The 72,089-nt window shown below is 38.2% G+C and overlaps 2 protein-coding genes across 4 annotated transcripts in view; one reads left to right on the top strand and one right to left on the bottom strand.

Moving 5' to 3' along the window:
• The first annotated feature begins 16,745 nt into the window (after window positions 1–16,745).
• cd44b (CD44 molecule (IN blood group) b) lies at window positions 16,746–55,549 on the top strand. The gene is made up of 8 exons (XM_061969966.2): window positions 16,746–17,084; window positions 37,366–37,531; window positions 44,832–44,974; window positions 45,103–45,147; window positions 48,789–49,124; window positions 52,047–52,124; window positions 52,219–52,297; window positions 54,238–55,549. The coding sequence occupies exons 1-8, from the start codon at window positions 16,949–16,951 to the stop codon at window positions 54,443–54,445; spliced, it is 1,191 nt and encodes a 396-aa protein (XP_061825950.1). The 5' UTR covers window positions 16,746–16,948; the 3' UTR covers window positions 54,446–55,549.
• A 4,784-nt stretch (window positions 55,550–60,333) lies between these two features.
• LOC133612510 (excitatory amino acid transporter 2-like) overlaps window positions 60,334–72,089 on the bottom strand; it is an 88,588-nt gene continuing 76,832 nt past the window's right edge. For 2 of the 3 annotated variants that reach the window (XM_061969968.2, XM_061969967.2), the window contains exons 10-11: window positions 70,325–70,571; window positions 60,334–66,910 (exon numbers count right to left, since the gene is read on the bottom strand). In XM_061969968.2, the coding sequence (XP_061825952.1) occupies window positions 66,839–66,910; window positions 70,325–70,571 (319 nt within the window). In that variant the 3' untranslated portion in view covers window positions 60,334–66,838. The remainder of the gene's footprint in view (window positions 66,911–70,324; window positions 70,572–72,089) is intronic. The other variant, XM_061969969.2, reaches the window with a different exon arrangement.

Genomic DNA, 72,089 nt, shown 5'->3' with positions numbered 1-72,089 from the left:
TTAAAATAATTGCTTGTTTATCAACAACTTTAGCATTTTATTCATTACATTTTGAAGCTCTCAGAAGCCAAGTTATGTTATATTCCTTAATATTTATTTATGCAAGTTTGAAGTATCAATTATCTAAACACAGTTTTGTTTGCATATTTTCAGGATATATATATATATATATATATATATATATATATATATATATATATATATATATATATATATATATATATGTCTTAATAAGGTTATCCAAAAAATAGTGCTCGATACCGTAGTAGAGCGCAATATATGTATGTGTGGGAAAAAAATCACAAGACTATTTCATCTCTACAGGCCTGTTTCATGAGGGGGGGTACCCTCAATCGTCAGGAGATTTTAATGGGAGCATTCGCATACCATGGTTTATATAGGGCACAGAGTGGGTGGGTACAGGCTGGCCTAGGGGCGTGGTGATTGGCTCATGTGTTACCTAGGAGGTGTTTCCGTCTATGGCGGCATGTTGTTACAATTTCGCTGCGCTTGTTGAGGGATGACAGGTCTGGACGGTAAATAATAAACAGTTTCTCTTTCAAGCATAGGTTGCATCTTTTATTACCACTATTGTAAGGTGTGCTGGATGCAAGAATTTGCCATGTTATTGAATATTCAACATTATTGTCTTTGAGGTCCCAAATGTGTTTGCTGAGTTCTGTGGTATTTCGCAGGTTTTGGTTCCTGAAAGAAGCCTTGTGATTGTTCCATCTGGTTTTGAATTCTCCCTCGGTTAATCCTACATATGTGTCGGATGTGTTAATGTCCTTGCGTATTACCTTAGATTGGTAGACAACTGATGTTTGTAAGCACCCCCCGTTGAGAGGGCAATCAGGTTTCTTTCGATAATTACATCCTTTGTTGGTTTTGGAGTCGCTCTGTCTGAGGGCCGACGGCTCATTTGCAATTGTTTTGTTGTGGTTTGAGATGATTTGTCGTATATTGTTCATGCAGCTGTAGCTCAATTTAATGTTGTTCTATAATTCTTGCATCCAGCACACCTTACAATAGTGGTAATAAAAGATGCAACCTATGCTTGAAAGAGAAACTGTTTATTATTTACCGTCCAGACCTGTCATCCCTCAACAAGCGCAGCGAAATTGTAACAACATGCCGCCATAGACGGAAACACCTCCTAGGTAACACATGAGCCAATCACCACGCCCCTAGGCCAGCCTGTACCCACCCACTCTGTGCCCTATATAAACCATGGTATGCGAATGCTCCCATTAAAATCTCCTGACGATTGAGGGTACCCCCCCTCATGAAACAGGTCTGTAGAGATGAAATAGTCTTGTGATTTTTTTCCCACACATACATATATATATATATATATATATATATATATATATATATATATATATATATATATGAAATACTTGACTTGGTGAATTCTAGTTGTCAATATACTCCTCCCCTCTTAACCACGCCCCCAACCTCGCCCTGCCCCACCCCCGACCACACCCCCACCCCCTACCTCCCGAAATCGGAGGTCTCAAGGTTGGCAAGTATGCAACATGGCACACAAACAACGATCTGAAATGCAGCCAATATTACATACAGATAATGTGTCATGATACATGCAAAACTAAATTATATACAAAGAGGATAAAAGTAAAGGATATTAAATGAGCTCAAATATACCTACAAATGAGGCATAATGATGCAATATGTACATACAGCTAGCCTAAATAGCATGTTAGCATTGATTAGCTTGTGCATTCACGCACAGCATTAAACTTTTGGTGGACAAAATGAGACAAAGAAGGAGTGGAAGATTTTGCATGTAAACAAACTGTTGCGTCACAGTCCACACTATGGTGAGTTCAATAACCGCCAAAATTAGTAGGACAAAACGATGTTCACCAAATACTCTCATCAGCGAAGCATACACACAAACACACTAAACAGTGGGCTTTCGGACAATTGGTAAGGTTTGTGTCATGTTTGTCCTCAAACAAAAACATACTAAAACAAAAAAAATCATTTTTCCACCATATTTTTCCATTTTTAATCCTTTTTTTAAAAAATGCTCCAGGAAGCCACTAGGGTGGCACTAAAGAGCCGCATGCGGCTCGAGAGCCGCGGATTGCTGACCCCCGGTATAGAGGCTGCACACAGAGCACACACTGCACAAGCTATATACACTGCAAAAAGTCAGTGTTCAAAAACAAGAAAAAAATATATAAAAATGAGGGGTATTTTATTTGAACTAAGCAAAATGATCTGCCAATAGAACAAGGAAATTCGGCTTGTCAAGACTTTCCAAAACAAGTAAAATTAGCTAACCTCAATGAACCCAAAAATACCTTAAAATAAGTATATTCTCACTAATAACAAGTGCACTTTTCTTGGTAGGAAAAAAAAAGAGACCTTTTTGCTCAATATGTTGAAAAATATTCTTAATTTAAGTAAATCATTTTTTTTTCATGCTTGAAGTAAGAAATTATTACTTTAAAAAAGTAGTTTTATACTTATGAGTGTTAATGACACAGCTTTGCATCAGTTGATATTCTAGTTCCAAGCATGTTTTACTCAATATAGGTCATCAAATCTCAGCAACAAGCTGTAATATCTTACTGAGATAGTTTAGGACCAAAACACTTAAAACAAGTAAAACACTCTCACAAAAAATCTGCTTAGTGAGAAGAATTGTCTTATCAGACAGAAAATAAGCAAATATCACCCTTATTTGGATATTTAATCTTACTTAGATTTCAGTTTTTGCAGTGTACATATAGACCTTGACAAGCATGGCCAAGGCCTGTACGAGGATAGTGTTACTTCTTGCACAAGCTCCAGGAATACTTTACATCGGTACTTTGGCTTATGCCTATAATCGCTTCTGTGATGGAGCTCGTAACCTGAAATACTCTTATCTCACAACAACGTTCCCCAATAAAACAAACTGAAATTTCATTATTCCCTTTTTGGGGCCCAAAAAAACTCCACTATTTCAAGATCTAGATAATGAATTTTGCATCAAAAAAAACCTACAGTACTTTTATGAAGTAATGTCATAATAGTTTAGAGCATTCACCTTAAATATAATCGGCACTTCTCTTGGAATTTTGCCTAATATCCACAATCCTTATGTGCGAAAAGAACACACGTCTTTCCATTTCCTGTGCATTGCAAATATTGAAACACTGCTGTTAAGAGGCTATTAAGAGAGCAGGGGATTTCCTATAAATCCCTCTAAAACTGTTCAAAAACCTCCAATTAATCCAACTAGTATCTCCTTCAAACTGCCCCTCCTCATCACGAAAAAGTTACTCCATATATTCATGGATAAATGTCCGTCGTTTACAAAATATTTTAATGTTCGAATCCTGGAAGTGGATTATTTGTGGTAGCCCCTTGGTCATCTTCAAAAGTCCACAATTTAGTAAAAGCTTGTACACTTTGAACACAGTATAAAGCTCAATACAGTTTTGTACAAAACCCAAAACCAGTGAAGTTGGCACGTTGTGTAATTCGTAAATACAAACAGAATACAATGATTTGCAAATCCTTTTCAACCTATATTCAATTGAATAGACTGCAAAGACAAGATATTTAATGTTTGAACTGAGAAACACCTTTTTTTTTTGCTAATAATTATTAACTTAGAATTTAATGGCAGCAACACATTGCAAAAAAGTTGGCAAAGGGGCGTTTTTACCACTGTGTTACATGGCCTTTCCTTTTAACAACAATCAGTAAACATTTGGGAACTGAGGAGACCAATTTTGGAAGCTTTTCTGGTGGAATTATTTCCCATTCTTGCTTGATGTACAGCTTAAGTTGTTCAACAGTCCGGGATCTCTCTGTGTGGTATTTTAGGTATTTTGCGCCGCATATTTTCAATGGGAGACAGGTCTGGACTACAGGCAGGCCAGTCTAATACCTGCACTCTTTTACTATGAAGCCATGCTGTTGTAACACGTGGTTTGGCATTGTCTTGCTGAAATAAGCAGGGGCGTCCATGATATCGTTGCTTGGATGGCAACATATGTTACTCCAAAACCTGTATGTACCTTTCAGCATTAATGGTGCCTTCACAGATGTGTAAATTACGCATGTCTTGGGCACTAATACACCCTCATACCATCATAGATGCTGGCTTTTGAACTTTGCACCTATAACAATATGGATGGTTCTTTTCCTCTTTGTTCCGGAGGACACGACGTCCACATTTTCCAAAAACAATTTGAAATGTGGACTTGTCAGACCACAGAACACCTTTCCACGTTGCATCAGTCCATCTTAGATGAGCTCGGGCTTTGCGAAGCCGGCGGCGTTTCTGGATATTATTGATAAATGGCTTTTGTTTTGGATAGTGGAGATTTAACTTGCACTTGCACATGTAGCGACAAACTGTAGTTACTGACAGTGGTTTTCTGAAGTGTTCCAGAGCCCATGCTGTGATATCCTTTACACACTGATGTCGCTATTTAATGCAGTACAGCCTGAGGGATCGAAAGTCTGTAATATCATCGCTTACGTGCAGTGATTTCTCCAGATTCTCTGAACCTTTTGATGATATTACGGACCGTAAATGGTGAAATCCCTAAATTCCTTGTAATAGCTCGTTGAGAAATGTTGTTCTTAAACTGTTGCACAATTTGCTCACGCATTTGTTCACAAAGTGGTGACTCTCGCCCCATCCTTGTTTGTGAATGACTGAGCATTTCATGGAAGCTGCTTTAATACCCAATCATGGCACCCACCTGTTCCCAATTAGCCTGTTCACCTGTGGGATGTTCCAAATAAGTGTTGGATGAGCATTCCTAAACTTTCTCAGTCTTTTTTGCCACTTGTGCTAGCTTTTTTGAACATGTTGCAGGCATGGAATTCCAAATGAGCTAATATTTGAAAAAAATAACAAAGTTTTCCAGTTCGAACGTTAAGTATCTTGTCTTTGCAGTCTATTCAATTGAATATAGGTTGAAAAGGATTAGCAAATCATTGTATTTGGTTTTTATTTACCATTTACACAACATGCCAACTTCACTGGTTTTGGGGTTTGTATATCAAACAAACATACTGTAAGAAAGGGTTAAATTTTATATCTAAAGACAAAGCCAAAACAACAGCTAAACTGTCCTTCTGCTGATGCACATACATTGTAACTAGCCCTGTGGTGCACTCACAGTTTGTGACCACATCACTCCTTAACTTAAACAGCCAGATCGCTACAGGTGATGACATGTGAAGTCTCGCTTCCACATGACTGCTTCGGGACACGGTTCATATTTTGCCGGGAGATGCGACAACACAAACCATTGAAAATGTTGGCTTTTGAGAGTCGTGGTCAGTTCGAAATCTGACTAGTGAATAAAAATAGTTTTTAAAATGCCAATAGAATCAAAGAATAATGGTGCATCATATTAAATTGCACTTTTTCCAAACTGTTTACTCCTCTGTCAGCAATCCTTGGGAGCATAATGGTTTGCATTTACGCCTTTTATTCCACACGACGTGGGTTCGATTCTCGGCAACGTCAGGTCCCGAATGTGTTAAGCACTGTAAACATTACGTTTATTAAGGTAACACATTCTGTATTTCTTTTTTTAAAAGCCACCAGAAATGAATAACCGGATGATTGAGAGGATTTGTCCCAAAAAAAAAAAAAAAAATCACTACATATCTCCTGTTCTGTACATTATTGTCTACATTACATTATATTGTAAACTTCCTCTTCAAGCCAAAATGACTATTACCCAAAACATTATACAACCTGCCATCTCATATAATACTACCATGTTGGTAAAATACAAACATGCATTACCGTATTTTCCGGACTATAAGGCGCACTTAAAATCTTTTTTTTTTCTCAAAACTCAGTGCGCCTTATGGTCCGGTGCACCTAATGTCAGGAATATATTTGGTTGAACTCACACACCTCAAAGCTATTTTATTTGGTACATGGTGTAATGATACGTGTGACCAGTAGATGGGAGTCAAAAATAAGAAATAAGTGTAGGCTGCACTATGATGGGTCTCAAGTAAACAACACCAACATTTTAAATGTTCCATTGAAAATATAGAACATTACACACGGCGCTCAAAAATCTATCAAAATGTTTTAGTACGACTTTGGTAAGCTATGAAGCCACACCGCTTGAAGTATTGTTGGCGCATTAAACATACAAGTATTATTATGGTGTGTGTATAAGGTAAGACATATTATCTGGCGTTTTGTTTCCCAATATTATGCAAAAGCAACTTTTCTTACCTTTTGGTACCTGCCGATCTGTATTTGGGATCTGCGTAAATCCTGAAAAATTGCGTACGTCCGCGCCGATGCCATAGTCGATCAGCTTCTTCTTTTTCTCTATCTTCTTGTTATGGGACATTCATCCTCCACTGTTGCCATTTGTAATATAAAGTAGTGTAAAGTTCTTACTAATATCTGTCAGTAAACTCGCCATGAAAGCGCTAAAACATATCGGTGTAGTGAGTTAACATTATTCACCCAAGGAACTTTAGTTATTAGAGAGTTCCCGACACATTTCCGGCCTTGTTGTTTCCGGATGAGGAGATGCTGCTCCGTTATTTATATAAGTAAAGTATGAATGTCATTAAAACAGTTAGCTCCATCTTTTGACACTTCTTCCACCCCCGTCCTTGCACGCTACATCGCTACAACAAAAATGACGGGTGGAAGACGCTGCCGAAGGGGAGCCACGTAAATAAGATCGTAAATAAAAATGGCGCATCCGGAAGCGACTGTCAGAAAGCGGCTTGAAGATGATATGTAAAACATAATCTATGTAACATTTTGACCAAAGAACCACCATTACATGTTATGTAGACCGCAAGGAAGTGTTTTCAATTTAGAAAAAAAAAATAATATGACTCTTTTAATGCATCTTATAATCCGGTGCGCCTAATATATGAAAAAAAGATAAACAATAGACCATTCATCGGCAGTGCGCCTTATAATCCAGTGGGCCCTATGGTCCGGAAAAAACGGTACATTAAAAATATATTTTATTATACATATGTGTTCATTTATGTTGTGAAACCATTTTGGTCATAAATTTTTTGGAATTCATAGTCATTTCCAAGTGCCACAAAGGATGCAAAAACTTAAGTGCATCACAAATTGTGTGTTTAAGATACAGCTGTGTGGAACGATACATTTGGCCAGCATTTGGCCGAAGCATGCTTGAAGCTTTGAGATTTTTTCTAACCAATGGCTCAGGTGGTTCAAAAGCCTCATCCGGGGTTCATCTGACCATCACTACAGAAAACGCACTCAAAAGAAGTGGACAAACAGCAGCATATAAAAGCCACTGGATTAGGTAAATGTCTGCAGTGGCCAGGTGATCAAGGGTGATGGGTCAAATGCAGAGAATAATATTGTCACACTTAGTGTGTGTGTGACAATTATTGGTACTTTAACTTTAAACTTTTTAGAGGCCAAAGGGAGAGATGATCACAGGGAGCAGCCAAGTGCGTGGAAACATCTTTGGTTAAGAGTGAACTATCAAACAATCGACCGGCAAAGACTGTGACTGGTGGCACGGTTTAGGATGGAAGACCAAATTGTTACCGTATTTTTCGGACTATAAATCGCAGTTTTTTTTCATAGTTCATAGCTCCTGTTTTTATACTCAGGAGCGACTTATGTGTGAAATTATTAACACATTACCGTAAAATATCAAATAATATTATTTAGCTCATTCACATAAGAGACTAGACGTATAAGATTTCATGGGATTTAGCCATTAGGAGTGACAGATTGTTTGGTAAACGTATAGCATGTTCTATATGTTATAGTTATTTGAATGACTCTTACCATAATATGTTACGTTAACATACCAGGCACGTTCTCAGTTGGTTATTTATGCCTCATATAACGTACACTTATTCAGCCTGTTGTTCACTATTCTTTATTTATTTTAAATTGCCTTTCAAATGTCTATTCTTGGGGGCAGCACGGTGGTGGAGGGGTTAGTGCATCTGCCTCACAATACGAAGGTCCTGAGTAGTCTTGGGTTCAATCCCGGGCTCGGGATCTTTCTGTGTGGAGTTTGCATGTTCTCCCCGTGACTGCGTGGGTTCCCTCCGGGTACTCCTGCTTCCTCCCACCTCCAAAGACATGCACCTGGGGATAGGTTGATTGGCAACACTAAATTGGCCCTAGTGTGTGAATGTGAGTGTGAATGTTGTCTGTCTATCTGTGTTGGCCCTGCGATGAGGTGGCGACTTGTCCAGGGTGTACCCCGCATTCCACCCGATTGTAGCTGAGATAGGCTACAGCGCCCCCCGCGACCCCAAAAGGGAATAAGCGGTAGAAAATGGATGGATGGATGGATGTCTATTCTTGGTGTTGGGTTTTATCAAATAAATTTCCCCCAAAAATGCGACTTATACTCCAGTGCGACTTATATATGTTTTTTTTCCTTCTTTATTATGCATTTTCGGCCGGTGCGACTTATACTCCAAACATTTTTGGTAATTGGCTGCAGTTGTGAGTTGAACCCCAAAACCAGGTACTGCAAAAGAAAGCAGATAGCAGAAAAACACCACCGTTTTTTGATACCACGGATGAAATCATGTTAAACTCTGTGTAAACTTTGTCCTCAGATAATGTTAAGGATACATAATCTGCAATACTGGTTTGGTTACCCTGCTCCACAGCCACTGTGGTTATGGACATAAAATATGACCTGTGCTTGTCACATTGTGCACATTTAGTTCACCGGAGGGAAAAAGGCACGTTTTATGAAAGGAATGCTGAGGAGGTACCATTTCTTGGCCATTACACAGACTCCCGACCACGAGGACGTCTGAAGGGAGACTATGTGTGTGTCCTCACTGACTAGCTGTCATGGAAATGTTTTTCTTTGCTGTATTGTCAGTGTCAGCAGTCTCGTTTTTAATTTGCCGATATACATATGGTTAGTAAAATAAAGTCGGAAAACACACATGCTGATGTTAGTTTACATTCAAACTGTTAAGTAAAAACATCAAAAAGTTCATTTGCAAAGAAGTTAAACATGATTTTATAAGTTCAGCTCATCATAAATGTGTCTGCTTTGCCTAAAAAGAACAGTGATCAAATATTATGGACATTCCACGACACACAGGTTATGTCTAAATAGGTTCTTCCATGGTGACCTCTTTTAACCTTTGTCTTGTGTTAGGGTCGGCACCGACCCGTTTTAGTTTTTAAATGCATAAAAGAACCACATAATTTTTTTTTTTTTTGCATCAAGGCTTTTTGACTTTGTCAGGAACCTCTAATTCAACAAAATAAAACGTTTTTATTTTTTTTCAGTAAATTATAAAATGCCCTGGTTGAAATTATGATCTTGGTGATGTTAGGGTCGGTTTCGACCCAGTTATAAAAATACGACTATAAAGCAATAATTAGAGCCAAAACTGAACACACTGACAGCCAGCTCCTCTCCCAATCATGTGAACTTTAGGGGATTCTCATTTTACCTTGTTATCCAGTACAAAGACGGACATGTCCAGACATGTGAGGTCAATTCAGTATAGAGTTGGTGACTTGCAGAGTGCACATCTCCAATTTGCAGCATGCAAAAATGAAAAAAAGATTTACAGTGAGCGAAGTTCTGGATAATATTTTTGGTGAAAACGAGGGAGAGGACAGAGAGCAGCATAGTGATACGGATGAACAGGTTTCTAAGAGGAAGACAATGTGGAGTATCATCCAGAAGACACAGACACATCTGATGAGTCTGATGAGGAGGTCATACCAAAGACTATAAAAATGGGAGCCATTACCTCCCTGCTTGGCACTCAGCATCAAGGGTTGGAATTGGGGGTTAAATCACCAAAAATGATTCCCGGGCGCGGCCATCGCTGCTGCTCACTGCTCCCCTCACCTCCCAGGGGGTGAACAAGGGGATGGGTCAAATGCAGAGGTCAAATTTCACCACACCTTGTGTGACAATCATTGCTACTTTAACCTAAACTTAACTTAACTTGATTTGCTTGATTGGTTGTTGTTTGTTTGACCTTGCAAATCTATATTTTGTGTTATGACTTGTTCTACTTTTCATTTTGTGTTTGTCTTAAAGTTCTGTTGCTGAAAAAAATACTTTTTAGCCTTTTTCTTGAAGTAAATATATATGGGTCGAAATTGACCCGTAACACCATAGATAAATAAATAAATAAATGATAAATGGGTTGTACTTGTATAGCGCTTTTCTACCTTCAAGGTACTCAAAGCGCTTTGACACTACTTCCACATTTACCCATTCACACACACATTCACACACTGATGGAGGGAGCTGCCATGCAAGGCGCTAACCAGCACCCATCAGGAGCAAGGGTGAAGTGTCTTGCTCAAGGACACAACGGACGTGACGAGGTTGGTACTAGGTGGGGATTGAACCAGGGACCCTCGGGTTGCGCACGGCCACTCTCCCACTGCGCCACGCCGTCCCCTGTTGATGTTACTATAGTTATAACATTATTAAAATGAAAAAATAAATGAAACAAATGTATTCAAGAGATGTGTTCTAATACCCCTCAGTAATAGTCAGGTAACACAACAACCTTTTATTTATTTATACGATTCTCTTGAGGTTCATTTTACAATGTGTTTTAATTGAAATTGAGGGGTATACTGACAAAAAAAGGCCCAATGTCCCACACCAAAAATATTAAAACCAATATTTTCATAGATAAGGAAGCCTAACAAGGTAACCAAGAGATGAGAAACAAATTGGATGATAGATAATTGTTTTTAGTGTATTTTACAGATGATTTAAGACATGGGTCAAAACCGACCCGTTAACATAAGAGATGGTAACAGAAAGCTAACACAAGAGGAAGGTTAAAAGTGATTCATCAATCTCCTCCAATGTTACATATTGACTTTCTGTTCATCTTTTAGTTTGTGTCAATGGTTTTCCAGATACAGGGCAGGCATCATTTTGGCAGGGAAACCAACTTAGCCTGGTGAATCATTAGTTTTTAGCATCAGATTTTTTATTTTTTTTTATTGACAAATAATGTTAAATTTAATTTACAAGAAATAATGACACCGATGATGGTGCAAGCGTCTTTGTTTGGGTGTTTGTGTCTAACCAGTTTCATATCGTAACTGTTGCTAAGGAAATGGCTGTCATGGTTTCAGTTTAATCTCCTGCATAAAACAGAAGTGAATATTGAATGAATGAAGTCAGAAGGAAATGTGAGTTTTTGTGTAATGCAATCAGAATTTCATGAAGTAAATCTAACAAGATATGTTTAAATCCATTATTTTCTTGTGGATATTAGTCAAGGTTAAAGGAAGTTGAGAGGCCAGGGAGTTGGAACCATATTGTTCTCAGTCTTTCTTTCCCCAGCACGTTAACTTATAGCTGATAAGAACATGACCAATAGCTACAGTTCTTTTGGGGTATTTTCTGTCATTCGTCACACTTCCTGTGTTTCACTGGAAGGTGTGCCATTTATAGTCATTATGCACATGTTTGAACATGTCAGAATGTATAAAAGCTTTAAAGCCGTTCATAGTTACAAGTCAGCACTGCTCATAGACTATAATTATTGTGGTCTCATTTTTTGAAAATCTATGAGTAAAACTGGTTGAACTGTGTGGCTGATAAATAAACGAAAATAACTTAATCTAAACTAAAAGGCACATAATATTCCTGAGAGTTTGACGATTCTTGTGACTTTTTAAATTATGACAAGTAAGAACCATACAGAGATGAGAAATTGATAAAAGGTCCCAAATGCTTCGGGCAAACTTTGGATCAGACTAAAATGAACTTGTCACACATTCCAGTTGCCCTTTGTACCACAGGCTATAATATCATGTTTATAATAATACAAACCCCGTTTCTATATGAGTTGGGAAATTGTGTTAGATGTAAATATAAACGGAATACAATGATTTGCAAATCATTTTCAACCCATATTCAATTGAATGCACTACAAAGACAAGATATTTGATGTTCAATCTCATAAACTTTTTTTTTTTTTTGCAAATAATAATTAACTTAGAATTTCATGGCTGCAACACGTGCCAAAGTAGTTGGGAAAGGGCATGTTCACCACTGTGTTACATGGCCTTTTCTTTTGACAACACTCAGTAAACGTTTGGGAACTGAGGAGACACATTTTTTAAGCTTCTCAAGTGGAATTATTTCCCATTCTTGCTTGATGTACAGCTTAAGTTGTTCAACAGTCTGGGGGTCTCCGTTGTGGTATTTTAGGCTTCATAATGCACCACACTTTTTCAATGGAAGACAGGTCTGGACTACAGGCAGGCCAGTCTAGTACCCGCACTCTTTTACTATGAAGCCATGTTGATGTAACACGTGGCTAGGCATTGTCTTGCTGAAATAAGCAGGGGCGTCCATGGTAACGTTACTTGGATGGCAACATATGTTGCTCCAAAACCTGTATGTACCTTTCAGCATTAATGGTGCTTTCACAGATGTGTAAGTTACCTATGTCTTGGGCACTAATACACTCCCATACCATCACAGATGCTGGCTTTTCAACTTTGCGCCTATAACAATCCGGATGGTTATTTTCCTCTTTAATCCGGAGGACACGACGTCCACAGTTTCCAAAAACAATTTGAAATGTGGACTCGTCAGACCACAGAACACTTTTCCACTTTGTATCAGTCCATCTTAGATGAGCTCAGGCCCAGCAAAGCCGATGCCGTTTCTGGGTGTTGTTGATAAACGGTTTTTGCCTTGCATAGGAGAGTTTTAACTTGCACTTACAGATGTAGCGACCAACTGTAGTTACTGACAGTGGGTTTCTGATGTGTTCCTGAGCCCATGTGGTGATATCCTTTACACACTGATGTCACTTGTTGATGCAGTACAGCCTGAGGGATCGAAGGTCACGAGCTTAGCTGCTTACGTGCAGTGATTTCTCTGAACCCTTTGATGATATTACGGACCGTAGATCGTGAAATCCCTGAATTCCTTGCAATAGTTGGTTGAGAAAGGTTTTTCTTAAACTGTTCAAAAATTTGCTCACGCATTTGTTGACAAAGTGGTGACCCTCGCCCCATCCTTTCTTGTGAATGACTGAGCATTTCATGGAATCTACTTTTATACCCAATCATGGCACCCACCTGTTCTCAATTTGCCTGTTCACCTGTTCCAAATAAGTGTTTGATGAGCATTCCTCAACTTTATCAGTATTTATTGCCACCTTTCCCAACTTCTTTGTCACGTGTTGCTGGGATCAAATTCTAAAGTTAATGATTATTTGCAACAAAAAAAAAGTTTATCAGTTTGAACATCAAATATGTCGTCTTTGTAGCATATTCAGCTGAATATGGGTTGAAAGTGATTTGCAATTAATTGTATTCCGTTTATATTTACATCTAACACAATTTCCCAACACATATGGAAATGGGGTTTGTACATATTTACAGTGTTTCCAATATATTTATTTGGTACCACATTGTAATGCATCTCGTCTGCCAGAGAATAAGAAGACAAAGCAGGAGCCAACTAGGGTTTTTGTTGCTTTATTCATAGTAATCAAACCTCTCTTGATATTATTTTTCCAAAAAGTGACAAGCAACAAATCTAATGAAGAGATTTTGCAAGAAATTGAAGTATAATCATCAACTTTCAAGCTTCATCCATTGAAATTAATTGAATAGAATTTCAAAATATCACCATTTTAACACGTCACATGCCTTGTAGAAATAAAATTCAACTTTTGGATTAAAAAAAACAAGAAAGCTTAGAAGGGAGTTATGTTTATTGCTGCAGTGATAGGACACAATGACTGACTAGGAGCTCTTCTTAGAGGGTCATGGCACAGATTACCAATCCAACTAAACATCATCACAAATTGTACATACACTCACAGAGGGACTATTACTAAAAATGGGGGAAGCCATACAAAAAAAAATGGTGCGAACAGGGAAGTACTCCCCGGCAAAGCTACATATTGTATCAAAAAACAATACAACAGAATGTACTTTTTGTACGTGAACAAAGTAAATTTGATTTATAAAGTGTTTTTTTGCAGATAAAATCCCAAAGCGCTGTACAAAACATAGGTAAAGTAAAACAACAATTCAGATAAAACAACAGGGGCAACACCATAAAAAGGATAAAAAGTGGATTAGAAATTATAATAAAAGGTTCTTTAACTAAAAGCTTTACTAAAAAGAGAAGTCTTCAAATGTTTATTGAACGTGTCAACACAGTCAAGCTCACGGAGGGTCTGGTGCAAGTTGTTCCAGAGTCTGGGACATATAGCCTGGAATGCCAGGTCTCCACGGGTTTTAAAATGGGTTTTTGGGATCTTTAGGAGACCCTGGTCTGAAGACCGGAGGATGCGCCCTGAAGTGTAGGGGCATAACAAATCAGGGATGTACTGATGGGCCCCACCATGCAACGCATAGAAAGTCAGGACTACATTCTTAAACTTGCTGTGGAATTTGACTGGAAGCCAATGAAGACTGAATAAAATGGGGGTAATGTGGGCAGTTCTGGGTGCTAAGGTCAAATTTCTGGCAGTCACATTTTGCACCGTCTGAAGTCTCTTTAGTGATGAGAAGAGTGAAAAGAAAATTGCAATAGTCAATACGAGACAAAATGAAAACGTGAATGATCATGTCGAGATCCAATTCTGACAGCAAATTTCTCACTTTAGAAATATTTCTGAGGTGATAAAAACAGTTTTTGGTCAGTTGACGACAGTGACCCTCCAAAGACATTCACTGATCAAACACAACCCAAAGGTTTCTGAGGCTGCTTTTAACTGATGTACCCAGAGCACCAAGAGAGTTCTTGATCAGAGGTATCTTTTTATCGGGAGCAATTATCAGAGTTTCCGTTTTGTTAGAATCTATCTGGAGGAAATTTGAGGACAACCAGTTTTTGATACAGGATACACATTCCAAGAACTCAGATAAAAAGTACAACTCTGAATCATTGAAGGAGCATAACAGTTGAATATTATCTGCATAGAAGTGATAAGAAACAGTTTTAAAACTACCGTTCAACCTACCAAGCGGCATCAGATACAAGAAAAATAAAACAGGCCCCAGAACAGAACCCTTGGCCACACCACATGATAGGTTAGCCACATTGGACATTACGTTATTAAAAGCAACATTAACAGTTCTTCCATTTATATAATAAGTAAACCACAGGAGAACAGCACCAGAAAACCCCATCCCGGATTTGAGTCGATCTATCAGTATACTGTGATCCACAGGATCAAAGGCAGATGTCAAATCGAGTAAAATCCAAACTGTGTAGCGACCAGAGTCAGCGGCCATCATCACGTCACTGGAAACTTTCAAAAGAGCAGTTTCGGTGGAGTTAAATGACCTAAAGCCAGAATGGTATTTATCATCAAAATCATACTGTTCCAAAAATGAGGTCAGCTGCTTAGCTACCATTTTTTCCATGATTTTTGACATAAAAGGAAGTTTTGATATGGGCCGGATCAAAACTAGCTTCTTTAAGAATGGGATTCACCACAGCATGTTAAAAAAAGCTGACAATTTTAGTTTCATCTGACCACAGAACTTTCCTCCAGAAGGTCTTATCTTTGTCCATGTGATGTCAGATGAAACAAAAATGTAGCTGTTTGGCCACAATACCCAGCAATATGTTTGGAGGAGAAAAGGTGAGGCCTTTAATCCCAGGAACACAATTCCTACCGTCAAGCATGGTGGTGGTAGTATTATGCTCTGGGCCTGTTTTTCTGCCAAAGGAACTGGTGCTTTACAGAGAGTAAATGTGACAATGAAAAAGGAGGATTACCTCCAAATTCTTCAGGACAACCTAAAATCATTAGCCCGGAGGTTGGGTCTTGGGCACAGTTGGGTGTTCCAACAGGACAATGAACCCAAACACATGTCAAAAGGGGTAAAGGAATGGCTAAATCAGGCTAGAATTAAGGTTTTAGGATGGCCTTCCCAAAGTCCTGACTTTAAACGTGTGGACAATGCTGAAGAAACAAGTCCATGTCAGAAAACCAACAAATTTAGCTGAACTTCACCAATGTTGTCAAGGGGAGTGGTCAAAAATTCAAGCAGAAGCTTGCCAGAAGCTTGTGGATGGCTACCAAACTTGCCAAGGGACATGTAACCAAATATTAACATTGCTGTATGTATACTTTTGACCCAGCAGATTTGGTCACATTTTCAGTAGACCCATAATTAATTCATAAAAGAACCAAACTTCATGAATGTTTTTTGTGACCAACAAGTATGTGCTCCAATCACTCTATCACAAAAAAACAGTAGAAATTATTGGAAACTCAAGACAGCCATGACATTATGTTCTTTACAAATGCATGTTAACTTTTGATCGCGACTGTATATTGCGATTTAGATTTTAGGCCCTGTTGCCATTTCCCAAAATGTTGCCACAAAGTAAGGACCATGGAATAGTCCAAAGTGTCTTAGTCTGGTAATATGCAGAATTAAGGCTCCTATCGACAATCCTGCTCCCGGATTGATTGTATAATAAGTGTTCCGATACTCTTGTCCATCGGTAGTCGTAACATCTCCTGAATGAAGAGTGTGTCTGTGAAATGGATGTGACCCGCTCCCATTGGTGCCACCAGGCTCACACTGACGACACGTACAGTAGGCAAGAAAATGGGATGAATTCAAAATGAAGTGAGGAGTGAACAAAAGACCAGATGGGAACACTCAAACAGTCGCCGTCTGAAAAGAGGAAGGAGGGAGCGATCACCTTCATTTATTCCAAACGGTGCCGGCAGAGAGAGGTGGAGCGAATGTGGGAGAGGCAAGAGGGGTGTGTGCTCTCATGAAGCGCTCTTCCTCTTCTTGCGTGGGTGACGACAGCTGCTGTGCATTCTAGACCGAATAGAAAAGTTTGCAAAGTCTGAGTTCTCTGCAGCTGCCAACACACACTCACACACACACACACACATACACACACTCACACACACATCAGTTTCCTTTCACACAAGAAGCTCTCTCATGGCTGAAGAAAGGAGGGATCAGACACACCTTAACCTTCCATCCATCTCCAGACAAGGTTTACCCAAGATGTGGACTCTTCTCCTGGGGGTCACCTTAGGACTTCTGGCCTCCTGCAGGTCAGAGCAACTTCAAGGTGAGGAGACCATGCCTTCGTCCGGCGCCCTTTGTTTGAGATCATGTGTCCATTTTGCCAGCACACAGCTAAATCTTTAGTCAAAATGAAAGTCTGCTGAATGAATGAATGAAAGGATGCCGGTGAGCACAAGTGTGTGTGTGTGTGTGGGTGGGGGGGGGCTACAAACCGGTACAGACAGCCTCATGTCTGGCAGACTCCCGACAGACACAAAGAAAATGCTTTTTTGCTGAGTCTGCGTCTAACACGCCCATGTGCCAGGCAGCAGAATTGTTCAATTCAACATAGATGTCAAATGTAGCTTTCATATAAGCTTTGTTATCCTCATGCAGAAATCTTTGGGTTTTTTTTATGGTTTTTTTTTCAAGTATTACTCCCACCCGCCAATGTCACTCTTCTTCTCTATGACATGTGCTCTTGCACTGAGGTTTTGACTGCATTGGTTGCCCCGAGCGATACGTGTCTGTAGGTGAAGTTGCTGCGGAATCAAACAGGCTGGGGTCCCGGAGGAGGTGGTTGTCAAGCACAGACGCCACAGCGCTGAGCAGCGAACTCTCCAAGGAGCACTTATTTGAAGGAAAATGAGAGGCTGCTCCTAGACAGTTTGCTTTAACGAGACTTGCAAGCTTTTGTGTCTCATCTCCACCCGGGACACGGTCTTTTGAACATCATGGCTGTGGGCACAAGTACCGTATATCATGATGGTCCGGAGCAAGGATTCTGTTGTCAAGTAATCTCCAAATTCATAAAAACTAGCAATGTCTGTAGATCTACTGATGTTCAGCAGCATGGTTTCATGTGCTTTTTCATGGATCTAGTGCATTATATTAGGGATGTGCCGATCGATCGGTATTGGATCATTTTCTTGAAAAAGTATGTGATATCGCCACTACAGATTACTGTTTTTTTCGGACTATAATGCACTCTTAAAATCCTCGACAGTGCGCCTTATGTACGGAATCATTTAGGTTGTGCTTACCGACCTCGAAGCTATTTTATAAATGATAATAGTGACCAGTAGATGGCAGTCACACATAAGAGATATGTGTAGACTGCAATATGATGGCAGTCACACATAAGGGATATGTGTAGACTGCAATATGACTCAAGTAGACAAAACCAAAATTGTGTATGTTACATTGAAAATATAGAAGATTACACCATACTTGCCAACCTTGAGACCTACGATTTCGGGAGGGGGCGGGGGGGGGGGGGGGGGGGGGCGTGGTCGGTTGGGGGGCGTGGTTGGGGGCGTGGTTAAGAGGGGGGGAGTATATTTACAGCTAGAATTCACCAAGTCAAGTATTTCATATATATATATATATATATATATATATATGTGTATATATATATATATATATATATATATACATATATATATATAAGAAATAGTTGACTTTCGGTGAATTCTAGCTATATATATATATATATATATATATATATATATATATATATATATATACATATATATATATATATAAATGAGATAAATACTTGAATTTCAGTGTTCATTTATTTACACATATACACACACATAACACTCATCTACTCATTGTTGAGTTAAGGGTTGAATTGTCCACCCTTGTTCTATTCTCTGTCACTATTTTTCTAACCATGCTGAACACCCTCTCTGATGATGCATTCTGCTTCGTCTCCTTGTTGTGTGCGCAGTTGTGCACTGCACTCTCTAAAAGCCGTAGATGTTATTGTCACATATGCATGCACAGTAGATGGCAGTATTGTCCTGTTTAAGAGTGTCACAACATTGCTGTTTACGGCAGACGAACTGCTTTACGGTAGACGAAAACGTGACTGCTGTTGTTGTGTGTTGTTGCCGCGCTGGGAGGACGTTAATGAAACTGCCTAACAATAAACCCACATAAGAAACTAAGAACTCGCCCTCGATCATTCTACAGTTATAACGTGATTGGGCAGGCATGCTGTGTATATTGTGGGAAAGCGGACTTTAAAACAGGCTGTCGACACGTCATTCAGGTCCGCCTGAATTTCAGGAGAAAATTTGTCCCGGGAGGTTTTCGGGAGAGGCGCTGAATTTTGGGAGTCTCCCGTAAAATCCGGGAGGGTTGGCAAGTATGGATTACACACGGCGCTCAAAAATCCATCAAAATGTTTTAGTACAACTTTGGTAAGCTATGAAGCCGCACGGCTTGATGGATTGTACTGTGCTTCAACATACGAGTCTTATTATGGTATGTGTATAAGGTAAGACATATTATCTGGCGTTTTGTTTCACAATATTATGCAAAAGCAACGTTTCTTACCTTCTAGTACCTGTTCATGTGTAGTTGGGATCTTCGTAAGTCCTGAAAATTTGCGCGCATCCGCCTTTGTAGTCCGTGGAGACCGCATTGGTCGATAAGCTTCTTCTTCTTTTCCCTCTATCTTCTTGTTATGAGACATTCATCCTCCGCTGTTGCCATTTCTAATATAAAGTAGTGTAAAGTTCTTACTTATATCTGTCAGTAAACTCGCCATGAAAGCGCTAAAACATACCGGTGTAGTGAGTTTACATTATTCACCCAAGGAACTTTAGTTATTAGAGAGTTCCGGTCGGACGGTTTTTCCACGGGACTGCTCCGTTATTGATTTAAGTAAAGTCAGAATGTCATTAAAACAGTTAGCTCCATCTTTTGACACTTCTTCCACTCCCGTCCCTGCACGCTACACCACTACAACAAAGATGACGAAGAAAAGACGCTGCCGAAGGTGAGCCACGTAAATAAGACCGCCCACAAAACGGCGCATCCGGAAGCGACTGTCAGAAAGCGACTTGAAGATGATCTGTAAAACATCATCTATGCAACATTTTGACCAAAGAACCACCATTACATGTTATGTAGACCACAATGAAGTGTTTTCAATGTAGAAAAAAAGAATAATAATATGACCCCTTTAATGCACCTTATAATCTGGTGCGGTGCGCCTTTTGTTTGAAAATAGACCTGACTAGACCTGCTCATCGGCACTGCGCCTTATAATCCGGAGCGCCCTATGGTCCGGAAAAAACGGTACTGCCTTGCAATACCGATCAAAAACGGCGATCTCCTCTGGCTAATTTATTCGTAGTCACCTGGCTGAACAGCTAGCAGAAAGGGATGTAGCAATAAACGGTAATAATGATAACTGCTATAAAACTCCCAACGGTTAGTATTACCGTTTTAAGTAAAAATTCTTGAAAAACTGTGATTGATAACTGTACTTTGATGAACTCACGAACCTGCTGGTGCCAGCTGGCTATCTTAAACGTCAACTTGAAAACAAGAGAGATTAACGTCTTTCTCTATTTAAAATGTAACACCCCAATTCATTTATTTCTGAGCAAATAAACCATTCAATTGTGCACACTGAATCTACAAGCTGTGCTCTCTTAGAACAGAGTGATCGTTCTTTACTCTAAGAAATACAAGACGGAGGTGCTTTTACTGTGCGTTCAAGGACTGCTGAACAGATTAGGACACCACAATGCCGACCAGGAATAATTATTAATAATAATAGATTCTATTTGTTTAGCACCTTTTGATTTAAATAAATCTTAAACTTGGAGACATTCTCTTTGTATGTTTTACGCTTGAAAAGTGTGTTGCTAAATGTTTATACACTACATTACCCAGAAGGCTTAGCGCTGTAGACAGAAACAGGAAGTAGGGCTAAAATATGCGGTGGACAATAATTGTGGCGTTTGACAAAAAAGGTGTTGGTCCTGCTTCGCCAATGCAAGAAAATTATTATTATTTTGATTAAACAGTTTGTGAATATGCATGAATTGTTGCGTGTGAGACATTGTGAAGTCCTGGGCAGACTGATTATATAAGAATAATAGTGAAGTGAGAAGTCCGACCACCCACACTGCAAAAAGTCAGTGTTCAAAAACAAGAAAAAAATATATAAAAATGAGGGGTATTTTATTTGAACTAAGCAAAATTATCTGCCAATAGAACAAGAAAATTCGGCTTGTCAAGACTTTCCAAAACAAGTAAAATTATCTAACCTTAATGAGCCCAAAAATACCTTTAAAATAAGTATATTCTCACTAATAACAGGTGCACTTTTCTTGGTAGAAAAAAAAAGAGACCTTTTTGCTCAATATGTTGAAAAATGTTCTTCAATTAAGTTTAATGCTAGTGCCATTATCTTGACATAATGATATGCGCTCGGCATCATGTTTTTTTTTTCATGCTTGAAGTAAGACATGATTACTTTAAAAAAGTTGTGTTATACTTGTGAGTGTTGATGACACAGCTTTGCATCAGTTGATATTCTAGTTTCAAGCATGTTTTACTCAATATAGGTCATAAAATCTCAGCTTCAAGCTGAAATATCTTACTGAGATCATTTAGGACCAAAACCCTTAAAACAAGTAAAACACTCTAACATAAAATCTGCTTAGTGAGAAGAATTATCTTATCAGACAGAAAATAAGCAAATATCACCCTTATTTGAGATATTTAATTTTACTTCGATTTCAGTTTTTGCAGTGCAGTACTTAGCTTTTTAGAAATGTGGCTCCAAGAACAATTTACCGGTAGTTAAAAAGCCCTGTCCTAGTCTGAAAGTTAGTTTTTGATTTTTTTTTCTCCAGAGTTAGCTTGTTGATGACATTTTCACAATAGCAAGACATTTCAAGCTGATAAATGCAAGTTTTGGGGTATAAAAGGAGGGCACTTCATGCACAGTCCATGCAATTAAACATGCAAATATGTCATATAATGTTTAATGTGTGCCACAAGCTTAGACTCACATGGAGAAGCAAATGATAAAAACTAGACTTTGTCCAATGTTGGATTCTGAGCTAACAGGTTTAGGGCCGTGCTGTTTACTCACAACAACCTCTGGTGCACCTGCGTCCACATGTGTACTATTTCAAGTAATACATATTTAAAAGTGTTGATGTATAGTTTATGATACAGCAATTGTATTGGATCATATACATTCTTGCAGGTTTTGGGGGTGCAACAATATATACATCATATCAATTAATTTGTTTAGAAAAAAGCTTAAAATTATATGTTGTTGCTTTGATTGACCATTTGAATGTAACAAATAAAAATAGATAAAATCCGGTCCGCATGGATTGCCCGCAACATAGTTTCCACAAGGCCACTGCAATACAGAGTGGTGGTGTGTCAATGAATAGTGGAGATTTTTTTTATTGATGCACACTATGTTTGTACAGTATACCGGTATTAGTATAGTACCGTGATACTAATGAATCATATTCGGTACTATACCGCCTTTGAAAAATACCGGTCGTCACATCTTGTCATTGCTGGTTTACGAGCAGACGAGCATGTTTGGTAGCGCACAATCACGGAGTACTTACAAGCAGTGTGTAGACAGAAAAGGCAGAACGGACGCATTTTGGCTTAAAACTGACGATAAAGGTGAAGTTATAACACTGAAACGCCCACCGGAAGAGATGATTCAGACATGGCTAGCTGGCTAGCGGCTAACGTCCTGCCACAGTTTGCAGTGTTTTAGCTACTTCTAAATCACTAATCCTCACCTCCATGGCAACAAATAAAGTACGTTTCTTACAAGTATCATCCCTGCAGGACGAGGAATAGCTAAACATGCTCACCGGCGTCAAAATGTAAACAAACGCCATTGGTGGATCTACACCTAACATCCACTGTAATGATATCAAGTACAGGCACGTATCAATCAATCAATCAATCAATCAATTCCTTTTATCCTTTATTGTCATTGTCATAATAACACTTAAGTCATACATGAACAACAAGATTTTGTTTGAGCTTTGTCCAGTGGCATAGAAACTGCATTGATGTGCAGGTTGACAATAGTTTACATTTTAGCATTTTAGCATTGTCAGGAAGATCGCTATAAGAGGAATTTGGGGGTGGAAACAGTCAGATGTCGGATGGGTGTTACGTTGATGTTGCAGCAATGCAATGTCCAGAGCACAATTATTGAGGTGGTGAAGAGTGAGGTAATAAGATGGTCCGGGGCAGCAAAGAGGCAGGCTGTTCATTTAGCAGTCTCACGGCGCGAATCGATCTATACCTCCTTCCAGAGGGTAGCAGGTTGAAGAGGCCATGTGCTGGGTGGTATCTGTCCTTCAGGATGTTGTGTACTCGCTTTAGGCAGCGAGTTGTGTACATGGCACTCATCTCTGGGAGTATCGTCCTTGTAATATAGTAGTAGTATAGTAGTATCTAATCGATACTATGATTTGTCGATATTTTTTGGCATCACAACATCTTCTTTAGTTTTTTAAAATTTATATTATGTTTATAAACTCAGGAAATATGTTCCTGGACACATGAGGACTTTGAATATGACCAATGTATGATTCTGTAACGACTTGGTGTCGGATTGATACCCAGATTTGTGGCATTATCCAAAACTAATGTAAATCATCCAAACAACAGAAGAATAAGTGATTATTAAATTTTAACAGAAGTGTAGATAGAACATGTTAACATAGAAAGTAAGCAGATATTAACAGTAAATGAACAAGTAGATTAATAATTAATTTTCTACCACTTGTCCTTAATAATTTTGACAAAATAATGAAACAATATGTTACTGCATACGTCAGCAGCTAAATTAGGAGCCTTTGTTTGATTACTTACTACTAAAAGACAAGTTGTCTAGTATGTTCACTATTTTATTTAAGGACTAAATTGCAATAAGAAACATATGTTTAATGTACCGTAAGATTTTTGGTTAAAATAAAGCCAACAATGCCATTTTTTGTGGTCCCCTTTATATAGAAAAGTATCGAAAAGTACCAAAAAGTATCGAAATAATGTTGATACCGGTACCAAAATATTGGTATCGTGACAACACTAATGCACACATTAAAAGTGCAATTCCAATGTTGATGATGTGCATTTATTAGAAGAATAAATGAAGGGTATGGCAAGCAGAATGTATTCTTCCTACAATGTGTTTTATCAAATTACTCGATGAATCGGACAAACTAATCGGTAGATTGCTCACTTACTAAAATAATCGATAGATGCAGCCCTTCATTTTCAAACTGAATTCCAAATGTCTCCAAAAGTCTAATTAAATTATATGAATATGACTTTGAATTGGATTTGAATTGAAGTTGCAAACAGGAAGTATAAATTCCATTTGAATTTAAGGAAGTAGAAATGGAATTCCAGAATCATGCTTCACAGTAAGTAGCCTATATTCCAACTGACTTTCACAGATTTATAAATCTAATTACATCAAATGTTCTTTATTGAAATGTTCATTCATTGACTCGGTCCGTGTGTCATCAAAAACTGCTTATGATACTGTCACTCCAATTTCATGATGCGTCCTTGTGTGGACTGTAACTATTTATCATGAACACATTATATGTGTATGAAATAGGTGGGAATACCAGTCCTTCTTGTGACCTTCAGTGGATGCTGTGTGTGTGTGTGTGTGTGTGTGTTTGTGTGTGTGTGCGCGCAGCAAATGTATTTGCACACAGATCTCACATTTCACCTCTTTGTTGTGAGTGGCAGGACATGGCTGCTGACAGAGCGGTTTCACCGAGGTGTGATGATGAGAGATAGTGGTGCGCTGTTGGAGTGACTCTAACGTCACAAGGTCTGGTTCTTTACCATAGAAAACCGATGTTGGTGTGAACAAGAATGTGTCTGTTTGAGCATAACATTCCTCCTCAGACTCGTATTCGGATGTTATCGATAGAATGCGAGCTAAAAAGAGAATACTCGTGTCGTTCAGATAAAAACAACAATGTTTTGTGTTAATCTCAATATGTAGGTACTTGGCATACCGGTTGTCTCCAGAACTGAGATAATCACACCATGTTTGTGTTTCGTTACCGTTAGTGTTCGTGACTTTGCATGCGTGGGCTAATTTGTTTGCAGAAAATCACTGAAAGAGTGCAGACCTCTCCCAATATTAAAGAATCCTTCTAAGAAATCCTGAATCGAGACGGATCACTTGTTTTATCCTCTTTTTCACATTTCCTTAAAGGGGAACATTATCACAATTTCAGAATTGTTAAAACCATTAAAAATCAGTTCCCAGTGGCTTATTATATTTTTTGAAGTTTTTTTCAAAATTTTACGCAATATATCCCTAAAATAAGCTTCAAAGTGCCTGATTTTAACCACCCGTCCATTTTCCTGTGACGTCACATAGTGAAGCCAACACAAACAAACATGGCGGAAAGAACAGCAAGCTATAGCGACATTAGCTCGGATTCAGACTCGGATTTCAGCGGCTTAAGCGATTCAACAGATTACGAATGTATTGAAACGGATGGTTGTAGTGTGGAGGCAGGTAGCGAAAACGAAATTGAAGAAGAAACTGAAGCTATTGAGCCGTATCGGTTTGAACCGTATGCAAGCGAAACCGACGAAAACGACACGACAGCCAGCGACACGGGAGAAAGCGAGGACGAATTCGGCGATCGCCTTCTAACCAACGATTGGTATGTGTTTGTTTGGCATTAAAGGAAACTAACAACTATGAACTAGGTTTACAGCATATGAAATACATTTGGCAACAACATGCACTTTGAGAGTGCAGACAGCCCAATTTTCATCAATTAATATATTCTGTAGACATACCCTCATGTCAACAGGCCAGGGAAGCTAGGGTCGATATTCTTCTCTTGATCATCTTCGGGACGGTGTGAGCCAAGACATCCAGGGGGTTTAGCTCGCTCGTCTGCGGGAACAAACTGCCGCCATTGCTTGCCGTGCTACCGAGGTCCTTTGTCCCTGAATTGCTCACACGCTCCGGCAGATTCAATGGGGGTCTGGCGGCAGATTTCTTTGACTTTATCTTTGGAAATGCATCTGCTTTGAGTGTCGCAGGATATCCACACATTCTTGCCATCTCTGTCGTAGCATATCTTTCGTCGGTAAAGTGTGCAGAACAAATGTCTGATCTCTTGCCACTTTCGCATCTTTGGGCCACTGGTGCAACTTGAATCCGTCCCTGTTCCTGTTGTTACACCCTCCGACAACACACCGACGAGGCATGATGTCTCCAAGGTACGGAAAACAGTCGAAAAAACGGAAAATAACAGAGCTGATTTGACTCGGTGTTATAAGGTATATATTGACGCTTACATAGGTCTGGTGATAATGTTCCTCTTTAAAGGAGAACTGCACCTTTTTGGGGAATTTTCCCAATTTTTCACAATCATTATGAGAGACAAGAACACATGTCTTTTTTTTTTAAACGATTTTAAAGATGATTAAAAAAAAGCTTGCAAAATGCTGCTAATGGGATTCACCGTTGTAGCCTTCAAGCCCTCGAGAACAGCTTCAAAACCCTAAGACGTTTTATATACACACTGCAAGTCTTCATATAATTTAGTGACAGACAAGTTCATAACAATATGTAATATGTACAATATTTACCGTATTTTGGTCATTTTATGCATGACCAGAACTTCTTTCCTGTGCACATTTATTTAATAATAATAATTAGCTTTATTGTCTCAGAGGAGAACTTTGTCTTGGACATCAAGACACAGCCTTTTACATACATACATACATACATTATCCAATACAAAAAAACATTATCCAACTTTCATAAACTATGAAAAAAACTGCAACTTATAGTCCGAAAAATACGGTACATACATACATACATACATACAGTTCATCCGACAATACAGTGACAACAATGCGCAGGTATATCAGTTAGTTATGAGATCACACATTACACCCCCCCCCCCCCCCCCCGTATTGCACTATCCCAATTTTGCACTCCTTATTATTGCATCCGGTTATTACAGTAGTTTTCTCTTGTTAAGTGCTTTGATTGCCAGTGGGACAAAGGAAAATATATACCTGTTGAGTTTGTATGTTGCTGTTCTGTACCATTTACCATTTGGCATCAACACAATTTCACTATGAAGTATGTGGTGTGGGTCACGGGTGATTTTAAGACCCTGCTTTCACACGGTCTATGCGTTTCCATAGCAGCGCACTTCCGACTTCTGGCAACAAATGTTTGTTCCTACTTCCAAAAACAAACGCGAGTCAGTTGTAATCGTGGCAGACTTAGTAACAAACAACGAAGATGACTATTTTCGGACAAATGAGGAATCACAACCTTATATTTTTGAAGCTGAAAATACTGAGGATGAACTGCTGCTTATAGAAGTGAATACGAAGAGAGGGTGAAACGATGGAGCAGACGGAAGAGGAGAGAGTGAGGTCGGCGTGACTTGGCGGTGTTAATGTGGAACTACTTGGCGACATTTATGCTTACCCAAAATCAACTGGAAAAAACTTCCCCCGGCCAGCTGGACCAAACAGACAACTGTCCATCGAAGGAGTCGCTATAATATTGATCATGATACATGCATCAAGTCATGTTTGTTATTACAACTACAGTATATACGCTGTCTGGCTAGCTGTGTACAAACAAAACGTGAAATGTGGGCTAATACTTTATAGATACTGTAATAAGATTGTTTATGTTATTCGGTCAGTAGAGATTTAAGTTTTCTCGCATTGTGTTGTGCATTGCAAACTCAAAAGCCATTCAGCTGCTGACGCAAAAGTTAGCTTACCTCGTGCCGTAGCAAGCTTGTGGCTAATACCGTAGCATGCCGTCGCAAGACAATGTGTTACTACGCTAGAAAAAGAGTTCGCTCTTCAATAACAATGTCGCTACAGCTTGGTTATTTTACAGGTTACAGAACCTAAATTAAGTTTTGTTGGCGGTTTTTGGATGTATTCTTAAAGTGATTTATTATTAGCTGCATTGCCAGCCACCAATAACGAGACGATTTTTACAAGTTAGAATCCAAAAACCCCCAAAACCTTTTGCCTACTTGTCTTTCATTGGAATAGTGAACAATAGGTCAAAATAAAAACAAAGTGCTCTTCTCCTTTAAAGTTGAATCAAAATCAGCCTTTAACTTTGTGAGCTAGCGGATAGAAAATAAACAGAGTGAACCCTCTTTCCAGTCATCCACTCTCTTTGTCTCTGTGAGTGGAGGCGTGGCCCTTGGAGAAGTTGAGTCTCATATAACGCAAACTTAAGGTAATGTCGATATTATTTGCAACACCTGAGAATCTAATCACTTGTTCCTTATTTAACCTGCTCAGTGGCCTTGTGGTTAGAGTGTCCACCCTGGGATCGGTAGGTAATATGTACAATATCAGTCATACCAAAGACTATAAGGGGGGGTATAGCTCGGCTGGTAGAGAGGTCGTGCCAGCAACTTGAGGGTTCCAGGTTCGATCCCCGCTTCTGCCATCCTAGTCACTGTCGTTGTGTCCTTGGACAAGACACTTTACCCACCTGCTCCCAGTGCCACTCACTGGTTTAAAAATGTAACTTAGATATTGGGTTTCACAATGTGCTTTGAGTCACTAGAGAAAAGCGCTATATAAATATAATTCACTAATTCACTATAAAAATGGGACCCATTACCTCCCTGCTTGGCACTCAGCATCAAGGGTCGGAATTGGGGGTTAAATCACCAAATTGATTCCCGAGCGCGGCCACCGCTGCTGCTCACTGCTCCCCTCACCTCCCAGGGGGTGGAACAAGGGGACGAGTCAAAGGCAGAGGGTAATTTCACCACACCTAGTGTGTGTGTGACTATCAGTGGTACTTTAACTTTTATGCCATTTCTGACATAACTTTTGAGCTATGTTGTTCACAAACAAATCCCGGCAAACACACAACCTGCCATAATAATATCAATCAATTAATGTATATAACCCTAAATCACAAGTGTCTCAAAGGGCTGCACAAGCCACAACGACATCCGCGGTACAAAGCCCACATAAGGGCAAGGAAAAATTCACAACCCCAATGTGACGATGTGAATGACTATGAGAAACCTTGGAGAGGACCGCATATGTGGGTAACCCCCCACCCCTCTAGGGGAGACCGGATACAATGGACGTCGAGTGGGTCTGACATAATATTGTGAAAGTCCAGTCCATAGTGGATCCAACATAATAGTAAGAGTCCAGTCCATAGTGGGGCCAGCAGGAAACCATCCCGAGCGGAGACGGGTCAGCAGCGCAGATATGTCCCCAACCGATGCACAGGCGAGCGGTCCACCCCGGGTCCCGACTCTGGACAGCCAGCACTTCATCCATGGCCACCGGACCTGTGTCCCCCACCCTCCACAAGGGAGAGGGGGGCAGAGGAGAAAAGAAAAGAAACGGCAGATCAACTGGTCTAAAAAGGGGGTCTATTTAAAGGCTAAAATATACAAATTAGTTTTAAGATGGGACATAAATGCTTCTACTGAGGTAGCATCTCTAACTGTTACCGGGAGGGCATTCCATAGAACTGGAGTCCGAATAGAAAACGTTCTATAACCTGCAGACTTTTTTTGGGCTCTGGGAATCACTAATAAGCCGAAGATCTTTGAACGCAGATTTCTGTTCTAGGAACAGTTAGGGAGAAAGTGAAGTAAAAGTTAAGTTTTATTCCTGTTAAAGATGTCTTTCTTTTAGGCTGTAGACATCCATAATTTGCAGTCTCCTTGGTTCCATCTCCATGAGGCGACACTAAAAGCTTTGGAGCAGTCACTGCCTCAAGATGTTAGGCTTTTGGGGCTCCACAAAGACCCCGGTGACTTCCCCCTCCGCATACAAATGCATCCCCTTTTTTGCCGTTTTTTTGCACTCTTTGAACCTCCTGGCGAGTTTTGCAAGGCCCGCAGATACCGCGTTGTGTTTTTTTCGCTCGCATTTTTAGGGGAAACCGCGCCATGTGGCACCATGTGTTAAGGTCCTGTCAGGTGTGATTGTGAGTGGATGTGTGAAAGGGCTACAGAAACTGCCACACGTCGCAGAAACACTCTTGGCATTAGCGCTTGTGGCCCAACTTCCCCTAACCGCAGCGGCCTCAACCGCTGCTTCCAGTGCAGTAGGGCAATTTACTCAATAGGTGACAGATTAGCTGCCAAGTAAACCTTATACAACGAATATATATAAACATTAGTACTTACAATTATACAATTGTCCTAATCATGAAGTTGTTTGCTTTCACAGATTTTCCTTGTTGTTTTTTTTATATGCATATATGTTGAAATACGAGGGACAAATTTATGACACAACCAGTAGAATGTGTACAGTTAGTTCCTCAACAACGTACTTCCTTTTTAACCCTGAAGCGGTAGAACAACGGGCCTTTTGTTTCATAGCATGTGACTTTATGTGAGCACTTAGAGCAGAATGACCAGCAATGAATGAATGAATACACGGTACAACATCCTTCAAACATACAGTAACATATTGTTTTTTTCTTTATAGGCCAGAGTATTTCTCCTCAGAACCTCAAATATAATAGTGACATACAGTGAAGTGAGCCTTCCTTGGGCACTTAATCCAGCTCTTTATACCACGAAATATAAAAAGGCGTGGCATTTTGCAAATTGGGATGAAAACCATTATCAGTAAAGCAAAATAAATATAATTAATCCATTGTCGCTGATAGGGTTGGAATTGGGGGTTAAATCACCAAAAATGATTCCCGGGTGCGGCCACTGCTGCTGCTCACTGCTCCCCTCACCTCTCAGGGTGTGATCAAGGGTGATGGGTCAAATGCATAGGATAATTTCACCAGACCTAGTGTGTGTGTGGCCATCATTGGTACTTTATAAGCCTGTGTTACACTCCTGCAAGTGTGAACGCTTCTTGTACAAACCCCGTTTCCATATGAGTTGGGAAATTGTGTTAGATGTAAATATAAACGGAATACAATGATTTGCAAATCATTTTCAACCCATATTCAGTTGAATATGCTACAAAGACAACGTATTTGATGTTCAAACTGATAAACTTTTTTTTTTTTGCATATAATCATTAACTTTAGAATTTGATGCCAGCAACACGTGACAAAGAAGTTGGGAAATAAATACTGATAAAGTTGAGGAATACTCATCAAACACTTATTTGGAACATCCCACAGGTGAACAGGCAAATTGGGAACAGGTGGGTGCCATGATTGGGTATAAAAGTAGATTCCATGAAATGCTCAGTCATTCACAAACAAGGATGGGGCAAGGGTCACCACTTTGTCAACAAATGCGTGAATTTTTTTTTGAACAGTTTAAGAAAAACCTTTCTCAACCAACTATTGCAAGGAATTCAGGGATTTCACGATCTACGGTCCGTAATATCATCAAAGGGTTCAGAGAATCTGGAGAAATCACTGCACGTAAGCAGCTAAGCCCGGGACCTTCAATCCCTCAGGCTGTACTGCATCAACAAGCGACATCAGTGTGTAAAGAATATCACCACATGGGCTCAGGAACACATCAGAAACCCACTGTCAGTAACTACAGTTGGTTGCTACATCTGTAAGTGCAAGTTAAAACTCTCCTATGCAAGGCGGAAACCGTTTATCAACAACACCCAGAAACGGCGTTGGCTTCGCTGGGCCTGAGCTCATCTAAGATAGACTGATACAAAGTGGAAAAGTGTTCTGTGGTCTGACGAATCCACATTTCAAATTGTTTTTGGAAACTGTGGACGTCGTGTCCTCCGGACCAAAGTGCAAAAGAACCATCTGGATTGTTATAGGCGCAAAGTGTAAAAGCCAGCATCTGTGATGGTATGGGGGTGTATTAGTGCCCAAGACATGGGTAACTTACACATCTGTGAAGGCGCCATTAATGCTGAAAGGTACATACAGGTTTTGGAGCAACATATGTTGCCATCCAAGCAACGTTAGCACGGATGCCCCTGCTTAGTTCAGCAAGACAGTGCCAAGCCACGTGTTACATCAACGTGGCTTCATAGTAACAGTGTGCGGGTACTAGACTGGCCTGCCTGTAGTCCAGACCTGTCTCCCATTGAAAATGTGTGGCGCATTATGAAGCCTAAAATACCACAACGTAGACCCCCGGACTGTTGAACAACTTAAGCTGTACATCAAGCAAGAATGGGAAAGAATTCCACCTGAGAAGCTTAAAAAATGTGTCTCCTCAGTTCCCAAATGTTTACTGAGTGTTGTTAAAAGGAAAGGCCATGTAACACAGTGGTGAACATGCCCTTTCCCAACTACTTTGGCACGTGTTGCAGCCATGAAATTCTAAGTTAATAATTATTATTTGCAAAAAAGAAATAATGTTTATGAGTTTGAACATCAAATATGTTGTCTTTGTAGCATATTCAACTGAATATGGGTTGAAAAGGATTTGCAAATCATTGTATTTCGTTTATATTTACATTTAACACAATTTCCCAACTCTTATGGAAACGGGGTTTGTATCGTATTTTTCGGACTATAAGTCGCAGTTTTTTTTCATAGTTTGGCCGGGCTCCAGTGCGACTTATATATGTTTTTTTCTTTTTTTATTATGCATTTTTGGCAGGTGCGACTTATACTCCGGTGCGACCTATACTCGGAAAAATACAGTAGATTTGGTGTTCGTACTCCCCAAAAACCTGATTATCATCCTCTCCAGATCGATGCAGACTATTTGTGGAACAGTTTTGCGCTGATAAACAATATTTCAGACAGCCAGAATTGTGAGAAATTGTAAATGCAGTTAGACCGGATGTAAGGCTTTAATTTTGAAGCCGGAAAAGTGTGTGATTGCTTTGAGAAAGTGTCTTGACATGTTTTGTTGTCGGATCGACTGTTTGCAATAAAGAAAGTCTCCTTTCGACATCCTGCTGACCGTCTTTCATTTGGGTTAAGCTTTTATGCCATCTTACTTTCCTTAATAATCAGTCACAGAAACAATCTAAATGTTATGTTATCACTGCAGCTTAACCGTAATCTGAACACGGAAGTGAAGCACCACCCACCTGAACTACGCACGCAGCAGGCGTTTGCTGCAGGGATGTCGCCTATTCTCACAGCGAAAAAGAGTCCTTTCTTGTTGGGAGAACAACTTGCCATGGCTTTGAACCTGATATTTCCAAAATGGTAGACGACATGCCATCGTCCATTTCTGCTCGCTTGCGGCTCATCAGTAACAAGTGAACTGCAGCCAAGTTACTCCCACTACGGCACTCCCCGGGGGTCAAAATGCCCTGTTAAAAAAATGGTACCGTTATTGAAATGTATAGTTAACACTTTATTATCACATTAAATTTGACAGCCCTAATAACAGTACATACATATTTAATTAATCCCAAAAAGTCCTTGATGTTATCATGGAGTCGTAGACGTGTAAATAAAATAATTATTAATATATATGACAATTTGAACATGTTCCCTGTGAGGTTTACTAACTTGTGTTATGAGCTGGTGAGTCTATAATGCTTTCCCAACTGTTGACTGGCTACTTTAAAGTATAACTATTGTCCATAATAACATGTTTGCTGAAATATGAGGGGCGTTCTCAGTTTGCTGAGATTCTGTATCTATCCTTGTCCTTTTTCAAAGACTCAATACTTCTTTTTTTAATTTTCTGAGCTGATCAATCAAAAGCAGTACTAACATAATGTACTGGTTGCTATGGTAGCAGAGTTTCTAAAACTCCAAACAACCTGAGTACAGATCATTTACACTGTGTGACTGCTAGTGGAATTTGTGCAATGTGGTGTGTTAATAAGAAATTACCAGAATACACAAAACAATGTATGCAAAAAAAATAAAAAATTAGGGGACCTATGATGAATTTGGTGTTTTCTGACTTACAAATAGCGTTCCAATGTTGGATACTAATGTCAAAGCGTCAAATCATGAGGTTCATGCATTTTCGATGCCTCTGTTGATGGGGTGTTGTAGTCTGGGTATGTTGTGACATCACAGTGAGGTAGACATACTTATTTGGGCATCAAGAAAAGCTCTAAGGCCAGATGGATGAGCTCATCCCTCTCTACTTAAGGCCATAAGGGAACACAAACAATACGATATACCGTTATTATCATCTAATCTCGGCGTGCGCATAATAACACCGACTTGCGACATGCAGTGACAAAAATTCTACTAAAAGCAGTTTTTTTATGCAGTTTGTATCAACCGTAGAGGGTGCAGGTGTACCTAATGTTGTGAATCTATACAAATGTTTATGAAGTTTATTCTCAACCAAAAAAAAGGCGGTGACGGATTTCAAAACATATACTTATACAGTGTACATTTAGACCACAAAGAAGTGTTTTGAATCTAGATTAAAATCCTCATAGGTTCCCTTTAAATTTGCCATGATATTTTGGTAACATACTGTCGTAAATTTCAACTGCCATTCAGAGAATGATAACAGCAGTTATCACCTTCTCTGTGTTAATGAGGTGATTTTACAAGCTCAGTCTGTTAACAAGGAAGATAACATGAACACACTGGAGCTTAAAGGCCTGATCTACAAAGATCCAAATACCACACACTAAACTATACAACCATATGTACTTTAGTGAGCGTGTGATCTACTAAGACTGCGTGTACCATTGAGAACTGATAGACTGCCTTATTCAAATGAGGTTTTTGCGTTTACTACGCAACTTTCACCATGGTGACGCTCGAACATTTACTGCAAATTATGTTATCATGCCCCGACCTGTGGCGTTTTGCTATGCTTTCAAACAAGCAGCAGACATATACCACATTTTATGGCCATTTTAGAAGCAATCCTGTGGTGCATTTACAATGGAAACCACTTTTATTTTCTTTCTGATGATGTGCTTATGTGAAAGCCTGGCACTAACTACGAGATTGCACTCCAGCCGCAAGAAAATGCATATTGCAAGAATTTTTTTTTTCGCGTAGGAGATATGTTATATGTTATATTATATAGGATGTCGTTGTGGCTTGTGCAGCCCTTTGAGACACTCTTGATTTAGGGCTATATAAACATTGATTGACTGAGTGATGATTATATACAGTACATGCCAAAAGTTTGGACACACCTTCTCCGCATTCAATGCGTTTTCTTTATTTTCATGACTATTTACATTGTAGATTGTCACTGAAGGCATCAAAACTATGAATGAACACATGTGGAGTTATGTACTTAACAAAAAAAAGGTGAAATAACTGAAAATATTCTAGTTCCTTCAAAATAACCACCCTTTGCTCTGATTACTTTTTCGCACACTCCTGGCATTCTCTCGATGAGCTTCAAAATCAAGAGGTAGTCACCTGAAATGGTTTTCACTTCACAGGTGTGCTTGAAGCTCATCGAGAGAATGTCAAGAGTGTGCAAAGCAGTAATCAGAGCAAAGGGTAGCTATTTTGAAGAAACTAGAATATAAAACATGTTTTCAGTTATTTCACTTTTTTTTTTGTTAAGTACATAACCCCACATGTGTTCATTCATAGTTTTGATGCCTTCAGTGACAATATACAATGTAAATAGTCATGAAAATAAAGAAAACGCATTGAATGCGGAGAAGGTGTGTCCAAACTTTTGGCCTGTACTGTACATATACTGTATACGTGGGCAGCATGGCTCAGGTAGTAGAGCAATTGTCTCCCAACCTGAAGGCTGCAGGTTCGATCCTCAGTCCACCTGTGACCATGTCGAAGTATGTGAATGTGGTTGTATTCCATTTACCATGAAAAAATGAATGTCATTAAATTTTATTTTATTTTTTTCATTTTTAAAAGACCATATACCTGTATGTTGACACGCATACGTAGAATGGAGTTGCTGTGCAATTGTCTCCTTTCTCACAGACGTTTGTGTAATTGGGTCAGTTTGCAAAATACTTTTCAATAAAGATGCAAAATAGCGCTCACAGTTAGTCCTGATAGATCCCACTGTGTGTGTTAAAGGATTATATTTGCATCTTCTACTTGCACTTGCTTATTGGGAAAGGTCCTTAAAGTGTGATCAATGTGGTCTCATTCTGCTTTCTTCACTTGCTTGAACTATTTTGCATTTTTAATTTTGCAATTAATTTCCCTTCAGCTATTTAGCCTTTTAATTATTCCGACAGTCAAGCGACTATATCCGTGTCTTAGAATAGAGGGGAATAAAAACATGGTCTTAGTGCTCTGTCATGTGTGTGTATCCCTGAGGCCCTGTTCTGTAGACACATTATTCTTTTGTTCTTCTCCCCAGCCTAACATTGTCTAATGTCAAACGCAAGCGTAAATCCATGGAACATGTCATGTCTGTATCAAACCAATTCTTTACTTGTTATGCACTGAATGCTTGTGCAATTGTTCTCGTGGTGCATGACAGGGCGCCGTCAGTGACACCGCCATTCCCGTGATATCATAGACTCATTTATTATGTTGCAAACAAGATAAAACAGAATGTGGTTATAGGGTTGCACTGCAAAAACTGAAATCTAAGTAAGGTTAAATATCTCAAATAAGGGTGATATTTGCTTATTTTCTGTCTGATAAGATAATTCTTCTCACTAAGCAGATTTTATGTTAGAGTGTTTTACTTGTTTTAAGGGCTTTGGTCCTAAATGATCTCAGTAAGATATTACAGCTTGTTGCTGAGATTTTATGACCTATATTGAGTAAAACATGCTTGAAACTAGAAATTCAACTGATGCAAAGCTGTGTCATCAACACTCACAAGTATAAAACTGCTTTTTTAAAGTAATAATTTCTTATTTCAAGCATGAAAAAAAAATCATGACTTTGACACAATTTTGTCTCATAATTAAAACGGATGACAGCCAAATGGACTTTGCTGGTTTATTTTCAATGAAACAATAGAAAATAGGTACTCATATAGTAGTACAGTTGGCACAGTACAGTAAACTGACAGTTAATATTTGAACATTTAACATGTGACATTTCTAACAATTTTGAACAGAAATAGTGCATGCACATTCAGATGAATTCTTCAAAATTACAATTAAAAAGAGCACGCACTTGGCGCGATGATGTCACGTTATTGATGGAAAAATGCATTTTTAGACCATATGATTTTCCTGAGCGGTTAAGAGACCCCGAGAGTAAAAAGCGGTTGCCTTGTTGCCTTTCCATTAAGAACAATAAATTCGTTTTTAGAATAAGTTTGCTGGTTTCAAGAAATGTAATGCCGAGCGCATATCATTATGTCAACACAATGGCACTAGCATTTACTTAATTTAAGAATATTTTTCAACATATTGAGCAAAAAGGTCTCGGTTTTTTTTTCTACCAAGAAAAGTGCACTTGTTATTAGTGAGAATATACTTATTTTAAGGTATTTTTGGGTTCATTGAAGTTAGCTAATTTTACTTGTTTTGGAAAGTTTTGACAAGCCAAATTTTCTTGTTCTATTGGCAGATAATTTTGCTTAGTTCAAATAAAATACCCCTAATTTTTGTATTTTTTTCTTCTTGTTTTTGAACACTGACATTTTGCAGTGTGCTGCTGTCTATTAAATACAATAACTGTGACTCCTTGTGTTTTTTTGCTTCTTTCCCCGTAGTCAATTCTCGCAGCTGCAGCTATGCTGGGGTGTTTCTTGTCGAGGGAGAAGCTCGTCATTTTCTGACCTTTGACAACGCTTTGAAGGTGTGCAAGCAGCAGCAGAGCATCATGGCAACTCACGACCAAGTCAGACAAGCATTTGATCAAAAAATGGAAACCTGCAGGTACATTTTTTATTTTGCTGCTGATATAAATTGTCTTTACTGGCCAACAAATCAGTAACTAGCCTTTGTGTTTAGTCGTGTGGTTTCGATCTACTGTATGTTCCAATTAACAGATTTATACTTCAGGATGTCAACTATGTACTAGAGGTGTCTCGATACAACTTTTCAGATTCTGTTTACAATCTATTGAATTGGTAATCTTTTCTGTTATTTTGATTAATACTATCTATGATGAAATGTTAGCTCTGTATTCACTTTTATTTATGGATTTGTCCAATCTGTTGTTTACTACTTTTTCAACAATTTTACTGAATTGTGGAAGTAAAAAAAACTGGTCTATAGTTTGTAAACTGGTGTTTGTCTCCAGTCTTATAATCCGGTAAAACTTGTTCTTATGCTTATTAGTCTTTAATTAAATACTTTTTTTTCCTGGCACTTTATGGTCATAATTATTAATTAAGTTAACTCTCATAGCGCAATAAATTAAATGATCCAGACACGATTGTTTGTGGATACCTTCTCATAAGCTTCTGCCTTGGAAACTTTGTATCTGTAGGTAACTATAATGATGTAATACTTATATATATATATATACATATGTGGTGTTTTAAACTGCAATATTGTTCAATTAGGGACACTTTTAACTTATGCTTTGCTTGTGTGCTTTAGTTGCGTGTGTTTACTTTTGTAGATAACTTCACTAAAATACCAAATTTGTAAATATTGAAGTACATTTAGATGTTAATTGGCTGTCGAGTAAAAAAGACTGCTTTTATCGGAGCTTACATCAAAGATTGTAGACGCAAGCCCTTATTAGATATAATCATTTTGCTTGTATTGGACCGATGTCAATATCAGATCGGGACACCCCTACTGTGTACACTGTGTATAGTAGTTCCAAAGTTTTTCGTACAACCAAACATAGCATGTAACAAAACAAACTTGTCTGTTTGCCCGCGAATCATACCAGCGGAATCGAGTACCCAAATCCCTCACGTTAGTGACTCAGTCCCTGTGCCACCGTTAGGCCAAATAAAGTTGCAACACTCTGATAAGGAAGGCGAGAAACACTACTTAAATGTAAGAAATAACTCGTAACAAAGGCCTCGCTATTCGCTCGTCACCACCTTTGCCAATGAGAATCGGCAATATAAGTGAAAGTGATATTAAATGTTCATATATTAATGTTGTTTATGTTTAGTATTTCACATAGTATTAAAAACTATAATTAATTTTCTAAAAAAAATGTGTTTTGTGTCAATCATTTTGGGTATCTGAAACAAAATATTGAATTCTTACGGGAAAAAGTGCTTCGGTTTTTGTGCGTTATCTGACCTTTTGGAACAGATTACTAACAAAAACTGAGGTTTCCACTGTACTTTTAGCTTCTGAGGGCGCAGGTGTTGGCAGAGTAGTGCTCTCCCAAATTGATTACTGTCGAAGAAAATGACACTTGCAATATTTATCTGCTTCTTCTTCTTCTTCTCTCCTTATTAATTATTAATGATTCATTCATTATTACTTAATGAATTATTAACTAATGAGGAGGTTATTAATTAATAAGGAATTGCAACCACCTGATTTAACCATTCATTTTCCGCTACGTAGCCAAGATGGCGATGACTGAGGGTGGTCAGACTACTATTTGGGGCGTTTTAAAGGCCTACTGAAATATGATTTTCTTATTTAAATGGGGATAGCAGGTCCATTCTATGTGTCATACTTGATCATTTCGCGATATTGCCATATTTTTGCTGAAAGGATTTAGTAGAGAACATCGACGATAAAATTCGCAACTTTTGGTCGCTGATAAGAAAGCCTTGCCTGTACCGGAAGTAGCAGACGAGTAGCGTGACGTCACAGGTTGTGGAGCGCCTCACATTCGCACATTGTTTACAATCATGGCCACCAGCAGCGAGAGCGTTTGGGACTGAGAAAGCGACAATTTTCCCGTTAATTTGAGCGAGGATGAAAGATTCGTGGATGAGGAAAGTGAGAGTGAAGGACTAGAGGGCAGTGGGAGCGATTCATATAGGGAAGATGCTGTGAGAGGCGGGTGGGACCTGATATTCAGCTGGGAATGACTAAAACAGTAAATAAACACAAGACATATATATATACTCTATTAGCCACAACACAACCAGGCTTATATTTAATATGCCACAAATTAATTAATCCCGCATAACAAACACCTCCCCCCTCCCGTCCATATAACCCGCCAATACAACTCAAACACCTGCACAACACACTCAATCCCACAGCCCAAAGTACCGTTCACCTCCCCAAAGTTCATACAGCACATATATTTCCCCAAAGTCCCCAAAGTTACGTACGTGATATGCACATAGCGGCACGCACGTACGGGCAAGCGATCAAATGTTTGGAAGCCGCAGCTGCATGCGTACTCACGGTACCGCGTCTGCGCATCCAACTCAAAGTCCTCCTGGTAAGAGTCTCTGTTGTCCCAGTTCTCCACAGGCCAATGGTAAAGCTTGACTGTCATCTTTCAGGAATGTAAACAATGAAACACCGGCCGTGTTTGTGTTGCTGATGTCGGCCACAATACACCGCTTCCCACCTACAGCTTTCTTCTTTGCTGTCTCCATTGTTCATTGAACAAATTGCAAAAGATTCACCAACACAGATGTCCAGAATACTGTGGAATTTTGCGATGAAAACAGACGACTTAATAGCTGTCCACCATGCTGTCCCAAAATGTCCTCTACAATCCGCGACGTCACGCGCTGACGTCATCATACCGAGACGTTTTCAGCAGGATATGTCGCGCGGAATTTAAAATTGCACTTTAGTAAACTAACCCGGCCGTATTAACATGTGTTGTAATGTTAAGATTTCATCATTGATGTATAAACTTTCAGACTGCGTGGTCGATAGTAGTGGGTTTCAGTAGGCCTTTAAATGCAACATTCATTGTGAAAACTGTGAACTTTCTACAGTCAATGAATTTTCTTCCCCTCTTCAGGTTCAGTCCCTTTTTGTTTTTCATCAATTGTTTCCTGATTCTTGTTTTAGTGTTCATTTTTTTTTTTTTTTTTTTGTTCTCCCTTCACTTTGGGCTTTGGTCCTCAGACATAAGAATATGTGTCATTGTGTTAAAATGTGACTGTTGCACCATTCCCCCGTTGCAGTTAAATCAGTCACAGGCTGTACCACACCACAGCTATGCATAATGCTGTTGCCAAGTTTTTACAAATGTTACATTGCGCTTGTGTTTAATTGTATAAAAATAAAATGGTGAGTTACGCAACACAAGGGTAGATGACATAGGGAAAAGTAGTACCTCGAGATAGGAGTTTCATTGGTGCTGTGACGCAGTTCACACCTTGAAAAACTTGTATTGCGAAACAGTGTTGCCCATTGAAATTAATTTGGCCTTCCCAAAAAGAGCACAATAGTAACATATAAGATGCCTTTTAAAAATAAAAATACAATCTAATATAAGAAATGTTGTATGCAATGGATTGTACTACAAACAATTGCAGTAGTTTTATGAAATAATGTAATGATAATGTACATTATTTACCTTCTACCGTATCTCTTTCTAGCTACTTTGCAGTCAAACACACCATCAGCGGCGTTTTTATATTATCATAGATAAATGTTGATCGTTTAGATGTTATTTTAACATCATTGGCTGGCGTTATCGACTCATTTCGCTGCAGACCACACAATCGGTCACGTTGTTCATGGTTTTGTTCTGGTGTATTGGTCAGATCTTACTGGGTTCACTCTGCTATTCGCTATGCCAACTAGCGGTGGAAAAGCTTTTGACCCAAACTTTTGCTCCGAATCTAAAGCTTAACAATTAGCTGAGAGACAGCTCACATCCTGAACAACTCCACTAAGACAACTCAGACATGGAAAAAAAATAAATAAAAAAAAATAATATGTACAAAGTACATGAGGATCATGATAGCTGAGTGCAGCAGTTTAATTGATTGTGGAGCGGTTAAAATAGTAAAAAAATGGAGGGATCGCCTAATATATATTACTTTTTAATTGTACAGTACTGCAATTTAACCCTGAAACATCATAACTCAGCGAATGTGAACATTTTAGCTAGTTATGCATCAAAAAATAGCCTTACTCTTCAATTCTACCCCTATAGTTAATCACTTTGTGCAGTAAGAATTTATTGACTGTCGGGTAATTTGATAACAACAATTATAAAAAAACAAACAAAAAAAATGTTATGTCCTTTACTGATGTGAAACACTTTGGGTTGAAGTTCATGTATGGAAGATGCACCAAAATAAGTTGTTGCAGTTATAGTATGTTAAAAGGTAGTACATCCTAAAAAGAAAGGGCAGTGTGAGCTGTTGGACATGTCCCATTTCTGCAAAACAACCCATTTTGAATGCGGGTGTGGTCCAACAAGGCCACATCACTCAGTGACTTGAAGAGGATGTGGTGAGTTGTCGGGGTGGATGACTATTTTTTGCCAAAGTAAAAAGAAAAAAAAAAAATATGACAAATTGCGATTGCATCACTTCTTTCACACAGTCCCTAAGTTTAAGTTCATCAGAGACCTAAACATGATGAAAAAAAATGAACTGTTCATCTGCCAGTAGGCTACAATGCTTTTGTGCACACTAGCGTAACAATCAGATGCTTTGCAACAATTTTTTGTCAATTTTATTTATTCAGGAGATTTGTGTAACTCCACAGATGTAGCCTGCAGGAAAGCAATGACCGCTGTGACAACACGGAATGGAAAGCCTGCATGAGTCCAATACAAGACGGCGGCGACTTTATATGGACAAATAGTCCGAGGGCCGGCCTGTGGCATAAACACATGGGGTCACATGCTCATGTCCTGGGCTTTTGTAAAGATTTGAAGATTTTTCTTTCATTTAAATCCAACACTTATAAAATATGACATCATAAAAGTTAAGACAAAATCAATTGTTGGATCAAAGTTAAAAAAAAGTTTGAATCAAGTTAGGAATATGTAACACTACCTACCTACGCCCCCTTGCAAAAAATGCATTCATTCTTTCTGGTAGTGGAAACCCCCAGCATGGAAGACTTCACTGTTCACTCAACACAGATGTCAAAATGTCTTTAAAGCTCACATGTATGCATTCACACACAACATTTGGTAACCACCATATAGTTGTAGGAGAAATGTATTGATATAATAAATAGAATTGTGGCAGTGTCTGTCAGGTATATTTAAGTTCTACTTTTGCATCTTGTAGCACATAATTGTGGTGCATTCAAGGAACCTTGATTCAAGTTTAAAACAGAGGCGTCCCTAGTTTTTAAAAACAGGCGAGACTTAACCCTCTGCAGATACACCGATAATAATAATAACACATATAATAATGATGATGAATTATATTTATTATCCACTAATGATAGTTATACAAAACACAAAACCAGTGAAGTTGGCACGTTGTGTAAATCGTAAATAAAAAGAGAATACAATGATTTGCAAATCCTTTTCAACCTGTTTTCAATTGACTAGACTGCAAAGACAAGCTACTTAACGTTCAAACTGAAAAACGTTGTTGTTTTTTGCAAATATTTGGAATTTGATGCCTGCAACATGTTTCAAAAAAGCTGGCACATGTGGCAAAAAAGTCTGAGAATGTTGAGTAATGCTCATCAAACACTTATTTGGAACATCCCACAGGTGAACAGGCAACTTGGGAACAGGTGGGTGCCATGATTGGGTATAAAAACAGACTCCATGAAATGCTCAGTCATTCACAAACAAGGATGGGGCGAGGGTCACTACTTTGTGAACTAATGCGTTTAAGAACAGCAAGACAATAACAAACCACGTGTTACAACAGCGTGGCTTCATAGTAAAAGAGTGCGGGTACTAGACTGGCCTGCCTGTAGTTCAGGTCTGTCTTCCATTGAAAATGTGTGGCGCATTATGAAGCCTAAAATACCACAACGGAGACCCCCGGACTGTTGAACAACTTAAGCTGTACATCAAGCAAGAATGGGAAATAATTCCACCTGAAAAGCTTCAAAAGTTGTTATTCTCAGTTCCCAAACATTTACTGAGGGTTGTTAAAAGGAAAGGCCATGTAACATAGTCGTAAAAATGCCCCTGTGCCAACTTTTTTGCAATGTGTTGCTGCCATTAAATTCTAAGTTAATGATTATTTGCAAAAAATAATAATGTTTCTCAGTTCGAACATTAAATATCTTGTTTTTACAGTCTATTCAATTGAATATAAGTTGAAAAGGATTTGCAAATCATTGTATTCTGTTTTTATTTACCATTTACACAACATGCCAACTTCACTGTTTTTGGGTTTTGTACAATAATCAGCTAGTCTCTACCTTACACTATAAAGTAAAGGGAAACTTGACATAATAATATTAATATTTAACTGCATAATGACAGGTTGTACAAACTAACAAGTTTGTCGGCACTAATAGAAATAAAAAAAACTTTTGAAATGATAAAACAACACCAAAAAGTTTACGGCCCTAAAAAAGCCAAATGACTCCACTGGTTGGAATGTTTAGTTTAATAGATTATTGATTACACTAATATGTAAAAATGTATATACTGTGGGCTATCAGATCATGGAGCGTGCCATCTACTGTGTTTCCGGGTTATCACATTGGAAAGACTATTGTGAAGACAATCACATAATCTAGATCTGTTTTTTCCATAAAGTATATTGTAGACATTACAAGCTGCATACAAACATTTTTTTTGTTTTGACATGTGTTTTAAGAATTTAGTTTCAACCAGATAAAGTGAATTTTTTTTTTTTTTTAGTACATGTAATTAAACTGAGTGTGTTTATGTGGGGCGGTGATGTTTAGGGTTGGGTGTGGGGTGGGAGCTCTTCAGGAGTCTAATAATAAAATAACTAATATTAAAGACCAAAACGGGGCCACAATCAAAATCAAACAAAGACAAAGGCCAGCATTAGGGACGGCGTGGCGCAGTGGAAGAGTGGCTGTGCGCGACCCGAGGGTCCCTGGTTCAATTCCCACCTAGTACCAACTTCGTCATGTCAGTTGTGTCCTGAGCAAGACACTTCACCCTTGCTCCTGATGGGTGCTGGTTAGCGCCTTGCATTGCAGCTCCCTCCATCAGTGTGTGAATGTGTGTGTGAATGGGTAAATGTGGAAGTAGTGTCAAAGCGCTTTGAGTACCTTGAAGGTAGAAAAGCGCTATACAAGTACAACCCATTTATCATTTAAGATAATCTACTGTAATAGTTTTCTTTTATTACTGCATTGGGTAGATTCAAAATGTAATATATGTGTCCCTCTGTCAAATTCATGTGTGTCCTCTTAGGCATGGCTGGATCAGCAACATGAGCACTGCCATTCTCAGGCACACATACCATGAGAACTGTGCACTGAACTCAACCGGTTTCATCATCCACATTCGCCAGGACCTGAACGAATCTTTTGATGCCTACTGCTTCGATGAAACAGGTTTGATTTTAGACAGATCAACCAAGCTTTTGAAAGAAGAATGCTCAGCATATTAATGATCTGTCGATGTGGCCGTTATCTACTTCTCACTTTTTATCTCTGCTCTTTCCCATTTGCCCGCGTACCAGTGGGACCTGAGATGAATTGTGATAAGGCGTTTGACAGAAATCCAGGTGAGCAACGCATGCACCATTTTCAAACAAAGCCGTACCAATGAACATATCCACGGGATCAACTGCAACAATTTACCTTGTTTCCCTTTCAACTGGCGCTAGAATCCTTTTAACTGTTAGTTTTCCACCTTTACATACACTCTTTACCATAGCGTCGTCCTAACCGTGACATTGAAAAGCAACAACTTCCTTTTCCGTTTCCATTCGTGAGTTCCCTTAACACAATAAAAGCATATCCGCTTGCACAACCTTCAAAATAACAGTCATATATTACATAACAAAACAGAAATACATTTGCTAAACAGCATTTAACCGTTGTCCCCACTATGAGGTATTCGTTCCAAACGAGTATTGGTAAACAGGCTAAGATATTGTCAGAAGCTAAAGAATGGACATGATATTCAAACTTTCCAATCTTCTGCCAGACAAGTTAGTAGTGACTGCTTTGTCTATTAGTAAAACAAACAGAATTAAAGTAGGACCCCTTTTTTCGTGGAAAAATGGCCAAAAACCATCGGAGCAAAGTTGGAAAAATGTGTTTGCTATTTATGGTCGACTATATGTGTAGTATCTGTAATTTTACAACTTATTTGGTCAAGGTCCCTATGAGGAGTCCGTTAAAGTACGACCCCTTATTTTCGCCCAAAAAATGGAAGATAAAAACCAAGATGGTTGACTTCTTGTTAGTTTTCAGATATGGGTTCCTGAGACTTTTATGTGCGTCCCGTCATGATAGACGTCTCCTACAATTTTTGTGTCGACACGTGAAACTGGATGGAGGGGGTAATCATTTCTTCCAATTTTCAACGTGGCAGAGAGGTAGTTTTGACATGTCATTTTCAGGACCCCAAAAATAAAAACATTTTTTACCATACCTGACGCGCCTGCAAAATATGGGGACTTTTTGTGTATGTTAAGGTTGTAAAAACGTATACAAGAAAAAACACATTAATTTCAATACGCCCCCTGCGGGGCTTGCTCCGTTGCTCGGGCCCTAATATTGGCATGGTAATCAGTGTTGGGACTAATTTACTGTAACGCCGTTACTTTCGGCGGTAAATAGTAATCTAACGCGTTATTTTTTATATTCAGTAACTCAGTTACCGTTACTACATGATGAGCGTTACTGCGTTATTTTACGTTATTTTTTATGTAGTATCGGCTAGAAACGGAGAAGATCTGAGTGTGTTTTATTGGAGCGCTGGGGAAGAGGCGACAAGGCAGAGGCGCGCCGCACGCTGTGTGTGTGTACGTGTGTGTGTGGGAGGGGGCGTGTCTGTGTTTACTAACAAGACATGACGAAGCCCAAAGTCGAGTTTCTTAACATGGAGATATTCTCACTACTTTTCTTTTGTCGACCACAAAGAAAAAAACATTTTAGTTAAATGTAAGTTGTGTCTTGGATCAAAGATCCTATCCTAGCAATTCAAATCTGCTGAAACAGCTACAAAAGCAACATGCTTCGACGAAGCTAGTAAAGAGAGACACACTTCACCTCCTAAGCAAAAAGTGGCTGGATTCTAACGAGGCACTGCGCACTGAAGGTACACACACTCTGTCAATTATTTTATATACTGTTGTTCTTTCATTCTAGACTTCTAGAGTGTTTGATTATCACATCACTCTAAATGTATGGACTATAAAGTTCACAAACATAAAGAGGGATGCTAGTGGGCCAGGCCAATCATTCCTTATCTCTAAACTAAAACTGGGGAAATGTGTAGAGTGTTCTGGGCTTCAGACATGATTTTATTTCAGAATTCCTTGAGACAAAAAAACGCCTAATTAGGTTTTGTGTATGCAGTGTGTGCCTTCCTTGGTTTACAGCTATGTTGTTATTATGCTGTTTGTTACTTATGTATGTTATGTTGCAGCTATTTAAAATAGTTTTGTCAATTTGTTCTGGTCTGAAACAAATTGGCCCTTTGAAACATATCTTTGTCTTTGTGTGTTGTGTGTAGACCACATTGCTTAGCAGAGTTCAGTGATGCAAATGCATGTCAAGTTGATCAACAGATTATATTATTCTCCAGTGCAATAACAGTACTGAAATGAAGGCTAAAAGGGCATTAAAGGGGGCCTTAAAAATAATTAAAAAAATGTATATAAGTAACTAAATAGTTACTTTTCACAGTAACACATTACTTTTTGGTCTAAGTAACTGAGTTAGTAACTGAGTTACTTTTGAAATAAAGTAACTAGTAGCTGTAACTCATTACTGGTTTTCAGTAACTAACCCAACACTGATGGTAATACAGTAATGCAACATGATTATTTACAAAATACGTGTGAGCACAATTAAGTCTCACACAGTGTGGGTGAGGTCCAGCAGAGAACAGGCAACTAGACTCAGACCAAAACTTCTCAACACTTTTATCTATTCTAGGGATAGGTACCAATTTTTTACCCATCGACTGAATTCCGTCGGTACTACCAGGTATCGATTCATTTAAAATCAAACGGTGCCATATCTCAATACCTTTGCTGTACGTTTCAGATTCAGCATTGGCTCAGGCACTTGGCCGGGAAACTAGTACTCCAGCACTCATAGCGGACTGCTGCTTTGTAATGTTGCAATTTTTCATGCCAACAAAGCAATTATGCTTGATAAAAAGCACTCGAATGTAGAATAGGGCTGCACTTATCAAATTGTGCTAGTTCAATGTTAATCTACATTGGATTTGCCATAGATATATGCTACTGATTGGCATTAGCAATTTAACATGGCAATTTCAACACTTCTTAAAACTAAGATGCACGTTACAACCAAACAGCTGGTGTGTAAGTACAATCCTTACAGTATAAACACCTTTTAGGGCGTAATATAATACTATATTCAACTTGATGGCAAAGACTACTCCCTGACTATACACTGCTGCCATCTAACATCTTGGGAAAGTCTACTATAATTCTTGCAAATGAGAACATATAACAACTGAGCAGCACAGTTATCATTATCACCTCAATGTTAAATATATACATATACTGTATAAAAATATTGCAATTCTAAACAAATTAACATTGATTAACACATAAACACACACAAAAGTACCACCAATTGGTACTATTGAGTATCACTGTTCAATCAATCAATCAATCAATCAATCAATCAATCAAAGTTTACTTACATAGCCCTTAATCACAATTATCTCAAAGGGCTGCACAAACCACAACGACATCCTCGGCTCAGATCTCACATCAGGGCAAGAAAAAACTCAACCCAATGGGAACAACGAAAAACCCTGGAAGGGACCACAGATGTGGGGACCCCGTAAGGAGTGGTCACCCGGGTCCCGACTTCATATTGTGAAAGTCCAGTCCGTTGGGAGGCCAGCAGGGGATCCTCTTGAATAGACACAAGTCAGCAGCGCAGAGACACTGTTAAATATTGATTGTAAATGTAAAAGGTGCCCATCCCTACTTTCGTCAGAGCAGAAAGCTTTTATAATAAACAATCATTCAATTTGCATTATCCAATCACTTATTCCATACATTTCTATAAACATAAATCTTACCATTGGAAGTTATGTACCTAAATGAATAATGTATGCTAATAAGGAATGTGTAATGAAGATAATCCACGAGGAAAGACAAAAGTGAAGAACACATATATAAACCTTTCCTTTCCTTTCCTTTCCCAGGAAAACCTTCCCCAGAGCCTGGGCTACAGGTGTCCACTGCAGAGAAATTAGAACCCTTTGATGGAGTAACTGAAATGACTTCACCGGGCACCGGAGCCACCCCAGAACCGGAGGCGGCTACCACGTCACCTGCAGTGGAGGACAGTTCACTTGAATGGGGACACAATGTCAGTGTTTTCTTCACCCTGTCTCCTTGGGACGTGGATCAGCCCACTGGATCTGGTATGCTGCCAACCTTGTCTGAGGGGGAAACACTGACAACCAGTTCCCCTGGCGGAGAGACCAACCAAACACAGCTCCCTGTGGACAACAAGCAGGCTGACACCAAAGTAGACCGTAGGTTTCACTCCAATAAAACACCTTGTAATACAAACATATGATTGCCCTTACTTACCTGTGTTTTTCAAGTGACTGTTAGTTTGGAAGAACATTCTAATGATGAGGCCTAAGTTAACTTTCATAGGACACGATGCCCCCTGGTGTTTCACTAAGAACACTCAAGCTCAGCTGATTGAGCAAATCTGAATGTTTCAAAGGGTGGTTTAAATATAAAATCTTAACAAAGACTCATACCAGAATAAACATAGGTTCAGTTTTTTATACTTTACCAACAAATACTGTAGCTTTTTTTTCTGCAGTTCAGACCCACTTTACAGTAACAATAAATGTACATACAGCGGTTATTAACTAGTTGCAAGTTGTAAACTGAGAACAAAAAGAGTAACAGACTGAATGCCAAATTGTGCAAGTTTAACTTTTTTTTATTATATTTGCTAGGTATAAATAGTTAGCTTGCCATAATTCAACATTATTTTAATTTATCTTTATTATAAGGCTTACTTTTCACAATTGTTATGCACCATAAACCTGCACATTTGAATTCTATCTGAATTATATTTTTTTATGTAGCACTTTTCTCTAGTGACTCAAAGCGCTTTACATAGTGAAACCCAATATCTAAGTTACATTTAAACCAGTGTGGGTGGCACTGGGAGCAGGTTGGTAAAGTGTCTTGCCCAAGGACACAACGGCAGTGACTAGGATGGCGGAAGCGGGGATCGAACCTGGAACCCTCAATTTGCTGGCACGGCCACTCTACCAACCGAGCTATTCCGCCCCATTTGTTGAAAACTAATTTGAAACTCGATTTGAAATTGAATCCGCACTGAAGGTTTGCGTGCATTAAAACGTGCAAACTCAAAGCTCGTCTACTAAACGCGAGGATTGCTTCTCTAAAATGAGCAAAATTAAGAGCACAATCCATTTGGCGTGTCTGTCTTCATGTATATGCAGAATATATGCTGATTATTAGAATGTTCACAATACTGAGAGCCTGAGGAGATAATAATACAATCATTTAGCACTCACAGTGTGATTTATCAAACCTGAAACAGTTTTGCGTTTATATTGAGTACATCTAGAAAGTGCGTGAAAACTTCCGCAATTATGATTGAGAGACAAAATATTCCATCCTCCGTGTGCCTGTGAACATATTTGAACAGTCAGAAATGAAAATAGTAGACATACAGTACGGTCTATTCTGCAATATTATTTTATAATTTTATCGCTGCTGGATGACCTAAATGCTGATAAAACAAATTAAATTGATTAAATTTGGTGTCTAGTAGCGTCATAACTTTTTCATGTAGGAGATATATAAATATATATAACGTTTTCCACCGTGCATTTCCACCATCACAATACCGCAGAGCCTTTTAAAGCGAGCTAGAAGTAGGTTCTCTGGTCGAGCTTCAACATAGCCTAGAAAAGAGGGTGTATATTATGCTTGTGTGCTGCATGTCAACAACATGACAAAATGCCAGAGGTTGGGCTTTAGAATGCCCTAAATGTGGAGTGAAATAAGTCCTTTTATTGGTGATAGCCAGTATACACCCCAAATCCGTATTTAAATAGGGCGGTCTGCACCGCCATTGCCCTTGTTACACGCCCACTAATAGTACACACCATTGTATAGTTTGCACACACCGTTTATCATGCAGGATGCAATTTCCATGTTTATATACTGTTCACTAGTGCAGTGTTTTTCAACCTTTTTTGAACCAAGGCACATTTTTTTCATTGGAAAAATACTGAGGCACACCACAAGCAGAAACCATTAAAAAACAAAACTCATTAGCCGATATTGACAATAAAAAGCCGTTCTCGCAATTGTTGGATATGAATTCAAACCATAACCAACCATGCATTACTCTAGCTCTTTCCTCAAAGTAGGTGTACTGTCACGACCTGTCACATCACACCGTGACTTATTTTGAGTTTGTTGGTGTTTTCCTGTGTGTAGTGTTTCAGTCCTTGTCTTGCGCTCCTATTTCGGTGTTTTCTTCTGTTTTGTTGGTATTTTCCTGTTGCAGTTTCATGTCTTCCTTGAGCGCAATTCTCCACACCTGTTTTGTTTTCGCAATACGGACTATTTAAGTTGTGCGGACGCTTTCCTTCTTTGTGGGGACATTGTTGATTGTCATGTCATGTACGGATGTACTGTGTGTGGACGCCGTCTCTGCTCCACACACAGCAAGTCTTTGCTGTAGTCCAGCATTTTGTGTTTTGTTTACTTTGCAGCCAGTTCAGTTTTTGTTTTGTTTTGCATAGCCATGCCTAAGCTTCAATGCCTTTTCTTAGCGGCACTCGCCTTTTGTTTATTTTTGGTTTAAGCGTAAGATACCTTATTACCTGCACGCTGCTTCCCGCTGTCGTCTGCATATTGTGATCATGAACGGACGTGTTCCCGACATCTACAAAGCAATTAGCGACCTGCTGCCACCTACTAATATGGAAGAGTATTACATGGTTACTCTGCCGAGCTCTAGACAGTACAGACACTCAACAACGGCACATTATTTATGGATTATAATTACTTGTGTGCAAAAAATATTTTTAACCCAATTAGGTGAAATTACATAATCTACTAAGGCACACCAGACTGTATTTCACGGCACAGTGGTTGAAAAACACTGCACTAGTGCATATAAAAATGACAATTTTTAATCTTTAATCTAGAAATAGTTTCTCAATTTGAAAACAATATACAAACCGTTTGTATATATATATATATATATATATATATATATATATATATATATATATATATATATATATACATATACACACATATATATATATATATATATATATATATATATATATATATATATATATATATATATATATATATATAACACACAAAAAAATACCCTTTTGTGTCTTGTATCACCTGATTTGTCTGCTGTCTTATTGCAGCTGCACAACAACCTAACGACAAGAAAAGGATGAATGAGGTTCCACAGGCCGATCAACGAGAGGGCAATGAATCAGGGAGTGAGTAGCCATGATTTTTCACCGACACTCAAACTGTGGATAAAATCAGCCAGTGGTTGTCATTTTTCATCTAACTTTTTGTCTCCCCCCGCAGACTGGCTGGTCATCCTCTGCGTTATTGTGGCAGTAGCTGTTATCTTCTTTGTGTGTGTGGCTGTTGCTAAAAGGAAGAGGTATTCACGTACAATTCTTTATATTACAGATAATGGTTCTAAAAAATGAACAGGGTAAAAAAAAAAGTAGGTTGCCAGGTCCAGCGATGTTCAATATCTCCTGCAGCATTGAAGCCCATTGAAAACTATAGCGCCGCTTTGGCATTAATTGAAAAAGTAAACAAAACACAATAAATGGGCAAAAACTATGGCAATTTTTTCTTTTTTTATATATGATGACTATATGAAAAAAGTTCAGCTACAATATGATCATAGATAGTATGTTTGTTTTAAAAATATGTCCATACATCTGTTACGATGACGGCGTTTGAAGTGACGCTAAATTAGCAATTATCTCTATTAGCTTTTGAATAGAGGCAGCCGTGATGCTGCTTAAACAAACTAAAACTATTGCAAAGTGGGTTTGCAATAGTGGGTTTGATCAGTAACACCTCTGTTACCGATCAAACACGTAAAGCAGATCATGCAAGCAAGTTTGACAAGTCGATTAATCACAAAAAATAATCGCCGAATCGTCAACTACTAGAATAATCGTTAGTTACAGCCCTACTTTTTTGAGACAAGGTAGATCACAGGTGTCAAACTCAAGGCCCCGGGGCCAAATCTGGCCCACCACATTATGTTATGTGGAAAGTCTGGAAATAATATGCGCTAATAAAATGCTTAATCTTTTCTTACTAAATATATTTGTTATTTCCCTTTTGACATTAAAAATAATGTACTGCATGCAATTGCATATCTTTTAAAATTCAATATTATCAAAATCTAAATATTATATTATCATGTATTCCAAAAATATGTTTTTGTTAAAATAAAGATAAATACTGCACTTAAATATCTGCATGATTTATGATTTCAAAACAAAGTATCAATCAAATTGTAGACTGTAAAATTGACAATAGATTGTACGGTTAAATTCCGCTTTTTTTTTTTTTTACCATAAAATGTACTTTTTTACCCTTTTTTTCCATATGCAGTAAGACACTAAAACTTTTAAAACAAACAAAAAAATACCATTAAAACAAAAAAAAAATTTACGGTAAAAAAAAAACAAAGCATTAAAACAACAAGATTTTACGGTAAAAAAAACAAAAACTGGCAGCTCTGTTGCTTGAATTTTACCGCTAAAAACAGTGGTATTGTTTTCCCATTCCATTTATTCAATTTTTTATATCCTGTAAAAAACAACACTGGTTTTACTGTAAAATTTTGGTGACTGAGTTGCCAGTTTTTGAAGTAAAAATTAATTATTCTTTTTTGCAGCTTATGTAAAAAAAATATATTGTTAATGTATTATATATATATACATGTATATTCATATGTTGGGTCAGGAAAAAATACAGAGGCTATTTCATCCCTACAAGCCTGTTTCACAGATTTCCCTGCTCTTCAGGGGATTTCAGGGGAAATGTATGTGCATTTTGTCATGATAGATGTCTCCTGCAATTTTTGTGTCGACATGTGAAACTGGATGGAGGGGCTAATTTATTCCAATATTCAAGGTGGCAGAGAGACAGTTTTGAAATGTCAGTTTCTGGACCATACCCCCCCCTCCCCCAAAAAAAATGTTTTTGCCATACCTGATGCGCCTGCAAAATATGGCAATTTTTTGTGTATGTTAAGGGCGTCTAAACATATACAAGAAAAAACACAGCAATTTCAGGGGATTTTAGCTGAAGAGCAGGGAAACCTGCAAAACAGGCTTGTCGGGATGAAATAGCCTCTGTGTTTTTTCCTGACCTAATGTATATTCCGCTCTACCTCCGGTATTGAGCACTGTATAACAAATAAACCACAGAAACCTCGACCATGTATATTCATATTACTCATTGTTAAAAACGGCCCTCTGAGTGCAACCATAACAGCCATGTGGCCCTCAATGAAAACAAGTTTGACAGCCCTGAGGTAGATAATGCAACATGTGCGTGTGCTTTTCGCAGCTGGTGTGGCAAGAAGCAAACCCTGACGATCACCTCCAAAGAGAGCGAGGGGAACGGAGCAGCGGGAGCCGTAGCATCCAACTCCCAGGCCCAGGAGAGGGAGCAGGAAATGGTGACCCTCATGAGCAAGGAGAAGATCCAGGAGAACGGCAACACAGAGGAGTTCACCGCCATCACGCTAGAGGAGACGGCTGATAAAGAGGTGTGAGGTCGGGCGGTTAAATGGTGTTCTTAATTGCTTTGGTGGTCAGCACTGGATGGACACTCGGCGGGTGTTAGCACATAGATATGTGTATAGTAGAATCTTAGCGATGGCATATTGTTTCTCATAATAGTGAGGGGGGGTGGGGTGGGAAACATGCGTAACTTGGGTGGGAGTGTGTTTGTGTGCCAGTTTTTGTGTCCATGTAATGTTTGTTTTCGACAAAAGATTGATTGCTTTTTTTTTTTATATGGAAGTGAGCCAATCAGCCAAAATGTGAGAAAACCCAAACTACGACAATTAAATTGAATGAAAAATCCTGTGTCATATCAAATATGAGCAAAACAATCGTTAACATCTTCTGTATTTGTCCTGACATTTCCACTAGACCAGGGGTGTCAAACGTACGGCCCGCGAACAGGTTTTATCCGGCCCGCGGGATGAGTTTGCTAAGTATAAAAATGAGCCAACATTTTTGAATGAAAGAAACCGCTGTTCTAAATGTGTCCACTAGATGTCGCAATAGTAATTATTTGTATCTTTGTATATTATGCTACATATGTAAAAAACACACACAAAAAAACACATGATGGGTCGAGGAAAATGAGCAAACTACATAAATAACATCCTGTAATTTGATTTTGTTATTATTTTTTTTCATCTTGAAAGATTGAAAATGAACACCAATGAGTTGACTGATGAACATTATCACATAATTTATTCAGAAAGTATAAATAACGACAAATAAAGATAGAATACTATTAACCGCAATATGTAAGTGTGAAAAAAAAAAGCAACAACATTAAGATTTGTACATTTTCAGAATGTGCTTGCACTATTTTTAAACAAAGAAAACAATCTGAAGTTGTCCTTATTTTTAAGTTATCGTGCCGTGATTTTACCAGTCCGGCCCACTTGGGAGTAGATTTTTCTCCATGTGGCCCCCGATCTAAAATGAATTTGACACCCCTGGTCTAGACTATATTGTTTTTTTTTTTTAAAGACAGCTGGGCATGTGCCACTATTTTAATTTATGCCTATGTATATAATATTGGGAACAGTTTTATTTTGAAATGCCCATGCTGTCATATAATAAAATGATGTGCCGTTTTCTGTTTACTTGTTTTTTGACTGTGCATATAAAATATGAGGGGAAATGTTGTCATCAAAATTCCATGCATCTTTCACTTTTTTTCTTTAAAAAATGCAATGTTAACTAAACTTAGCACCTGACATTCACTTACATTTCAAACTCCCTGTTTTTATTACTAACTCAATGGTAAAATATCTCACATTCAATGCTGTGACTTCCTGTTTGATTCAAGTACACACATGTTGTATTTCCTGTATTTTGAAGGACATGCTTTGGTGTGGACAAGCTTTATTAAAAACCAATAAAGTTTCAAGATTTGTTCAGTGAGACAATTTGAAATAAAACACGTCCTACAGTGTAAGTACAAAAGGGAGAGACTGTACTCAAAAAGAGGAAGTGAGGTTTGCCATGGCAACGGAGAAGTGATGCCACACCATGCCAGTACAGGAAATGGAGAATAAAATAAATATTAATGCTGACTAGGGTAAAGTTTGAGAGGTATTGGCAAGTTTGGACACACAACAACAAATCAGTAACTTCATCAATATACATTGTCGAGGGGCTGAAATAATTTTAGACATTTTAGATGTTTTCTTCTTGTTAAAAGTACAACACTGGGTGTGGTAAAAAAACAAAAACATTTAGATTTTTAAGGAATAATAAAATGAAATGACTTATATTTATATATTTGCACTTTTAATAGTTGTTTCAAAGCACTTTACATTGAGAAACCCATATATTGAAGCCATGTATTAACACCAGGGTTTATGCTGGGCGCCTTGCCCAAGGACACAATGGCAGTGACTAGGATGGCAGAAGTTTCTGGACTACCAGCTGAGCCACTCCACTTCAACTATAACTTGTATGGATAGTCAATTACTTCAAGATTGTACATCACGGAAACTGCATCTCACATAAATGGTCTCCAGTTTAATATATTACAAGCTTTATGTTGGAAAAAAAATGTTTTGCTGATTTTTCAGAAATATTCATAGTTTTAATATTTAACAGCTGTATTATTATACATTTTACGATCTAAAAACACAAGACACATGGGTTGTGTCTAGATTAATATACTGCAAGTCTGGTTTCGGAATAAAACATATTTTGCTGATATTTCAGAAATATTTGTACTTTTTTAATTGTCAAACACTTTTATTAATATACATTTTACTGTATCAAAAACGCATGCCACATATATGGTGTCAAGCAAATATACTACGTCTTATTTTGGAAATAAATATTTAGTATAAAAAAATGTAGATTTAAATGTTCAATAGCTTTGTTAATATATACTACTATACTTTATTTTCCAGAAATAATTTTGTTTTACAATTTTCAATACCTTTATTAATTATATTGTCTCAAAAACCAGGGCCGGCCCGTGGCATAGGCCATATAGGCAAATGCTAAGGGCGCCGTCCATCAGGGGGCGCCACGCCAGTGCCACAAATGTTGGAGAAAAAATAAAAAAATAAAAAGTTGGTACTATTATTTCTAAATACAAAAAATAATCCCACGTTAATTAAAATGCAAAGTAAAGCCTATTTAATAGAAATATTATTTGTTACAACATTACGACCCCCCCCCCCCCCCCTCCCCCCTCCCGCGCACGGTGCGCCCCCTCCCTTCCCGTATCATGACTCTTTTTGGACGTCACCACATCAAAATATTCAACACAAGATGTCAAAACGGCCAAAACTGTCAGGTGCCCAAGGAAGAAAAAAGAGAAAAGAAGAGGAGTAGAAACGAGAAAAGACAGAGGTAGCAGGTAGGTAACGTTAGCCTACATGAAATTATTTGTCTGTTACAGAATGTGATAGTAACCTGGCTTTTTAGCATTAAGCTAATGTTACATGATTCGGCAATTGCTAATCAATAAATAGCTAGTTCTGTTTTAACGTCGGGTTAATATTGTGGAGTGGGCTAAATTGTTATGGAAAATAATAATGTAACGTTAGGTAATTACAGTACCTTACATTCCTCAGGGACATTTGTATTAGATCTTTTAAGCAGGTGTTTTTTGTTTACATTGTTATTGCCTTCTGGTTAGCTAATGTTTGCTCTGCAGGTAATAGTCACTTTTCCACCCCTTTATATATTAGGTATAGTTGTAAGTAAAAAAAAAAAAAGGTCAAAGACAAAGCTATTCGGTTTCTTGTGAGTATATACACTTCACTGACGATGTGGGGGGGCGCCACCTAAAATCTTGCCTAGGGCGCCAGATTGGTTAGGGCCGGGCCTGTCAAAAACACATGGCACATACATTGTGTCAAGTTGAATATACTACAAATATTTAGCTGATATCTCAGAAATATTTTTAGTATTTAATGTTCAATAACTTTAGTAATATACATTATATCCTCTCAAAAACACATGGTGCATACATTGTGTCTAGTTAAATATACTGCAACTCTTATTTTGTACTAATTTTTTTTTTTCCGCTGCTAAAAAACATAAATATTTGTAGTTTTATTTGTCTCAAAAACACACATATAGATGTTGTCAAATATACTGCATGTTTTATTTTGGAAAAACATATTTTGCAGATTTTTAGAATCATTTGTAGTTTTTAATTTTCTTTAGCCTTAATAATACACATTTTATCATCATTACCTTGTCCGCCCAATTGCAGCTGTTGTATGGCTCCAGCCTCACCCCGCCCCCACCCCTCCCCACCCCCCTTTACTGAGAGGGACAAACAGTAGAAAAATGGATGGATGATGTTGTCATCCCAAAAAAATTATTTTGGAAAAAAACATATATATATATATATATATATATATTGCTAATTTTTCAGAAATTATTATTTTATATATATATATATATATATATATATATATATATATATATATATTGCTAATTTTTCAGAAATTATTATTTTTTGAATCGTCAGTAGCTTTATTATTATGCATTTTGTTGTCTAAAATACACACACACACGTACATTGTGTCCAGTTGAATATACTACAAGTATTTTGCATATTTTTCAGAAATATTTTTAATATTTCAGTTTCAATATCTTTATTAATATACATATATCGTCTCAAAAATATGACACAGGGATGTGTCTAGTTTGATAAATTACAAGTCTTGTTTCAGAGTAAAAAACAATTGCTGATTATTCTGAAATATTTGTTGTTTTTAGTTTACCGTATTTTCAGGACCATAAGGCGCACCGGATTATAGGGCGCACTGCCGATGAGCGGGTCTATTCAGGTCTTTTTTTATACAGAAGGCGCACAGGGTTAAAGGGGACATATTATGATTTTTTTTTCTAAATGTAAAACACTTCCTTGTGGTCTACATAACATGTAATGGTGGTTCTTTGGTCAAAATGTTGCATAGATGATGTTTTACAGATCATCTTTAAGTCGCTTTCTGACAGTCGCCTCAGGATGCGCCGTTTTGTGGGTGGTCTTATTTACGTGGCTCACCTTCGGCAGCGTCTTCTCCCCGTCATCTTTGTTGTAGCGGTGTAGCGTGCAAGGACGGGAGTGGAAGAAGTGTCAGAAGATGGAGCTAACTGTTTTATTGACATTCACACTTTACTTAAATCAACAACGGAGCAGCATCTCCTCATTCGTGGCTCACTAGTGCTTCGAAAAAACGTCCGACCGGAACTCTCTGATAACTAAAGTTCCGTGGCTGAATTGTCCCATAACAAGAAGATAGTGAAAAAGAAGAAGCTTATCGACTACGGCATCGGCACGGACTACAGTGGCGGAGGTGCGCAAATTTTCAGGACTTATGCAGATCTCAAATACACATCAGCAGGTACCAGAAGATAAGAAAAGTTGGTTTTGCATAATATTGTGAAACAAAACGCCAGATACCGTATTTTTCGGACTATAAGTCGCAGTTTTTTTCATAGTTTGGCCGGGCTCCAGTGCGACTTATATATGTTTTTTTCCTTTTTTACTATGCATTTTTGGCAGGTGCGACTTATACTCCGGTGCGACTTATACACCGAAAAATACGGTATATTTCTGCGAATGAGTGCCTTTTTGCGGACCTTCTACACACACCATAGTCATACTTGCATCTCTGACTACGGTAACCGTAATGGGCCGACAATCCATCAAGCGGTGCGGCTTCAAAGTCATACTAAAACATGTTGACAAATTTTTGAGCGCCGTGTGTAATGTTCTTTATTTTCAATGGAACATTTAAAGTTTTGGTGTTGTTTACTGCCGTCATATTGCAGTCTGCACGTATCTCTTATTTGTGACTACCATCTACTGGTCACACTTATCATTACACCATGTGCCAAATAAAATTGCTTCGAGGTCGGTAAGCACAACCAGAATCATTCCGTACATTCGGCGCGCCGGGTTATAAGGCGCACTGTCTATTTTTGAGTATATGAAAGGATTTTAAGTGCGCCTTATAGTCTGAAAACTACGGTAATTAGTTTAATTAATGTACATTTTACTCGTCTCAAGAACACTCATTACGTAGAGTAGATTGTGTCTAATTGAATATACTAATAAAAGGCTTATTTTTGAAAAAAAAAAAAAATTTAGCTGATTTTTCAGAAATGTTAGTAGCTTTTATTTTCCAAAACGTCATTGATGTACATTTCATTGTTTAAAGACACATTTACCGATTGGATGGTGTCTAGGTGAATATACTACAAGTCCTATTTTGGAAACAAATATTTTGCTGATATTTGTAGTTCAACATTTTTCCCAGTAATATTTGCAGTGTGATTGTAACAAACAAACAATCAGTCTTTTTATGACCAAAGTGCTTGAAAAAAACAAAACAAAACAACAAAGTTAAGAAAACAGCAACCAAGGTTAGTTATGAATCAACATTTATTAGTTATATTTGTATATGTACACCAAAGGTACAACACATTTAGATATGTAGAAACAGATTTTTTTCAACATCGAGGAAAGAAGTTGTGTGTTTTTATTTTTATATATTTTTCTCGGTACTTTCTGCCTTTACATCGAAAACAGAGCGAGATAAAAGCTTCACTAGGAAGGGAAGGCCTCGAAAAGTAAGATCGGGAAGGCAAGTTCTTCTCGACAGGTGGGTTATTATCAAGGGGTTGCTTTCAAAAAAGACACGTTTCAATAGAAAAGGACAAAAGTTACTGGCTCTTGATGCAAATATTGTTTCCGTAGGTATCAGGTGGGTTTTCTGTGCATATTGTGCATTGCGTAGAATGTGGAAAAAGGCAAGCGGGTAAAGGCAGGAAACTACAGGATATGTTGTATGTTGAAGGCATGACAGAGTCGCACTATGCTGTATGTGTACTGTATGTTACAGTATAAACTACCTTTATACTGTATGTTATATACTGTGAGTACACTGTATCTCATATACTGTTTGTTGCATGTGTGGCGATAACGCGGATAAGAGCGGTCTGGAGATAACGCTACCATCCAAGCACCAGGTCAAATACTTGTGTCCTCCTGAGAACTAGCGTCCTCGACGGTAGACATTCGTTTTACTACATTTCTTTCATCAAAGTCACACAATGCAAACACAAACGTCCACTGCAGAGGACACTTGCTCTCAGATGGTTGTGTTGCATAGCGTCCTCTACAGTGGACATTTGTTTTTTCCGCTATATTTATTAAGGAAATAGATCTGGCTATACTTTTTTTGTGATTTTGGAGAGAAATAGCTCTGTTATGCAAAACCCAAAAAGTCCACTGCAGTGGACGCTTGTTTTTAGGCGGTTATAGGCATATATCGTTTTGAGAGCCAGCGTCCACTACAGTGGACATGAGTTTTTTTCCACTATATTTCTTTTGTGTGCTGGAAATGTCATAAACAAATAGGTCTGTTATGCGAAATACGACTGTCCACTGCAGTGGACGTTTGCTCTCAGGAAGTCAAGATGCATATATCCTCTTGAGAGTCAGCGTCCACTCCAGTGGACAATTGTTTTTTTTTTTTTTGCTATATTTCTTTTGTGTGTTAGAAATTTCGTCAACAAATAGGTCTGTTATGCAAAATTTGAATGTCCACTGCAGTGGACGCTTGCTCTCAGAAAGTTGTGATGCATATGATGCATCCTCCTGAGAACTAGCGTCCTCGACAGTAGACATTTGTTTTACTACATTTCTTTCATCAAAGTTACACATTTCCGAAGAAAATAGCCATGTTATGCAAACACAAATGTCCACTGCAGAGGACACTTCTCAGATGGTTGTGTTGCATAGCGTCCTCTACAGTGGACATTTGTTTTTTCCGCTATATATATTCTGTCTGAGTTTGAATTTCTGAAAGGAAATAGATCTGGCTATACTTTTTTTGTGATTTTGGAGAGAAATAGCTCTGTAATGCAAAACCCAAAAGTCCACTGCAGTGGACGCTTGTTGTTAGGCGGTTATAGTTATAATACATATGTCCTTCTGAAAGATAATGCCATCTAATGGCCAATGTTTGCTAAATGTATTTTGAATTTTGGAAAGAAATATAAATAAAACACAATTGTCCACTGCGGACGAGGCTTGGTTATGATGCATATATCCTCCTGAGAACCAGCATCCTCTGCAGTGGATATTTGTTTTTTAGCAATATTTATTTTGTCAGAGTTAAACATTTCAAAAATAAATGGCTCTGTTAGGCAAAATACAAATGTCCACTGTGGCGCACGCTAGGTTGTGATGCATATGTCCTTCTGAGAACCAGCGTGCTCTACAGTAGACATTGTCCTGTTACACTTATTCTGTCAGATCTTGAAAAAAATAGCTCTGTTATGGCAAACACAAATGTCCACTATAGTGGACATTCAATTTGTTGCTGTAATTCTTTTGTCAGGGTTAGACATGTCGTAAAGAAATAGCTCCGTTGTGCGAAACGCAAATGTCCACTACAGTGGACACTTGCTCTCAGGAGGTTACAATGCAAATATCCTCCTTTAAAACCAGTGTCCTATGTAGTGGACATTTGTTTTTGTCGCTAATTTATTTTGTTTTTTTTGCTATGCGAAATACGACTGTCCACTGCAGTGGACGCTTTCTCTCAGGAAGTTATGATGCATATATCCTCTTGAGAGTCAGTGTCCACTATAGTGGACAATATTTTTTTTCCCGCTATATTTCTTTTGTGTGCTGGAAATTTCGTAAACAAATAGGTCTGTTATGCGAAATACGACTGTCCACTGCAGTGGACGTTTGCGCGCAGGCAGTCAAGATGCATATACATCCTCTTGAGAGTCAGCGTCCACTGCAGTGGACAATTGTTTTTTTGCTATATCTTTTTTGTGTTCGAAATTTCGTAAAGACATAGGTCAGTTATGCGAAATCCGACTGTCCACTGCAGAGGACGCTTTCTCTCAGGAAGTTATGATGCATATATCCTCTTGAAAGCCAGCGTCTACTACAGTGGACATATGTTTTTTTTGCTATATTTATTTTGTGTGCTGGAAGTTTCGTCAAAAAATAGGTCTGTTATGCGAAATACGAATGTCCACTGCAGTGGACGTTTGCTCTCAGGAAGTCAAGATGCATATATCCTCTTGAGAGCTAGTGTCCACTACAGTGGACAATTGTTTTTTTCACTATATTCATTTTGTGTGTTAGAAATTTCGTCAAGACGTAGGTCTGTAAAGCGAAATACAAATGTCCACTGCAGTGGACGTTTGTTCTCAAGAAGTTATGATGCATGTATCCTCTTGAGAACCAGCGTCCACTACAGTGGACATTTGTTTTTTTTCGCTATAATTCCTTTGTGTGCTGGAAATTTCGTCAAAAAATAGGTCTGTTAATGCGAAATTCGAATGTCCACTGCAGTGGACGCTTGCTCTCAGGAAGTTATGATGCATATATCCTCTTGAGCGCCAGCGTCCACTACAGTGGAAATTTGTTTTTTCCGCTATATTTCTTTTGTGTGCTGGAAGTTTAGTCAAGAAATAGGTCTGTTATGCGAAATTTGAATGTCCACTGCAGTGGACGTTTGCTCTCAGGAGGTATAAATGCATATATCCTCTTGAGAGTCAGTTTCCACTACAGTGGACATTTGTTTGTTTTTTTTGCTATATTTCTTTTGTGTGCTGGAAATGTAGTCAAGAAATAGGTCTGTTATGCGAAATACGACTGTCCACTACATTGGACATTAGTTTGTTTCACTATATTTCTTTTGTGTGCTGAAAATTTCATAAAGAAATAGGTCTGTTATGCGAAATACGACTGTCCACTACATTGGACATTAGTTTGTTTCACTATATTTCTTTTGTGTGCTGAAAATTTCATAAAGAAATAGGTCTGTTATGCGAAATACGACTGTCCACTGCAGTGGACGCTTGCCCTCAGGAAGTTATGATGCATATATCATCTTGAGCGCCAGCGTAGTGGACCTTTTTATTTTCCCCCGCTATATTTTTGATGTCATAGTTACACAGTTCCGAAAAAAATCAGCCTATGCAAAACAGAAATGTCCACTGCAGAGGACACTGGCGCTCAGGAGGATGCCGTATATGAGCGAAGGCAAATCTTCATCATGGGACAGACACTATGATTCACCTGAGGAACGTTGCTCAACACTAGAAAGTGGTATTTGTAAATATGACATGTGTTCCTTCCCTCTAGCCTACATACAGGGCAAATTTGTACCTTCTTCTCAACAACGTTTCTCACATTTCCCATAAGTCACTTTCAACAAACCAGGAAGGCTTCCTTCTTCGCTCTCTTTCTTCTCGTTCTCACCATCTTGTTGCCCCTCCCTCCCTCCCCCCCATGCAAATGTTTGTGCTTCAGGCTATTTTGTATTGCCACGGAACAGAACATTTATATATTTATGTATATACAATGATATGAATGCACACTGCGGATCATCATTGAACAAACATTCAAAAGGCTTACATTAGATACAAAAAAAAAAAAAAAAGATATTTATACTGTATATTGTTGAGTGACAGAGAAGTAAAGCAGCTAGTTAACCATTATTAGAGAATACAAAAAAAGAACAAACAAGCAATTTAATACACAATTTCCTGCAGTTTGTCTAAGCTAATTCTACTTAGGACATACAGTAGATGATACATTTTTCCTAGAGGATTACATTAAAAATGTAACTATATTCTATATACCATTTCAACAATCCCCAGAAGGGACAAAGAGATGAAATCAAATAACAACAAAATACTGTTGACTACAATATATACACAAAAGTGCAAGGAGGCACTTCAAATATCATGCTTTTTAAGATAGTGGTGCAAAAAAAAAAAAAAAAGAAGTTTTGTTTCATTTTACTCATGCTTTTTAAAAATAGTGAGTTTGAACTCTCATCCTGATGCTGTCCATGGTCCTGATGGCCAGGACTGTGCTCTTGGGCAACCTTCAATAAATGACCGCGTGTGTGTCACTTCGTTACGAGGACTGAGTGCGCGCTTTGAGAGCTGCACTCCACGTTTATGTTCTATTCTCGTCCACGCAAACATCGTCAAGGCCAAGTCGTCGTCAAACACAAGTGAAGAGACAAGGATACGAAGACACAGAAATCACTCATACGGACTGGTCCATTTGCGTCGTAGTTTGTACTAAAGGAGTACGTTTTATTATTATTATTATCATTATTGTCAAGTGAATGTGTTCCCTGTTCGGCTATGAGTGGATTCTTGGATATGGGCGCACAGCTGCAGCATCTAGGGTTTGTAGAAACAGTCTTGAGCTCTGGCGGCTGAAAATAGGCAATGTTTGCCTTTGTACACGTGGCGAAACGAGACTCCTCCAAAAGCTGAGTATAAATATCCGGAGTGCGTCTGTGTTTGTGCTTGTTAAAAATACCACCCGGCAGCCAAATGGTGCTAACTTTATACTCGTATCCGAGTCCCATCAGAACTTAAAGTAACTTTTAGGTGATGCACATAAGTCCTCCCCCTGGATGTTGTAAACATTTGCTCTTTTTTGTGCAGGTGTGTACCAAAAGTAATATATTTTTTTTCATCAAATATTCATAATGTTGTGCTGAGGATGTACAAGTTAGGTCTGTTGTGAACATTAACAAAGGATACATTAATTTTCGTTGATGTCAAACCATTTTTATACTTTTTTTAAATTTTATTTAATTTTTTAAATCAAACTGGAATTTAATTTGTGTACAAATTCATGGCAAATAAGCCAACACATTTAGCATTAAGTTGCACAATCCTGACAGTACTAAGACTATGCGCCACAGAAGACAACTGATTAAATTTGACATCATATTATTTCCAATGCCAGAGCAGGAAGAGGCCACAGGAATATGTTTCCGGTAACATTTCATATGAAGCGCCCTGTCTTACTCTGTTTGCGACTTTAGATAGGCCTTTTTCATGAAAAACAGGGCCCTCGTGGATCGTGGGGCCCTGCGCAAATAAGTGCATCTTATTTTTGTGCCAAGTCAATTGTGCCATAATGGAATTACACCTGTCAGTTTGATTTGTGTCATTTCTGTTGACGTTACATCATTGTGGGCAGTGACAAGCTTTCCCGTAAATATTGAGACTTTGTAGGAAAAACTGATTGTATTTGTGTAAATGTGGCAGTTTGGAGACTTTATGAGTCTATTTTACCTGCCTGTTTGGTCCCAGTAACTCACTTGTTCGTGTTACCAACTCTCTCCGAATACACACACACACACACACACACACACATGCTCACACACAGTCACACACCGACACACATAGAGGTCGAATACAGGAGTAAAATGTCCCTTTTTCGAGAGTAAAGTAAACGAAACAAGAACACATTGTGCTTAAATGTTCCATCGTGAATATTCTCATGTGAGGCTCAGCATGACTCAATTTGTGGCTTCCCCAGGAATTCCGGGTAATATTAGGTGAAATGTAGCCAGGTGCATTCCGAGAACAAGAGTGAGGATGTTGGCAGGTGTGCTTGTGGTGGTACTAAAGAAAAAAAGGAAGAAAAGGAAGGAAGCGGTCGCCATGACAACCTCCATTAAATCCCCATTCCTCTGAGATGCTTTGAGGTTTGTGCTTGGTAGAAAAGCAGAAGTGGAATCTATTGCTAGCAGTAGTGTACAGTAGGGTTTGTTTTGTTCTTTTCCTTTCTTCCCTCCCTCAGTCTTGAAGTGTGTTGTGCAAGAGTCTGCTATTAAGGACATAATTGTGCTGTTATTATTTCACGGTTAAGTGAATTAGTGGTATACTGTAGATATATCAGTCAGAGAAACAGTTACAAAAACATCTTAAAGGGACTAATACAAATGAAAACTAGACTACATAATAAACAATTAGTAGGTCTGTTCACGTGACGTTTTTTTGTTTTTTTTCCATTCACTCCTATTTTTCACCATATAGGAAAGCTTGAGGAGCCCAGGGGCAGGGGGATCACTTTGCTGCCATTATTCATGTTTCCATGGTTCCTCCTCAACAAGCGTGCACTCCGCTGCAGAGCCGTTTGTGGCCGAGGTTACCTGCAAGCAGTTAGCAGGTGAATCTAAACAGCACATTACAAAGTAAAACACAATAACATATACTACATATCAAAAATATATATACACATACACATATATTTTTACATTAGAGTTCCTTCCTTCATCCCGGGAACTCTGCACCCAGTTTCCAATGCTCATTGGCAGTTAATTTGATTTAATTGAATCAATTATAATTAATTATAGTGGACTTTCTGATTGATTGATTTTTTTCCATAAAATTATATCAAAAGGCATAGTTTTAAAATTTTAAATGTTTTTTTTTTTTCAAATACATGGCCTTAAAGTCATAATAAACAATACTTGAAAGTTCTTCAATTCAGTAACTGTCAAAATATTAACTCGTGGCTTTGTGGGTTTTTCCTTTTTTGGGGGCGTTTAGTTTATTCTAACAGTGAAAATAGACGCAATATAAGTTTGACATGTCGCCACTTGTTAACCCCGTTAAGTTGTTGTTTTTGCAGTGGTCAAGGTATTTTTATACTTTCATGTTGCAATTAATTGAATAAAATAAGATGTTTGAACATTAAACTTTTGGGATTAAATGTATGGCGTAGTGTAGTATTTATATTTTATTTTTAAAATAATAATAGTTGCTAAGTCGAACATCCATCTTAGTTTAGTAGCTTGTTTTGGACATGTTAAAAACAAATCAAAATAAATAATTAAAAAAAGGATATAGTAAACCCAAATCATTTTGAAAAACGTTCCGATGTTACCTAAAATTGCCTGTTCTGTACATTAAATGAAGGTTTAAGAATTGTAAATTGTACAATAAAACTAGTTATTTATATACCCTCTAAGGTTCAACTGCAATTATGACATTGCAACAAAATATACCAGCCAAATTCAGGTAACTGCATTAATTATATAATGTATTGTCGAACCTCGTCTTTGGCATGCACTACTTTTCAGATAATTGCATTTTCGATGTTAAATTATAGCATACAACTGCAAAACAATCCACCATAGGGCCACAAAAAGTTGTGGGTGCGAGCTAGTTCTCTAATTAAGAAGGTGGAAAGCAGTATTGGATTTGAGAAAGAACTCGGAGCAAAGTATAAAAGTGGCGTCCGCTTGTCTTAATCCCCCACCCGCCCTTATCCTTCACCGCTCATCACCGTCTTTGCCAAAACAAGTAATAGTTGAAGGTAAAAGTAATGCAAAAATGTTTATCTACCTTTTTTTGTCATTATTTTTGTATTTTTCTTATATTCCGTATTGTTTTCTGTATTTAAAACTATAATTAATCTCGGGCTTAACGTGTTAACACATGCATGAAAAATGATCACGTTAATCAAGTGTAAATGCAGAATAATCACAGTTTATTTTAGGTGCACATTCTGCTCCTTCACCTAGTTACTTGAAATGCGGCGCAGGTTGGTGTACTGGTGTAGTGATTAGATTGGCAGCACATTTCCCCTTTGAAATAAACCCAGACACGACTTTAAATAAAAATGTTTACAAATTTGAGGAAATTTGCATTCAGGTAGGTATTCAAAAATAATCCTGTCCAAAATGTACAACTGCATAACAATGCAACTCTTCTACCAAGGACATGGTGAAAACATTCATTAGCATTTGTGTCAAAATAATTGGGGTCGTTTTTAAAGTTAATTTATAATTGTGGATAAAAGTAATTTACTGCGATTAATCATGATTAATCAAAATACAAAAGTGTGATTAATCTGATTTAAAAAAAAATATTCATTTGACAGCACAAAATTATTCTCTGCAAAATGTTAATGGTAATATTTTTTCTTGAACAGGTTAATTCATTGTTAAATAATTTATCCACACTAACTTTTTTCATAAGAAAAATAAAATGCTTTTAGTTAAGTACAATCCGGTTATGGTTGAACCTTTCGAAATGGATTAATAACAAAAAACGCTACATTCATGTGATAAGGGCAGTGGTTTTGATATCATTTGTATATTGTAATGTATTAATAATAATGATAAATAATCTAAATCTATTTATATTTGAATCTGAATTCTTATTTATAACAATTCTGAATCGATTGACAATTTTATAGAATCAACCAAAAAAAACATTTAAAAATACATTTTAATTATTATTATTTTTTTTTTGGGCCATCTGCAGCCAAGAGGAGCATTATTTTAACCTGTAACCTTTTTTGAAAAGTTTTTATTATCATTTTTATACCAAATAATATATTGCCAGAATGGTTTGAATCGAGAATCAATTCTGAATCGAATCGTCTCCCCAAGAATCATGAGTTGTTGTTAGATTGCCATCCCTAATAGATAGCAAAAATGTAACACAGTAATGTACTGTACTGTGGAAAAGTAATAGGAGCAACACTATGGTGAAATACTGCAGCCCCAGGAGGACCACTGATGAACATGTTAGAGTAGTCGTTTGAGTAGTCATTGACCTGGGAACAGACCAAACATTTACAATGACCAAAAACTGAAAATCTATTAACAACAACAAAAAAAAAAGACCAAACAACATGTTGGCATGCAAAACATGACACAACAAAATGATACAAACTACTGAATGAATGCATTGTTATGTTGAAGCTATTGTGCAGGCATTCCAAAGCAATAGTAAACAGGAAATAGCAAGCTTTTGTGCCGCATTAATATGCATGTGCCTGCTGATAAATGGAGCCTTAAAAAGGTGGCTGTAACTTACCACCGAACAGATTGCATGTGCCAGCGTTACTAAGCAACACATTCCTTCCTTTAAAAAATGGATGGTGTGTACGCATGTATCACGGAACATGCATGCATATTGTCATGGAACTGTAAATGCATACAATGTACGTGTGTTTGTTTATACGCGGCACAATCTTCACAAATAGCTTCTGTCAAAAAGACCAATCCCCCGTGTGGAAATGTGCTTTATGTGTCCTGGGAAAAAGATGAGCTGCTAATTATCTGCAGCGCTCTCCATCTTTGGATTTCAAATGACAGCAAAAGGTGACCCGTTGGAAATCTGTTAATAATTAAAATAAGCTATAATTAGGCGACGAGCAGAGCACATGAGTGAACCCAGGGAAAAAAATGTCTGCAGGAACTGAGACAAATTAGAGGAATTATTAGGACATAAATGGACAGGTACAGTAGAATTTTGATCGATTGGAATGATTCCCATTTGCACTACTGTACGGTGTAATGAGGATTATCTTGCAAGCCTGCGTTCTAGACATCAGATGAAGCTGAAAAAAAGCTCAAATGTGTCCCTAAGTTCCGTACATGTGTGCCTTTCATATAAACACAAAAGCTGCTTTTCCAGAAGAATGACAAACATGCATTGAGCTCATGCCTCATTCCCATCAAGTTAGTGTGAAAGAGTCAAGCAGGGTGAGCGTGCGACTGCAAAGGTGATTAAATACTAGTCTCTAGATCTGTAAGCATTAATTGTACCTTGCATTCATCTACTACAACAGAAGGGTTAGCATTTGCGGTAGGCGTTAAGACGCACTGGTTGGAATTGTTTTCGTGGTGGTTCTTCATGTCGTCGTAATAAGACTGGGTCTTCGTCATCATTTCGATGTCGTCCGATTTAGCCGCCTGCGCGTCCAGCTCGTCAAGCTCCGCCTTGGACATGTGGTACACGATGCCTGCACCGTACGAGTCTCCAACCACATTCACAGAGGTCCTGAACCGATCCCTGGAAAGAAAGAAATTCGGAATATATAAAGAAGCGGTTATTTCATTAAATGTGGAAGCAACAGAAATGTCCTTTCCAGAGTGTAATATATATTTAATACAGAGTTAGGACTCAATGGGGGGGGAATTAATGAGTATAACAAGAATCAAAGCATAGTCAAGCAACTCTATAAGTCTGTGCCTTTGCTCGTTAAATAAAACGTATATCAATTAGTAATTGTCTGCAAATGTGTTATTTCTGTGTTTTTTAATACATCGTAGTTGGCAAATACATTGAAAAAAATAAATTAAAATACTGACACAAAGCACTCTATTATGTATTAATGTAAGTAACAATATTGTTCATATATAATAGCGTAATTTACAGACGCCTGCACTTATTACAATGCAGTGGCTAATTTTGGATTTTTTCGGGTTCACAAGCTTTACATGCTGCAAATACATTTTCCCCCATCACATCAGACCAATGAAATTGCCGAACGGGTCACGGTGGACCAATGAAAATTTTCACAGTAAATCAAACGCGCTCACACAATCTTTCAGTTTAGTGTGTTTTGGACTCACCCTCATCTTAGAGGAGAAACAGCGAAATGCATAAAACGGAAAAAATAAAAATAAAAACAGAAAAAACACTAGCCCCAGGTACTGATAGGAAAACTCTATTCTATTGAGTCAAACAGCTAAAAGAATCGGGTACTCAATTCGCTCTGGTCACTCGTCGAACCTCGATGATTGATGCCACTGACTAGTCACACAGAAGTTAATGCTGTAATATTGACTCCATACAATTGTGGGGGGAAAAAAAGATGAATCCCACCTGGGGCTTGATCCACTAAGATCCAAATAGCAACTGCTTGCATGTACTATTAGTGGGCGTGTTGTGGGTGATCTACTAAGACTGTGTTTCCAATTGATAACAAGTGCAAAAGTGGTGTACTCCGTCATCTAAATGAGGATTTTGCGTGTACACCGTCTGTCACCATGGAGACACTTCACATTCAAGACACCATAAACTCCAACGATCCAAACTGTGCTGTTTCATTATGTTGTTGAATATGCCGCACACAAACATGATATAAACCCCATTTTCTGAGTGATATAGAAGTGCAATACAGACAACAACATGTATTTTAGTGCTCTGGAAGGCACCGGTGTTGTGATGGTGCGTCTGAAATGATCCAAACACAAGAAAATGCATGCAAACTAGTTATTTCATGTAGCTGATATATTATATAATAATATTTTACATATGTAAAAAAACAAACGTTGGCACATACTAAAACGCATCAACTTAATGTGTTTTAATCAGATTTCAATCATCTAGCTACAGCTATAAAATTATAAACTGATATTGTTGAACAGACAGTTTAAGCATGTGGACATGCACACAGATGTAGGATTCTCTGTCTGTCGTCTGTCTTTGCAGCACAATCGCCTCTTGTCTTACCACCATTTGTGCATAACCGTGCTAAATATAGAGGCAAATTAGCGGCCGCAGAACAGATTTAGTCTTGATCAA

This window comes from Nerophis lumbriciformis, linkage group LG10 (assembly GCF_033978685.3).
Source record: "Nerophis lumbriciformis linkage group LG10, RoL_Nlum_v2.1, whole genome shotgun sequence".
Lineage (NCBI taxonomy): Eukaryota > Metazoa > Chordata > Actinopteri > Syngnathiformes > Syngnathidae > Nerophis > Nerophis lumbriciformis.
This window is presented reverse-complemented; position numbering and strand designations above follow the sequence as displayed.

Bases quoted from the DNA above. Each gene is read 5' to 3' on its own strand.
- cd44b (XM_061969966.2), top strand. From the start codon at position 16,949: ATGGCTGAAGAAAGGAGGGATCAGACACACCTTAACCTTCCATCCATC. The intron at 52,125-52,218 runs GTGAGTAGCCAT...CTCCCCCCGCAG, and splicing joins AGAGGGCAATGAATCAGGGA to ACTGGCTGGTCATCCTCTGC. The intron at 52,298-54,237 runs GTATTCACGTAC...TGCTTTTCGCAG, and splicing joins GCTGTTGCTAAAAGGAAGAG to CTGGTGTGGCAAGAAGCAAA.